At 39.9% G+C, this 60,948-nt stretch overlaps 1 long non-coding RNA gene across 1 annotated transcript; it reads left to right on the top strand.

Annotated features, from left to right (window-relative positions):
- Positions 1-551: 551 nt before the first annotated feature.
- On the top strand, positions 552-29,882 carry LOC138752810 (uncharacterized). The gene is made up of 3 exons (XR_011350961.1): positions 552-607; positions 2,094-2,132; positions 29,828-29,882. It is a non-coding gene; the product is annotated as an uncharacterized lncRNA (long non-coding RNA).
- The last annotated feature ends 31,066 nt before the right edge of the window (positions 29,883-60,948 follow it).

Raw genomic sequence — 60,948 nt, 5'->3', positions numbered from 1 at the left:
CATCACAACAGTGGTCTTGTCAGAAAGTCAAAAATTAACTCCGTGTGCTCTTTTTGTTGAAACCTTTTCCCATTTAGTTTACAGCAGTGGTTCTCAACCTTTTTCTTTCCACTCACATCCCACTTTAAGTAATCCCTATGCCATCGGTGCTCTGTGATTAGTAAGGGATTGTTTAAGGTGGCATGTGAGTGGGAAGGGAACGATGAGAATCACTGCTCTACTCCCAATTGTTACTGAAATATTTTGCTTGAGAAAAATTGTCATTGGCCCATTTCCTTTGGAGTTATGAAACCGTGCACGTAACGAGTTAATTTGGTACAATTAAAACAGTGGTTTTCAAGCGTTTTCTTTCCTCGCACAAAGCACCCTTACTAATCACAGATCACCTATAAAGTGGCATGTGAGTGTAAAGAAAAAGGTTGAGAACCACTGGTATACACTGTACAATGCTTCCCTCAGTGAACGGTTATTACACTCTAGGCCCATCGCTAAAATACTTTCAATAGATTGATGTACATGTATGAGCTGGTCTATTGTCTATTTCTTATTGCAGGGAGAACGAGGCAAAATGGGAACATATGGTCTTAAAGGACAGAAAGGAGAACCAGTAAGTATTTGCATAGAAAATGTGGTTGACAAGTTGGCAAGGTATCTCGTTGGGCCAGGCTTCCTTTTGTCTTTAAGTGAGCACTCTATACCAAATCATTAGTTCAAATGTCAGAGCATATTTGCACTACCCAATGCCCTGTAGAAAGGGCAGCATTTCTTAATCAATACAAATCACCAAATATATTTAATAACAGCTTTGTAGGATTTTGCTGATTGTTATATGCCAAAATAATAACTTGCTGTATTTGTTGGTGATCAACTGGAGTATTTGAGGTGCTTTGCATTTGACAAGAAGAACCTAAAATTAAAAATAAACCTCAGTGCAAACAGACAGTATTTAGCTCATCATGACTATATTGGCTTCTAGTTTGTGTGACAAGATATATCTCTATCACATTTCCACAGCCTCATATCTTCCTTTACTTCCAAAATGAATTTTCCAATGCACCACTGCAATTGTGTCAATCTCTCTGAGCAGTCTTCCTTTCGATCACTATGTAATAAAAGAAAATCCCTTCCCTTTCTATTTAAGTGCTATTTCCAACTGAATCTGTGATACATCTTGGAACAGAGCCATTTACAAGTTTGACATCAACTGCTGGGATCTAACTGATAACATTTCTCATGTCTTTCGACAAGCTCCATGTTACTTAACATTTTGGCCTAAATCTCAGCTGCTCAGATTACTGATGAGGTTTAAAACCCCCACAATTTTACCTTCCATTTGCTCTGCAATATATCAGACCAATTGTCTGCCCCAATTTTATTTAAAATAATGTTCTCTTCATGGGAAAACCACAGTAATTAAACATCAAATTAGGTCAAAATATAATGATGCAATTACTGTGGAACCTTCCATCACTGTACCTTATTGTTCGGAACAGTTATTTTTTTTATTGTTTTTTTCTTGCAATCTATTTTTCCTTTTTCTCCAAGTTTACAAAAATTGCTTCCCTGAATTGCTGAATGAAACAAGTTTAGCATGGGAGATAACATTCCTCTAAATTAAATTGAGAGAGGACTCAGGGTTTATCAGTAAAACATCAGCAGAACCCCCAAAGAAAAGGTCTGCAAACATTATGCCATATGTCACACATTCCAGGTGATCTCTAGAGATATAAACAAAGACTCATGGAGTCTTTCAACCCACTTTAGCAAAGAATGAATGGAGCAGGTCAGGCAGTTTCAATGGGTAGAAATGAATAGATAATGTTGCGGGTCAGGTGCCTTTATCTCTATTGATAATATATTCAAAGGTCCATCTTTCGGTCCACAAAATTATAGTGGTAGAAACCATTCTGGAAGCTTTTAAAATATGCTCTCTCTTCGAAGGACACTTCCAGAAATTGAAAATAATTTTTGCAAATGGATAAGGGGATCCCTGTGCATTTACAGTATGGCAAAGAAAGATGGAATTTAATTTGGTAATTTTTGCATGGGATATTCATTTTAATGTCTTACTTTTATTTTTCTTCATGTTACAGGGCAAAATAACCCATACTTCAGTGGAGCAAAGTCAAAAGGTAAGACAGACTTTTGCGCTCCAAACTAAACAATTTTTCCTTGAATCTCACGTCCTTCATCCTTGGTATTATTTTGGTTAATGTTCTTCATGTCCTCCCTAAGTTTTGACACTTTTCCTAAACTGTGATAGAACACAGTACAAGTGCCCTTCAGCCCATGATATTGGGTTGATCTATATAAACCAACTCCCCCATCCTCACAGTCCATAACCCTCCATTTTTCCTACATACATGTACCCATTAAAGAGATGTTTAAATGTTCCATTCATACCAGGCTCCCTCATAATCCCTGGCAATGCATTCCAGACACCCACCACTCACTGGGTTTTTAAAAAAAAACAATACCTAGCTCTGATATCTTCCTTAAACTCTCTTCCACTTACTTTAAATGGATGCCATCTAGTATTGTCACGTTAGGAAAAAAGATGCTGGAAGTCCACTCTATCGATGCCTCATAATCTTATAAAAGTACTCCCCAACTTACGACCATAATTTGGACCAAAGGATTGGTCGAATCTCAAAAGGTATGCAAGTCAGAATTTTGCCTGCGCGCGTGGAGTACCAAAGTCTTCAAACAAACTTTTTAATCAAATGTTGTATTTCACAAAGGGATGCAGGGCACATAAGAGCGAATGTGCATACTTACTTTGTTAGTCAGCGTCCTGGGGTACATAAGCTTGGCACGGCCATCTTGATTCCTGTGCGCATGCGCGAGTCTTCAGTTAGCACATGCGCAGCGGGTTCACGAATTGGTGCTTGGTTGGCACATATGCGAGAATTAATCGCCCTGACAAAAATAAATTTGTGCCCTTAACTCTTGCAAATGCGCCAACCAAACTCCAATACACGAACCCACCATCCATGCACCAACTGAACACTCGTGCATGCACATAGTAATCAAGATGGCCAAACCCACGTCGTTTACCAAAATAAGTATGCAGATTTTAGCTCTTACATATTCCTGTTATAGTTTGTCAAATACAACATAAACTGCATAAACGTTATAATTTTTCATATATTATATAAATATTTTTTTAATTCAGTGGTATTTGCAGATGGACATAAATCACATAGGTCGCAAGTCAGGGAGTACTTGTATACCTTTATTAAGTCACTGGTCATTCTGTGGTAGGTGAACATTTCAAAGATAGTATCTGTTGTTATGAACCGCGTGTAATGAGCAGCAACAACTACTAAAGAAAATTACTAACTTGCTTTCCTCATAAGACACTCTTCAATCCAGGCAGCAGCCTGATAAATGTCTTCAGCACACTTTCTAAAGCTTCCATATCCTTCCTAAGTAAGGCAACCAGAATATACACAATACTCCAAGTGTGGTCTAACTAGAGTTTTATAGAGCTGTAACTTTACCTCATGGCCCTTGAACTCAATCCCCTGACTAATGAAGGCCACACATAATATGCTATCTCAGTGAGACAAACCTATCCAATTGGTCCCAAAACACCCTTCATATTTCTGTTGTTCATTTCCCCAAGAACAACTGTTTCCAATTAATGTTCCCAGGTTCCCATGCAATACCATCATAATTGTGCTTCTGCACTTAAACACTTTCCCATTTCATTGGAACCTATCCTGCTATGCTGAAGGTCATGGCATTGTGGTATTATGAGCACCTGTTTTAGTAAAATAGGGTTGTTACTGCCAGGGATAGTATAGACTGGAGGGACTGAATAGTCACAGTTAACATTTAACATTTCACTCAAGCACAACACAAGTCATAGCCCAACAATAATTCAATACATTGGAAGAACTGAGGGAAGGTTTGTCACTGTCTGTTCCAGAAAATTCCACACTGTGATTTTTACAAAGGAAGAAACATTCTGACGCTGGAGAGGAAGTAGCTGTTTGAAGCAGCTCTTGTGACCAGCCATTTTTGTGGAATTCAGAGCAAACCCTGCTCTGTGAATGAGTGGGCCTTTTCAGTGGATTGACCTGTGCCAGGAGGGTCTCTTGGGAAAGCAAAGTGCATCATTTTGATTTTGACTAACAGTGGAGGTCATTTGGAGAGACAGCTTCATTTTAAGTGTGACCAGCAGTGAAATTGCTTGGTGAGACCGGTGTCAGGGTCTTGGAATTTGCGTGGAGGCCCCCCAGATCAAATCTTGCCTGCAAAAGAGCAGGAGTATTATGACCACAGCTCGTGTGGATGGACAAAGGCAATGCAAGAAGAACTGTAGCAGCCACAACTCTAGTCTTCCCATCAGTTCAACATTAACTCTGGGTATCAATTTTCAAAGGCCTATGTTTCAACACTGGATTTGAAAGACTGAACTTTGAAGTAACTTTCTAGATTTTGGCCTGGATTGTAATGGTTTGGGTACATCACACGCACCCAGACACCTGTGCATAGCTGGGGATAGGTTTAGTGCTACGGATAATTTAAGAGTTAAGACTATAGCTTCAGAGTAAGAAATAAAATTAGTGGTTTAAAATTAAACACTATGTAGTTCATTATCTATTGTTGCTCTCATAATGCACAGTTCATAACAATGGTTACTATGTTTGAAATGTTCACCTACCAAGAGGTTTTTCACCTGATCAAGATTATTGCCCAGTACTAGATCTACTGTGGCCTCTCCTCTAGTTGTTCTGTCCACAAACTGTGTCAGGAAGTCTCCTTGGACACTTCTAACAAATTCTGCTTCACTTCAACCTTTTCACGAAGGAGGTGCCAGTTGATATATGGGAAGTTGAACTCTCGGATGACAGCAATCCTGTTATTTTTGCATTGTTCCAAAATCCGCCTCCTTTTCTTCTCTTCAGTGACTCGGTGGCTATTTGGGGTCTTTCATATACAGTACAACTCTTATTATCCAAAATTGGATTCTGCAAAATTTTCAATTAAATTTTGGATAAATGAGGATATCCAAAACAAATCAGGAATCCTCATTTTCCGAAATTTATTTCGGAGCTGAAGTAACCGGGGACCTTGGACTCCTGGCACCAAAAGCAGTGGACGTCGAGCTCCTGACAGTGGTGGACATCGGGCTCCCAGCACAAGCGGGGCCTTGGTGGGGAGGTGTGGGTGTGTCGGTTGTGGCCAGCATTTTTTTTTTGGTGAGAATTAAAAATATTTTTATGCTTCAAAAGCCTTCCCTTGTTTGTTGTTGTTTAAATACTGTTACAAGTGATTTGCTATTGCTACTGGGCTTCTTTTATTAAAATGACCAGTTAACAGAAAAAATGTTTATTCGAAATAGGCCCAGTCCTGACCATTTCAGATAATCAGAGAGTACTGTACTTTTTAAAAAGAGTACCCACACTGACTTCCTCCATGACACCTTCGCTTTCTGCCAGCTGTGATACTAAGCCTGATTTCAAAGCAACTCCACATCCTCCTTGCTTCTCATCCTACCCTTTTTGAAACCTCTAAATCCTGGAACATCAAGCAGTCGTTCTTTACCTTACAACTGCCAAAACTCTGTAATTCTATGTATTGATCTGTGCTTTAAGTTCATCACTCTTCTTCCAAATACAGTAAAACCCCTGTCATCTGGCACCTATGGGGATTGTTAGATGCCGGATCAGTGAATTTTTCAGTTGCTTGAGACTGTGTGTTACGTGACAGGTGACAGGTGCCCGTTTTAAACCAGTATTTTTTTAACCTGTTTATTTTCCATGACTTTTTGTCAGTTGCTTGAGGCTGCCCAATTGCTTAAATTCCGCATAACAGGGGTTTTACTGTATTTCTCATATAATTAAACACTTATTAACCCATCCAACTGATTGCATTTATACCCCATTCACTCCATGTCTTTCCTCATAATCTCTCTGCACATTGGATGTGCCTTTCCACCAGTTTTTGTATCTGACCTAAAACTCTGGTTCAAGTTAATTTATCATCCAATTGTATCAGTATAACCCAACTAAACAGCATTCTTTGGTCTGCAGTACAAGTCAGTACAAATGCATATACAGACAAGAACAGTAAATATACATGTATATTTAAAATAAATATTATTAATAAATAGTGGAGTCTTGGAGAGTTGTTTTAGCAGATCATCAGTCATTCTGTAGTCTCCCTGTCAGTGGGAAGAAGTTGTTCCTCAAACTTGTGGTTTTGGCTCTAATACTCTGCGTTTTTCTCCCCGATGGGAGAAACTGGAAGATGCTGTGTGCAGGATGGTAGGAGTTTACGAACCCTCTTTAAACAACGATCCCAATAAATCACATTGATGGCGGGGAGGAAGACCCCAATGATCCTCTCTGTTGCTTTTATGGTCCTGTGGATTGACAGGTCCTTTTGGAAAAATGCTTGAAGCCGTCATTAAAGATGAAATAGTGAAACTTTGAAACGAAAAGGTTCAATCAGGCAGATGCAGCATGGTTTTAGAAAGGGAAGATCTTGTTTGACAAACTTGTTAGGATTCTTTGAGGATATAATGGGTGCGGTGGATAGAGGGGAACAGGTTGATGTTGTATATTTGGATTTCCAGAAGGCATTTGATAAGGTGCCGCACAAGAGACTTATCAGTAAGTTACAGGAAAGTGGAGTCCAGGGAAGTATATTGGCATGGATTGAAAATTGGTTGTCTGACAGGAGGCAGAGAGTCGGGATAAGTGGGAGTTTTTCAGGTTGGCAGAGAGTGCTAAGTGGGGTGCCACAGGGGTGGGGCTGGTGCTAGGACCACAACTGTTCATCGTTTACATTGATGACTTGGAGGAGGAGACAAAATGTGGTGTAGCCAAGTTTGTGGATGACACCAAATTGAGTGGAAGAGCAAATTGTAATGAGGATGTGGAGAGTCTGCAGAGAGATATAGTTAAGCTGGATGAGTGGGCAAAGGTCTGGCAGATGGAGTACAATGTTAGTTAGTGTGAGGATATCCACTTTGGCAAGAAAAATAAAAGAGCTGAGAATATTATTTAAAGGGTGAAAAACTACAGCATGCTGTTGTGCAGAGGGACTTGGGAGTGTTTGTGCATGAATCGCAAAAAGTTAGGTTGCAGGTGCAGCAGGTTATTAAGAAGGCAAATGGAATGTTGGCCTTCATCGCTAGAGGAATTGAATTCAGGAGTAGGGAGGTAATGTTGCAACTGTATAAGGTACTGGTGAGACCACACCTGGAGTACTGTCTCCATATTTGAGGAAGGATATACTGGCTTTGGAGACGGTCCAGAGGAGGTTTACTAGGTTGATCCCTGGGATGAAGGGGTTGACTTATGATGAAAAATTAAATCATCTAGGATTGTATTCACTCGAGTTCAGAAGAATGAGAGGAGATCTTATAGAAACATATAGGATTATGAAGGGTATGGATAGGATAGATGTAGGAAGGTTTTTTTAAGCTGGCCGGAGAAACTAAAACGAGAGGACACAGTCTCAAGATTCGGGGGAGTAGATTTAGGACAGAGATGAGGAAAAATAGTTTTTTCCCAGAGAGTAGTGAATGTTTGGAATCCTCTAACCAGGGAAGTGGTTGAGGCTGCTTCATTAAACATATTTAAAATTTGGTTAGATAGATTTTTACATGATAGAGGAATTATGGGATATGGGGAGAAGGCAGGTAGGTGGAGTTAGGTCATAAATTAGATCAGCCATGATCTTATTGAATGGTGGAGCAGGCTCGATGGGCCATTTTTGGCCTACTCCTGTTCCTACTTCCTATGTTCCTATGTTCCTATGACCTCCGATCCAATGCTCTACCACAAATGTACCACATTGTGTGCCAAGTCGCTGTTGAGAGATCTCCTGTAGAAAGTTGCCAGAATGGTGACCAGTACCTTTGCCCGCCTCAGCCTTCTAAGAAATTGCAGTTGTTGTTGCACCTTCCTGACAAGGAGATGTGTGACCAGAATAGTTCACTTCTTATGTAGACTCTAAGGAACTCTCTACTATACACCATCATGGAGAGTTCTTGTCCCTGGTTTCCTGAATCCACAGTCATCTCCTTTGTCTTGTCCACCTTGAAACTCGGGTTGTTGTTCTCGCATCATTTCATGAGATTTTCCACCTCTTCATGGTAGTGCAACTCATCATTGATGTTGATGGGTTCAACTACCTTTGTGTCATTTACAAGCTTAATGAGTATTAGTGCTGGATCTGATGTGGGTTGATAGCGTGAACAGGAGTGTGCTGAGCACATAGCCTTGAGGTGTGCTGGTGCTCAGTGTGATGTGCTTGATGTTCTGCTTCCAACCTGGACAGACTGGTCTTCCTGTTAGGAAGTCCAAACTCTAGTTACAGAGAGGGTGTTGAGTCCCAGCGAGGACAGCTTCTCCACCCGCCTCTTGGAGTATGATTGTATTAAATCCAGAGCTGAGGTGGATGAACAGCAATAATCCTTGCATATGAACCATTATTCTCTAGGTGAGTCATGTTGGAGTGGAGGGAAAAGACTATAACATTGTCAGTGGAATGGTTCCATCTGCAGGCAAATTGAAATGGGTCAAGTGTCTCTGGCGTGCGTGCTCTGACACATTCTATCATTAGATGCTCAAAGCATTTCCTTATAGTGGAGGTTAGAGGCTCTGGGTGGCAGTCTGTTACTGTCACCTTCTTTCATACTGGGGTAATAGTGTAGGTCTTGAACCTGAGGGAATGTTGGACTGCCGCAAATACATGTTAAAGATATCCACAAGGACCTCAATCAGTTGGTTTGTACAGTCATTCAGTACCCGGCCATGTAGGTCATCTGGTCCCACTGCCTTGCGTGGGTTCACCTTTGAGAGGGTTCTCCTCACCTCAGCCATGGCTATGGAGGAGGCCTGTTTTTTGTGGGGGTGGGGGGAGAGAGGGGGGAGACTGAGATGGTTTCCATTCTCCCAATTTTTTTGTGATTTTTGAAACTGGACACAATTACACTTTCTAATAGATTCACAAAACTGGTGCATCACTTCCCTTCCATCCCCAACCCCCCTCTTTTGCATGATTTTATAACAAAAAGACGAAAAACATGATGCAACAATTTTATAAAATCATGTTTAATTATTTATATCATCTCTTTATTTGGATCCTGCTATTTGTAGATAGGATCTGGTATTGTCGATGTTTTTTTTATGCTGGTATGGAATCTTTCTTGGGGGATCTCATTTGTAGATTTGAATTTTTTTGTTGGTTGGAAATGGGCAATGGAATAAGAGCTGAAATGAACTTTGAACAAGGACTGCTTAAATAGGCTTGTGTTTCAAAAGAGCCCTCTTACCCCTTGGCCAGTTAAACAGCATTGTCATCTTTGAGATCCTCGACTCTATGCTCTCAATTTCTTGGAAATTTTCCAGGAGAATCACAGAGGTCCTTCCAGGGTCCAAGGCACAGGTTGATACCAGACCACAAAACCATGCAATGATTCAACCACAAATTGGTGCCATTGGGGATATAGTTCACACTAATTGATCCAACATTTCCCATCTTCTCATTTAACTGGAGAAGTACTTCTCTTTCACGTCCTTTAGTCCAGTAAAAACAGGTGCGGACAGCAGTAGTGGTTGCAGATTTATATACCTTGACACTTGCCAGGAAGTGGTTCTCAACCCAATGTTCTACTGCCAGTCCAACAATTTAAGACTTTTGTTTAATGAAGGCATTAATCTTGGGTTAAAGCCCTAGTCATAATTATGTGGTTTATGTAGTCTATTATCAAACCTGTTTCTTGGTTCCTAGAAACTTCATTATGCAGCTCTGGAATTGCCACTATATTAAGAACATGTGTGAGAGATCCACACTTCCATAAAGTTTAAATTAGATCTGCTTCAATGGAAGAAATAACTCTGGAGTTTATCTAGAAACTTGGCTTATTATCGGCCATTAAGGTTGACTTTGGTGGTGGGGAAGTTTATGGAGGGTATTCTTCGCGATAGTATATACCTATATCTGGATAGGCAGGGATTGATTAGGGGCACCCAGCATGGGTTTGTAAAAGAAAAGTCATGTTTGACGAATCTTGTTGAGTTTTTTGAGGAAGTGACAAAAAAGGTGGATGAAGGTAGAGCAGTGGATGTGATCTATTTGGATTTTAGTAAGGTTTTTGATATGGTTCCACATGGAAGGTTAATAAGAAAGGTTCAGTCACTAGAGAGATTGTGACATGGGTTCAGAGGTGGCTGGGACATAAACATCAGAGAGTCATGGTGGACAACTGCCTGTCAGGCTGGAAGTCTGTGACAAGCGGGGTGCCTCAGGGATCAGTGCTGCTTCCCTTGTTTATCATTTATATGAATGATTTAGAGGAGGGTGTGGTTAACTGGGTGAGCAAATATGTGGATGATATGAAAATAGGGGGAGTGATGGATAGTGAGGTAGATTTTCTTGGATTACAGAAGGATTTAGTTTGTTTGGAAGAGTGGGCTGAAAGATGGCAGATGAAATTGAATGTAGACAAGTGTGAGGAGTTTCATTTTGGTAAAAATAGCCAGAATAGGACATATACAGTTAAGGGGAGGGCATTGAAGTACGCAGAGGAGCAAAGGGACAGAGTTCACTGAAGGTGGATTCCCATGCAGACAGGGTGGTTAAGAAGGCATATGGTATGTTGGCCTTCATAAATCATAGTATAGAGTATAGGAGCTGGGAGGTGATGCTGCAGCTGTTTAAGGCATTGGTGAGGCCTGGTTTGGAGTACTGTGCTCCATTCTGGTCTCTAAATTATAGAAAGGATATAGGTAAGGTGGAGAGGGTGCAGAGAAGGTTAACAAGGATGTTTCCTGGCTTACAGCATCTGGATTACAGGGAGAGATGAAGGAGACTGGGACTTTATTCATTGGAACGTAGACAACTGCAAGGGGACTTGATAGAGGTATTTAAAATTGAGGTGGGAAACCAGGATTATATGAGCAGATGGGGGTGGAGCCAGCCATCATCACCACACACTACCAGTGAATCCCAGTTCACTGTATTCATCCCTTCCTGCAGAATTTAGGGTCTGTGAATGAAGACGGAGAACATGGATTCAGAAAAATAGTCAATAAAGTAAACAGTTATTTATAAACTTACAGATATAAGCAGTACGGGTGTCTAGAGATCCTGGTGGTGAGCCTTAGCTCTAGGGGGCCTTGGACTCCTTGTGTCTCCTGGTCCCCTTGAGAGGGAGGAGAGGCAGGCTGGGTTTCCAGCTCAACAGAGGAGGGGGCTATACTTTCCTCCTGAACCAGATCCCCTGAGGCTGACTGGGGGTGCTGAGAATGAGCTCCGTTGCTCGCAGGGCACTTGAGGCAACGGAACCTCTGTTCTGGCGGTGCCAGGTACCTCATAGAGACGGTGTTCTCTTTGCCATCTGGGTACTCCACATAGGTGTACGTGGGATTTGGCATGGAGCAGTTTCACCCTTTCCACTAGGGGGTAGGTCTTGCTTCTCCTCACGTGCTTCCTGAGAAGAACTGGACCAGGGGTGGTAAGTGAGGACAGGAGTGTAGTTCCCGATGCCGACCTTCTTTTGAAATTGAATAGGAGCTCATGAGGAGTAGTGTTAGTCGTAGTACATAGTAGTGACCGGATGGAATGCGTGCCGTAGGAAGGACTTCCCGCCAGTGTGAGTCTGGAAGGCCTTTTGACTTCAGGGCCAGTTTGACAGCCTTGCAGAACATGGCGTTCTCCTATTCAACATGCCCATTCCCCCGGGGGTTGTAGCTAGTAGTCCTGCTGGATGTGATTCCCCTTGCCAGCAGGTACTGATGCAGTTCTTCACTCATAAAGGATGAGCCCTGGTCGCTATGAATATAGCTAGATACCCAAACAAGGAAAAAATGGAGTCTAGGGCCTTTATGACTAATGAAGTGGACATGTCTGGACATGGAATAGCGAACGGGAAGTAGGAGTACTCAACAATGACTGAGAGGAAGAAGGTGTTCCCATTCGTGGAGGGGAGAGGTCCCTTAAAATCGATACTGAGCTGTTCGAAGGGCCTGGATACCTTGATCATGTGCGCCTTTAAGGGGCAGTGAAGTGCGGCTTGAACTCCGAGCAGACCTGGCAAGACCTGGTCATTTCCCTGATGACTTCACTGATGGCAGATTGTGCACCTTGACAAAATGAGCCATGTGGGTAACCCCTGGATGGCAGAGCTCATTATGCAGAGACCGCAGTTGGCCGGTGTGTGCAGAGGCACAGCTTCTTCTGGATAAGGCATCTGGAGGGTCATTAAGGGTTCCTGGCTGATAGGCAATGTCATAATTGTGGGTGGAGAGCTCGATCCTTCACCTACCAATTTTGTCATTTTTGATTTTCCCCCTCTTGACATTATTAAACATGAATGCGACAGGGCGCTGCTCGGTGAGGAGCATAAATTTCTTACCAGCCAGGTAGCATCTCCAGTGCCTCACAACTTCTACAATGGCTTGAGACTCCTTTTCCACAAATGGGTTCTGGAGCTCAAGGTCTTGTAATGTCCAAGGGGGAAAAAATGCAACTGGCCTGCCCGCCTGGTTGAGGGTAGTTGCCAGGGCTATATCCAAAGCATCCATTTCTACTTGGAAAGGTACATTCTCATCCACCGCATGCGTGGCGGATTTTGCTATGTGATTCTGGAGGTAGTTAAAAGTCATTTGGGCTTCAGCTGAGAGGGCGAAATTAGTGGCTTTTAAGAGAAGGCGAACCTTATCAACATAATGAGGGATCAACTGAGAAAAACCCCAGGCATCTCCTCAAAGCCTTTGTAATCCTAGGAACGGGGAACTCTAACAGGGAACACATCCTATCAGGATCAGGACCAATGATGTCATTCTCCACCACGTAGCCAAGGATAGCCAGATGTTTAGTCCTGAACATGCACTTGTCAGAGTTATAAGTGAGGTTCAGGGGTTTTGCCATGTGGAAAAAAACTCTGGAGGTTGGTGTCGTGGTCTTCCAAGTTATGGTCACAGATGGTGACATTATCGAGATAGGGGAAGGTAGCCTTCAACCCATACTCATCCACCATTCTGTCTATCTGCCTCTGGAAGATAGAAACCCCATTAGTGATACTGAAAGGGACACTCTGGAATTGATAGAGACGACCGTTAGCCTTAAATGTCATATACTGACGGTCCTCAAAATGGATTGGCAACGAGTGATAAAGCTGCTTTAAGGTCGATGGTCAATATCATTCATCATATCCAAAGTTCAAGTGAGGGGGTATGCGTCCAGGGGTGTATACTGATTAATAGTTTGGCTATAGTCAATTAATAGCCTCGAATTGTTTGCGCTTTTCTCACTAGCACTCTCCACAGGTTGGAGCTAGGTTCGATGATATCTTCATCAAGCAAATGTTGTCTCAGGCTTTATGAAATCTCGGTCTTCTGTGCTGTACATCCTGTCCTGATCTAGAAGCATCGAGGTTAGGATGCTGGAGACTCCATAGTCCTCAGTCAAGTGGCTCCCACCATCCTGGGTTGTCCTGCATGGGTAAGATGGCGTCGACCTTGTACAGCAGCAAGATGGCGTCGACCTTGTACAGCAGCAAGATGGCGTCCCTCCTTCCTCCTCTGGCGATACTGACGCCAAGTTTGAATTTGGGTCATGGCAACATGGCTGCCAAGCCTCTTTGTGCTGTTTCCTCGCCGACACCCTCCATTGGCATGTTGCACAGCAAGTGGGTTCAGGTGAATTTGGGGCAGACAGCTTGGGAGTGTAAATGGATCCGGGAACTGTGGACTTTCCCGGGCTTCCCCTCACATGACAAACCCTCGCCCAGTGCCCTTGCCTCAGCTGGAACATACTGAGTCTTTAGCCAGACAATGAGATCAGGGATAATAGTTCTTGCCGCAGAAAAAGCACTCCCTTGTACGGGAAGCAGCAGCCATTAGGGCTGGGGTAGCGGGAGCAGCCAGTCCTTGGAAGGGGTCACCTGGTTGAGTGAGCTCGCTAGCTTTGAGGTCGTTGTTCTCGAGCTTGGCCCGTTCCAACAATTTGGCCAGTTCCACATGGCTAGCCAGGTCCTTCTTACCCGACTCAAGTAGTTGCCTCTTCATGTACCTTGTCCAGAGTGGCCCGTAGCTGCTTCATACCTGCACTTTTACAGATCTAGCAAGTAGTCATCGATGGTCTCTCCTGGCTGTTGGTGACGTAGAGTGAGATGGTCCCTCACTAGGGCCTTGTTTTGTGACTTCAGGTACTGAGCCTTCAACGCCTCGATAGCAGCATCATATGTAGTGCAATCCCTGATGTCTGCATACCCTTTCGTTCCTACCTTTGAAATGAGTGCTGACCTCTGAGTTCAACAGTGTGGAAGATGTCTCTAGTCTCATTCAGGTAGGCCTGGAAGCAGTCTAGCCAGTAGGTGAACTCCTCAGCTGGTCGGGGGAGAGAGGGTCCATCAGCAGCATGCCTGGCTTGAGCAGCGCTTCTATCGTTAAGGGAATAAGCTAATAAAATTGTAGTGAGAATAAAAGCTTTCATGACTGGAGGGTGAACAAACGCTTTTATTAGCTTATAACTATGGGTAGGGTCTCACAGTAGTCTTCGGAAGGGTTCTGGGTTTAGGCTACAAACCAGGATTATATGTGAGCAGATGGGACCGGAGCCCACCATCAGCACCAAACACTACCGGTGAAACCCAGTTCACTGCACATGTGTTTTACGAAGAATTGCTTACTGCTATATCATTGAAAAATCTAAAAACCTGAGGATTGCCCCTTATTCCTGCCAATATGTGTGAATATTGTGACAGAGTATTTAGAGGTGGTTTCGGAGGAATTGTTAGAGCAGCTTTCACATACACACATTTCAAAACGCAGAATATTTGCAGGACTTTTGCAGAGTGCTTTTTGCAGGAGGCAACAAAGTATCGACAGCAGCTTGACTGGGAGAGTATGTGATCTTTGCAGAGAGGAGAGAACAGTTTTGCTCTCAGAGAGGGAGGGTGAGAAACAGAGAGAGAGGAGACAGAAATCAGATCCAGAAGGATAAGCTGGCAAACTTTGGAAGGCTGCCTGGTCGTAGGAGAAGATTGGTGGTGTGAAAGGTGACCAGAAAGAAAGAGGATAATCTAGAGGACCCTAAAAGGGTTCAGCAAGACTGATTGAGAAGCAATCAGTTGTGGATGTCCTGGAAAAGGAATCTCTCTCTGAAAATCAGCAAGAACCCTCCTGAGTGATAATCATTTGCCTGTTAGGCACCAAGGATTGGTGAACTTTGTTAATGTTAACTTCTGTGCAGAGAACAAGAATTGTCTGCAACCAGTGAGATTGGACTGTGATCCAAAGAACTTTTCTAATCTTAAATTTACATTACACACACACCTGCGCTTAGTGTTAGAGGGGGGAATCGAGTAGCTAGGTAGCTTAGTTAAGTAATGTTAAAGTTTAAGTCTGTTTTCTTGTTCAAATATAATTAAAAACTACTTTTGTTTAAGTAACCCTGTGTTGTGGTGCATATCTATTGCAGCTGGTTTTTGGGGTCCTCTGGACTCCGTAACATTTTATGGGGGCTCGTCATTTTGGATTTGAATATTGCAATTTGATGATTTATTAGTTTATTGGGATTTTTTTGCAAGCTTTATTTTTGCAAGCTAACTTAAAGCTGGTGCCTGGAAAAGCAGCAGAAATGGAAGTCGATGTATTTTTGTTACAGCCATCACCTGCAGAGCTGCAGAGCATGAGAAAAGAGAAACTGATGGCTATTTCTAAGGCACTGAAAATGACTGAAGTTAAGGATTGGATGAGAAAAGTACAAATACAGAGGATTATAGGGAAATATTATATAAGTGAAGGAAAATTTGTTTGATGAAGACTTAGAAAATTTTCCAGAGAATAGATCTTTTGAATTGCAGTTGGAATTGGAGAAATTGAGGATGCAATAAGAAAGGGAGAAATGTAATTTTGAGTTGCAGAGACAACAATATGAGGCGGACAACGCTGAAAAGGAAAGCGAAGAGGCAGAAAAACAAAGGAAATATGAGTTACAGGTAACTGAAAGAGACAGTTTCAATTAGAGAAGTAAAGAATGGAGATAGAAATAAGTATGCGAACTGAGGCTGTAACTCTTGGGGAGGGTTTTTTGGCTGGTAGAGAAGTAAATCTAGTGTCTCCTTTTGATGGGGGAGAACCCCAGGTTCCAGTTAAAATTCTTAGAGATACTGGTGCTGCTCAATCATTCTTGTTAGAAAATGTTTTAACTGTGGATCAAAGGACTGACACAGGGGAGACAACCTTGATTAAAGGTGTTGGAGGTGAGGTAGAGTCAATATCGCTTCACAAGGTTGTGCTGAATTCAGAATTAGTCAAAGGACCTGTTGTAGAAGGAGTAATTTCAAAGTTACCCATGCAGGGTTTCTTGTTTTTGTTGGGGAATGATTTGGCAGAGAATAAAGTTGGGTCAGTTTTAAGCTTAACAACTTGGCCTAGTAAGGATGTGGTTAGAGAGGATGGTGAGATATATCCTGCATGTGCAGTAACTAGATCTGTGACTAAGGAAATGATGACAGTTGAAGAAGATCCAGTAAATAGAGATTTGCCCAGTACTTCTGAAGTACTCTTGAAAGTGTAAGGTCAATGTGAGAGTGAGGATTTCTCTTTGTCAAGGAAAGAGTTAATTGAGCAACAGAAAATAGATGCAGATCTTGTTTGCTTAAGGGAGAAAACAGTAACTGAACAGGAGACTAAAGAAATGGCTCGTGGATATGACTTGGAGGGTGAATTGTTGTTGAAACCTTATTATGAGAATAAGGGTCGTGGAGAACAATCTGTATTAGAGGTGTTGGCTGTTGACAGAGTGGAGGAAGTGGTGGATCATCAGATTATGGAAACAGAATCTTGTGGGGGTAACCTTAAAGAAACCATGGTTCCTGTGCACCTGTCTAACCCAGCAATTTTGGAAAATTTGGAAGAAAAGTTAGGCCGTCTTAAGTTACAAGAGTGGATGCAGTTGAAAGAATTATTTTGAAATACACAAATGTGTTCCCTGATGCTCCAAAAAGGACATCAGTAATTTACCATGATGTAGATGTAGGAGAGGCAAATCCCATAAAACAGCACCCATACAGAATAAACATTCAGAATAGTAAACTCATGGATCAGGAGGTGGAATATATGTTGAGGAATGACATTATTAAACCTTCAAACTCAGATTGGAGTTCTTGTATTCTGGTACCAAAACCAGATGGAACTGTTAGGTTTTGTACAGATTACAGGAAGGTTAATTCAGTAACTAAAACAGATCCTTATCCTATTCTGAGAATAGATGACTGTATTGTTAAAATTGGCAAAGCTAAATTCCTTACTAAGTTGGATTTGTTGAAGGGATACTGATGTGCGCCTTTAACTGAGAGAGGAAAGAATATTTCAGCTTTTGTAACTCAATGTGAGTTTATACGAGTACAATGTGTTACCTTGTGGCAAAAAAAAAAATGTTCCTGTAACATTCCAGAGGATGATTAATTCGGTTATCCAACAGTGAACACATACAGATGCTTATATTGATGACTTAGTCACAAAAAGTGACTATGGGAAGAACATCTAAGGCAATTGGACAAATTGTTTGCCAGATTATCCAAAGCAAACTTAACTGTTAATTTAGCAAAGAGTCAATTTGCAAATGCCATGGTAACATACTTGGGTTATGTAGTTGGTCATGGCAAAGTTGGACCTAAGGTGAATGCAATTTATAAGTTTCCTGTTCCCAATGGCAAGAAAGCAATGAAAAGGTTTTTTAGGAATGGCAGGAAATTTTGCAGAAATTTTGCTGAGGTTGCTCTTCCTTTAACCAATCTTTTGAAGAAAGGGTAGAAATTTGTGTGGACTAAAGACGGTCAGGCAGCTTTAGAAAATGTAAAGGAGAAGCTATGCCATTTCCCTGTGTTAAAATCTCCTGATTTTGACAGACCATTTTCTGTAGCAGTGGATGCAAGTGAAGGAGCAGCAGGTGCAGTTTTATTGCAAAAACTTAATGAAATTGACCATCCAGTTACCTACTTTTCAAAAGAATTCAATGTTCATCAAAAGAACTATTCCACTATTGAAAAAGAACTGTTAGCTATCATATTTGCTCTGCAGAATTTTGATGTGTATCTTGGTACCTCTCATGAACCAATTTTTATATTCACTGACCACAATCATCTGGTGGTTTTGAATTAAATGAAGAATAAAAACAGAAGATTGTTAATCTGGAGTTTGATATTACAAGAATATGATCTGCAAATTAGCAATTTCTTCTGAGTACGTTCGGTCAACTACCCAGCACTGGAAAAGGAAACCATCAGGAAACCATCAGTAATAATCAGGATCGTCACTTCAGATATGCAAAATATAGGATTAAAATGGCGAATTTATTAGCATTATGGATCGTAAGGTCTTTTGCAACAAGCTGGATAGAAATGAACTGGTTAGAAACCAGAAGAGTAGGAATTCTAGTAGAAGATGGCAATGGACAATTATATTTAATTCTCTCGTTTTTTTTTAAAGACCTGAATAATGATTGCCAGACTATTGGAAATTGCATTTTCACAGAAGTCATTGAAAAGTAATTGACTTTGGGATTTTTCCTTCTTTTCCCCTCTCGGCCTTCCGCAGGGATCACTGCCTCTGCGATTCCCTCATGCACTCATCCCTCCCCATCTATCGCACCCCCAGAACCTTCCCCTGTACCCACAGGAGGTGCAACTCTTGTCCCCACAGCTCCTCCCCTCATCGCAGTCCAGGACCCCAAACAGGCCTTTCACCTGAAGCAACGCTTCACTTGTGCATCCAGAGGACTTATCTACTGCAGCCGGTGCACCCTTTGTTGCATTCTTTACATCGGAGAGTCTGGTCGCAGACTGAAAGATTGCTTTGCTCACCTTCTTCGCTCTATTCACAACCACAATGACCTCTTAGTGGCTAACCATTTCAATTTGGGGTCACACTCATGCATTCATATCCATGGCCTGATGTACTGTCCCACCATGACCACCTGCAGATTGAAGGAACAATACCTTATTTTCCATCTGGGCACCCTCCAGCCACATGGTATGAACATTGACTTTACTGCCTTCCATTAAACCTACTTGTCTTTTCTTCCTCTTCCCCCTTTCCTGTCCTTCCAGTTCTTTCACCCACATGGTCCTACCAGCCCCCCTTCCCCTCATTGCAGATGTTTCCCTCCCTCCTTTCTCCACCGATCATGTCCTGCCTTGCCACCTCCCCCTTCCCCCCTCATACCATTTTGTTCGGTCGCTTGATGAAGGGCTCAAGCCTCAAACTTTGGTTATGTATCTCTGCCTTTGCTACGTAAAGGACACTGTTTGACCTGTTGAGTCTCTCCAGCATTTTGTGTTTTTATTTCAAACACAGTGTCTACAGAATTTTGCGATTTACTTGGGATCTATTCTGGCATCACTGAGTCAATCTGTCTGGCATTACTGCAAGCTGTTTTTAACGTTGGAATGATTCTGAGCTGAGATCTGATGCTCAGTTTAGTTACAATCCATTTGAGATGCTGGCTTCATAAAATGTATAAATAAATCTTTAATAACCACTTTTCAATCTAGTCTTATTCTATAGGATTTGGCTGGCTAAATCTAACTGTTCATTTGACTTGGAGGGTAAAGACAATTCTAATTTCAAAAACTGATGCTCCAATGCAGCTCAGAGGGAATGATACACCGTCACTTGGATTTAAAATTCCAACGATATTAGATGTCTAATTCATGATCTGTTCTTGCGATTATAATACATGCAAACAAAGAAAATGATATGAATTATATTTCTGCTACAGCTAAAAGAGACTGGTAATTTGATCATTTGGTTTGTTGTCTGTGGAACACATTTGCAGACATCTTGGCTTTTATCCTACAATAGAGAGGGGCACAGTTGGTGCTGACATCATCTCGTTCCAGGATAATGCAGGCCTGGAGCTCAAAGGCACCAGGATTTGATGCTGATTTGGGGAGTTTCCACCAAGTTCTCTGTTACCTCCTACATCCCTTAACTGATTAAATGGCTGCTGTAAAAATTGTGCTATGGTGCACGACAAAAGAACCAAAAGGGAGTTGATGATATGTGAAAGAAAATAGGCTGCAGCGCTACAGAGCAGAAGGGGAGTGGACCCGATAGATGATCCATTGGGCTTCTTCTGTTCAAGAAAAACAATAACTATCATTCAAAAGTGTTTCACGGGGGTGATTCTAGCCTGCAGGCCATAAATGCATGCAGAGCTAGTACATAATTGTTCACCTTCTTTCCCATTCCCAGCCTGTACTAAGTTATATATGCTGCTGCCAGTAGCTCCCTCATGAAGTGAAGTGGAACAGAAAAGTCATTGTACAATACAATACTTGTCGTCTATTTTATTGAGCATACATTCTTCTAAAACGGTGGTTTTCATACTTTTTCTTTCCACTCACATATCCACTCACATGGCACTTTAAGTGCCATGATTAGTAAGGGATTGTTTAAGGAGGGATGTGGTTGGAAAGAAAAAGACTGTTTTAATCGTACCTAATTGACTCGTTGTGCACGGTTTCATAACTCTAAAGGAAATGGGCCAATGACAGTAATAGTTGGGTCTAGAGCAATGATTCTCAACCTTCCCTCTCCACCCACATTCCACCTTAAGCAATCCCTTACTATTCAGAGAGTACCGATGAAATAGGGATTGCATAAGGTGGTATGTGGTTGGAAAGAAAAAGGTTGAGACCCACTGGTGTAACATGCTGTGCCAGAGGTACACTTGATCACTGCTATACCAAGATAAGGAAGGCCAATGACAATTTTTCTCAAGCAAAATATGTCAGTAACAATTAGATCTAAAGCAGTGATTTTCAACCTTTCCTCTCCACCCACATACCACCTTAAGCAATCACTTACTAATCACAGAGCACCAATGGCATAGGGATTATGTAAAGTGGTATATGAGTGGAAAGAAAAAGTTTGAAAACCATTGTTCTAAAATTTAGGCGCATACTTGTCTAAAATTGTTGCACGTATTTTAGAACTCAGTACATGATGAATACAGAGAATACAGATCAGTTTCTTTAGAAATTAATTCACTTTTATTCTTTATCAGTTTCTAATATTACACACAACAAAAGGCCATTCATTTTATCCTTAAACTTAAAGCAAATTGATCACGAACATGCAGTACAAGTGGATGAATGGATATTGTTAGATTTATCATCAATTGTGGGTGAAAGTGACTTCAATTGAGTCTTAAGAATAAAATAATCTGTAAGGACATTTGGCCATGGATGGATTTGCAACAAGTAACTGGTATGCTGCCAGACTGACAGAAAGGAAGTCTCCCACACAACATGTAATGCTAAATCACCCTGGTTGAATGAAAAATAAACTAGTTATAGAGGATTACAAATATGCATCAGAAAAAGTCTATGTCTGAATGCTTCTGTCCTACTTTAAAACAAATACATTGTAATATTCAATCTAAATTGCATTTTTAGACACAGTACATGGAGCTATGATTTTGTTTTTGGCAATTATCTGGCCAACCAGAGCTGGGTGTTTCCATCGTACTTTTTTATTTTAAAGGCTACATATTTTCACATGGAGAAGATACAAAAATATGCAATTGGCATCCAGAGACACACCAACACGGCAAAGTGGGCAGATAGCCAGCTGAACTGCAGAACCTCTTGATATTAATTTGTTGGTTTAAAGATTTTTCAGCTCATAGTTTACAAGCTGTTCCTTAGGGCATATTTGCTTTCATGCTGCAGTTAATATAAACATTGAGTCAATTCCATACAAATTCATTGCCTTCGGGTGGCATGGTTCGCATAGAGATTAGCACAACTCTGGTACAGTGCCAGCAATCGGGATAGGGGTTCAAATCACACAGTCTCTAGTAAGGAGTTTGAATATTCTCTCTATCTGAGTTTTCCTGGGGTGGGGTGGCAGTGCACATCGCGACGCAGGCAAATTGGCTCCGTATGTGACGGCCGTGGTAGCAAATCAGCCGTGTTCAGATGGCGCTGTCGGTTCGGGGATTCCTCAACCATTCTGCATGCTCTTTAGGCTGTGTTATGATGTCACAGCCGATGCGGTGTCATGGTGCGAGCTCGCCCTTAAAGAGCAGAACGCAAGCTTTCAAATAAACAGTTGAAACTGAAACTCACAGCTTGTGGTTCTTTCCAATTTTGCTCTTTGTAGCTACCGCTACAATTGGTGACCCCGACGAGCCCAGATGATTCTGGCCTCTATGTCATGGATGCCGCAGCAGTAAACGCAGTTGCCGTGAAACTACCACCCTTCTGGATGGTTCACCCATGCACATGGTTTGGGCAAGTGGAAGCACAGTTTCACCTCCGGCAGATCAACTTTGACTCGACAACGTTCTACCACGTAGTCAGCACCCTCGACCAGGAGACCACCGCCACGTCAGGACCCTGGTTCAACACTTTGACCCCCTAACAAAACATTTTGAGCACGTTCATGTCGACATCATGGGCCCGCTGCAGGTCTCCAGAGAAACCCGCTACCTCCTCACGGTAGTTGACCGCACAACATGGTGGCCGGAAGCCATTCCCCTCAAGGACACCTCAACTGACTCCTGCGCCAAATAACCAATTGGATCGCGAGGTTTGGAGTGCCAGTACACATGACCAGCGACAGAGGTGCACACACATCTGCGCTGGGCATCAAGCTGCATCACATGACTACCTACCATCCTCAGGCCAACAGGCTCATGGAATGCTTCCACCACCACTTAAAATCAGCCCTAATGACTCAGCTAAATGGCCCCAACTGGGTGGATGAGCTCCCCTGTGTCCTGCTGGGCCTCAGGACACCACTCAAGGAGGATTTACAGGCATCTTCTGTGGAACTGGTCTACGGAGCACCCCTGTCCCTACTTGGTGAGTTCTACTCCCTGACTTCAGATTCAGGCACCGGAAAGAGAGCACTGTTTGAGGACTTGTGGGACAGATTGACCAAGTTTGCACCCCCCACCACGGCAACTAGCCGCTGTGCATCACCAAAGACTTAGCCACTGCCGACTTTGTGTTCGTTTGGTGCGGCCCACCCCCAGCCCCCTCCAATGACCTTACGAAGGCGTACAAGGTCCTTAGCCATTCTGGCAAGACTTTCACTCTAGACATTGCGGAAAAAGAGGAGTTGTTCACCATTGACAGACTAAAAGTGGCCCACTTGGACTTCAGTCAACTGGTCATTACCGCACAGCCAAAGAAACGGGGGTGGCCGCCCAAAGTATCAGGACACTAAAGCCAGTTCTGGGGGTGGGGGGGGGGAGGTTGTGTGGTGGAACACATCACAATGCAAGCAAACTGGCTCAATATGTGATGGCCGTGGTAGCAGAGTAGCTGTGTTAAGATGGTACCATCATGTTCTGGGATTCCTCGTGGCCTCGGCCATCAGGTGCGCCCTTTTGGCTGCGACGTTATGACCTGATGCGGTGAAATGGTGTGAGCTCGCCTTTAAAGAGCAGCGCACGAGCTTTCAAATAAACAGTTGAAACTGAAACTCACCTCAGCTTGTGGTTCTTTCTGATTTTGCTCTTTTTAGCTACTGGTACAGGGAATCTATTTCCTCCCATTGTTCAAATAAATACTGGGGGTGTAGGTCAGTCAAGTGTAATTAGGTGGCAAGGGCTTGTGACTTTGCTATATGTCTAAATTTAAAAGTTAGTTGGTTTCCCTAAAGGGTATTTTTTTCAAGTTTCAAAGGCCATTTTAAAAAGAAACACAAGAAGGTGAAAGTGAAGGGGGGTGGGGCTTGGTGTAATGACATAGGTGGGAGATATGGAAATATGCCTCTCCTGGGAGAATTCATTAAACAACTAAAAAGAGTTCTTTTGAAATATTACTGAACATAAAAGCAATACACTATGACTTCAAAGAAAGGAAAACATCAAACGAGTAAGAGGACAGTTACTAAAGAGATGAGTATAGCAGAAGAAGTTGGGCCTACCTCGACGATGGAGCCTCGAGCTCAAGTTCCTCTGCCCCTGAGATCGACTCGCACTATGACGGCATGGATTCATATGATCCAGGAAGCCAGAGAAGATGGCGCTGGAGTTTAGGAGAAGATAATCGAACTTCAGCTTCCACAGGAACCACTTCGTATGTGCGAGATTTCACACATTCGCACAGCAGAGCAAGCTGTTTCCCTGTGGGGAACAGCTGAACTGATCAAAGCTGTTGTCTGCAGTGTCGATATTCAAACACAGCCGCTGATTCAATTGGATGTTGAGTGTGGATCATCTGGAAGTGATTCAAATGGACAAAGGATGAAGATCAAGACAGAGAAGGAGGAAAAATTAGGGGAGCAGAAGCAGAATATTAAAAGGATGAAGCCCAACTGAAACGAGGTATTGTAGCTATGCAGTTTAGGTATCCTGAAGCTAGAACTCAAGGTATAGAAACAGAAGAGCAAACTTCTATACTAATTAATCAAATCAATTAATGTGTAAACATATTGACCTACAATTTGTATCTGTTAGAAATGATGTAAAAAAAAACAATTTGAATATGTCAAAGGAAAAATGAAAACTACTAAAAGGAAGAAATGACAAAATATAAGAAAGTGGCTGGTAAAGTTTAAGTTCAAGTTCAGAAAATTGAAGATGATATCCCAACTATCATTATGAATTGAAACAATTCAAGGATACAGTTAATAAAATGGAAGATTCTGTTATTGCAAAGGAAATAACTTTTGCAAAAGATTGATGTTTGGGAAAACCATAGTCTCAGGAATGAGGTGAAGATTTTCGGGTTGGTTGAAGGTTTTGAAGGCTCTAGTCCTGTACGATTCTTTCAAAAATGGATTCCAGAGGTTCTGAGAACTTTCTGAACAGACTTGAATTGGATAGACCACATACGACCAATAGAAAGAAGCCATTTCTGGGACAAGCCCCACACTCTGTTTTGATTGGATGTCTACGTTATGAAGAAAAAGAAACAATATTGAGAGCAACTGTTCAAAATGCCCGAAAACACCAAGGCCCACTAATAGTGGCAAATAATAGTGTATTTTTCTATGCAGATTTAAGTTTGTCAATGGTAAAAAGGAGAAGAGAATTTAACCCTGGTAAACAGTTTTGTGGGAAAAAAGAATATAAATTTTCCTTTCAACATCCAGCCATGCTTAAAGTGTTTTCAGGGGGAAATCAAGCACGGTTCTTTGCAAATGAAGAAGCAGCTTTGGAATTTGCACATTCTCTTCCAAATATTAAACAGGATAAAAAAAATGGATCTGGTACCCCACAAGTTTTAGCATATCGATCTGGGACGATGCAGGTCGCAGGACAGGTGTCGATGCAGCAGGAATTGGTTGAGATTGATGATGGCCAAGTGAACAAAGACCTTGAAGAAGTTGTCTATATGTGAACTGTTTAATAAAAGTGATGGGTATTCTGACCTGGAGGGGCAGAGTTTTTTTTAAATCTTCTCCATCCGCAACCATGTGCCACCTTGTGGTGAGGGCCACTTCCCGCAAAATAGAGGGAGTTAGTACTGGCCCTTTTTTTTTTAATCAGCACTTTTTCTTTTAGGGTTTTTTTCAGCCTTTTTCTCTGTTTTCCCCATTTATTTTTCTTTTCTTCTATTTTTGGTTGGAGGTGTCAAGTGCAATTGATGGTTTTATGGAATTGGGGGTCAAATGGAAGGAACACAGGGAGTTCTTTAATTTTTGGATTTAAGAAATGGTGGCCAGTAAAGTATTACATTTTATGCTTTAATATAAATTGGAAAATATGGCACCCATATTTGCAATATGTGGGTTTAAAAATGTAATGGATTCTCTGAAGACCCTGCCTATTGGTAATATCTGGCTTCATTATTAATATTAGGATTTCATTATGTATATTCAGTTTCCTTGACATTCACCAGTCTATTTCTTTCTAATTTTTTCTCTTTTATTTTCTAATTGTTTTGGGTAAGTCCTGAGAAGGTTGTTGGAGGGAGGGGGTTATATATGTAACCCAAATGTATCATTTTCAAAGTTTTATTGAAAATGTATTTATTAATGTGGTTCTAAAATTCTTAAATAAAATATTTCTAAAAAGTTGAGAAAGTAACAAATTTATTGGTGCATAGCTGTAAACAAATAAAGAAATGTGGAAAACCAGAGGAAAAGAAATAAAGTCCAAAAGTAAGAGTCTTTAAATGAGTCTCTGAGTTTGCTGTTGAGGAGTCTGATGGTGGAGGTTCCTGAACCTCCACCATCTTGTGGCACCTATACCTCTTTCCTGATGGTAGCTGCGAGAACAGAGCGTGCGCTGGATGGTGTTGATTCTTGATCAATACTGATACTCTCTCATAGCAGTATTCTTTGATGTTCTCAATAGTGGGGAGGGTTTTGCCTGTGATGTCCTGGGCTGCGTCCACTACCAGGGCTTTCTGCTCGGGACTATTGGTGTCACCATGCCAGACTGTGATGCAGCCAGTCACACTTTCCTCTGCAAACACCTGAGGAAGTAGAGGGATTGATGTGCTTTCTTCATGGTGCCATTAGTGTGCTGGGCCCAGGAAAGATCTTCTGAGATATATTTGTTACCTTCTCCACCTCTAATCCTCCAACGATCACTAGATTGTACACCTCTGGTTTTCGCTTCCTGAGGTCAAGACATGGGACTGTTGGAACTTTCCGCTGAAAGAGAGGTGAGTTCACCTCCTCCTTGAATAGAGCACAGCAGACGGCATGGCAGTCAGATTTGCTAAGATAGTAGGCTTTCCCATGTTTAAGAAAGTAGTAAACAGTACATATGTTGCAGCAAGTTCTCCCCATGAAACTCAAGACAAAAGATCTTTCTCTCTCTCTGAATGTATAAATTTGTTCTAACCACAGTGGAAATATATAGATGGCAAATATAACACATTTAGGAAGAATACATTTTTCACTTCTTGGACTGGCTACTGTTCCACCATTTTTTATCCAATGATTCCTGGAGGTTAAATAATGTCCACTCTGTCCATTGCTCACTACATTATTAAGGCTTTGACCAAGTCCTGATAATGTGGGTGTCAGATAATACCACTGAATATTGGTAGCGACAACCAATGAAGACTGAATCAGCCAGGCAATATTCTGGTGTTCAAACCAGGAGCCTCTCTCTGTCATCGCACAATGTTTATGGGAAAATGAGGCAGTGGGGATTAAAGAACAGTAGGTTAAAAATCTCAGTGGTGAACAAAAGACACTGCAGTCTGGACACGTGATTGACTTTCATTTCATTTGAGGGCCTCATTCTACATATCATAAGTCAGACAGAATGGCAAGTCATGTCTGCATGCAGCAAGGCCTCAACAGCATTCTGCAATGAATTGATAACCAATGTTTATGTGCATGCCTATTGACACAAGTGCTAGGAAATGACTGATTGGAGGAACACCTGCCAATTTCTTCTACTATTCAACTGTATAACTATTATCAAATTACTATCTTAATCTTCTGAAGATAACTATTGACTTGAAACTGACCTAGACCTGACAGATTTCTTTAAAAGCAAATGCATATACTGCACGTCATTGCGCATATTTTCTCTTAAGGTATGTCCACTTTGTGTTTCTCAATCTTCTCTGCTGCTAATTCAATTTGATAGTCTCTTAGTATTGTGATTCTTTTAATCTCAATGTAACTAAGCAATCCATCCATCTGTTTAATTCTGTTGTGACAGAATATGTTGCGATTGCATTGTATCTGGAAATTATTTTGGGATTATAGTGTGGCAGATTTTTTTTTTAAGTACAGGTCACACTCCAAAACAGATCTCATTTAAAATACTGGAGCTCTGCTCAAGCTTGACAGGCTGGCTCCGAGGGCCTTTGCAAAAACTTTCAGGAGGCCATATAGAGACTTCACTAACGGATTATTGTTTTGAAAAGCTACAGATGAAAAAATCTCGGAGCGTTAGGTTCGGAGTCGCAGGCTGTCTGAGTGCTGCTTTGCTGTTCTAAGGGGGTCATGTGGTTTTGCAAGTAGAGAGAGTCAAACAGGCTTTTCTCTGAGTGAGAGAGAGAGAATTCAGTTCAGCAGCTGCAGATAGGACTGGAACAGGGCAAACTTGTAGAAAAACAGCATTTTGAAGACAGGCTGTGAATGCTTAGTTCAGCCTGGTTAAAGCCCTTGTGGTCCATACAAGAGGAGAGGACTGGCTGCCTAATGTTTCACTTGAAATAAGAGAAATAAAAAGGAACTCTGTAGTGACCTGAAAGAAAGAGGTTATCATCTGGAGAACCCTGAAGGGGGCAAGTTTCTTCGGCAAGACACTGACGTAGCTGATTAAAAGGGATTGGTTTGTGTCCAGGAACAACAAATCCCTCTCTGAAAACCAACAAGAACCTTCCTGAGCAGTAAACATTTAGCTTTCAAGCACCAAAGCCAGGTGAATTTCATAAATGTTAAATTCTGTGCACAGTATAAGAATTGCCTGCAACCAGAGAACTTGGAGAAGTGAGATTGGACTGTGAATTAAAAGAATTTTTCTAAACTTACACACACATTACAAACTCGTGTGCTTAGAATTAGAAGGGGGTTAAGTAAGTTAATAGTGATAAGTTAAAGTGTGATTCTGTTTTCATGTTTAAAGACTATTAAAAGCAACTTTTGTTTTAGTAACCATTTGTCTTGGTGAATATCTATTGCTGCTGGGTTTTGGGGTTCTATGGGCTCATAACACTGTTACCATCATTCATGTTTTCAGATTGGGAGTTTGACACTCTCTCTATTTAGCCATAAAATAATAAGTTTATTGTCATATATATTGTACAATATACATATGCACTAAAATTCTTAATTCCTGCCCCTGAACAGATGCTTTGTAAATAAAACAGCTAAATGACTAAAGCAACAGCTTCATTCCAAATACTCAATTGAATTAAACAGACAATAATTACACAAAACAAGATGTATTATGGTGGTATAAAAGATACATGCAGTAAAATCCTTAGTATCCAGGACCTATGGGGATTGGTAGATGCCAAATAAGTGAATTTTCCGGTAGCTTGAGACTGTGTGTTGCATAATCGTTGAACTAACTGCTTGACATGCCAATTTTAAACCTTCCTTTTTTTTGTCGATTTATTTTCCACAATTTATTTTTTGCTAGTTGCTTGAATTCCAGATAAGGGAGATTTTGATGTCATTTTATAATTGGCGGCATGGTTAGTGTAGCAGTTAGAACAATCTTATTGCAGTGCACATTATCCGGATGCTGTCTGTAAGGAGTTTGGATGTTCACCCCATGTCTCTGTGGGTTTCCTCTGGGTGCTCCAGCTTCCTCTCAGCATTAAAAAACACATATGGGGATTGTAGGTTAATTAGTTTATTGGGAAACATGGCCCTGTAGGTTGGAAGGGCCGGTTATCATGCTGAATGTCTAAATTAAAAAATTAAAAATTGAAAATAAATATCCTAACACAAAACAATGACTTAATAATTGTGCAGTCTTTTTGAGATGTCAGTGTTTACCTAATCACATAATCTCTTCAAACTGACCTCCTTTCAGGCTCCAGTGCAAGATGTTTAATGATCTGAAGCTCTTTCAGTGTCCTGCAAAACTGATAACTTACATCAAACTACTCCTGTTACCAGATAATCATCTTGCCTGGAAGATTATTATCATGGAATGAGTACTGCAGAACAATGTTTGCTGCATTGGGAAAAAAAAATAGATATTTTGCTTTGATACATTTTAATTTGGTAATTCAAGCTACTTCTTTTAAGTGGTTTGTGCCTGAAGGAGATTGTTCAGATAAACACAAAAAAGATCTTGTAAGCATAATTATTCTTAAACTAAATGGAAATAAAAGAATTGATTCTTTGATTGTTCGACTGTGAGAATCATCGCTTTAACTTGAACTTCTTTCCGGTCCTAGGGTGACCCTGGTATTAAAGGAGAGGCAGGTCCACCAGGCCAGAAAGGGGAAAAGGTAAGACCAAACATTCTTCTCTTTGGCTTGGCTTCGCGGACGAAGATTTATGGAGGGGTAAATGTCCACGTCAGCTGCAGGCTCGTTTGTGGCTGACAAGTCCGATCCGGGACAGGCAGACACGGTTACAGTGGTTGCAAGGGAAAATTGGTTGGTTGGGGTTGGGTGTTGGGTTTTTCCTCCTTTGTCTTTTGACAGTGAGGTGGGCTCTGCGGTCTTCTTCAAAGGAGGTTGCTGCCTGCTGAACTGTGAGGCGCCAAGATGCACGGTTTGAGGCGATATCAGCCCACTGGCGGTGGTCAATGTAGCAGGCACCAAGAGCTTTCTTTAGGCAGTCCTTGTACCTCTTCTTTGGTGCACCTCTGTCTCGGTGGCCAGTGGAGAGCTCACCATATAACACGATCTTGGGAAGGCGATGGTCCTCCATTCTGGAGACGTGACCTACCCAGCGCAGTTTGATCATCATCGCCCTGTACAAAAACAAAGGCGAGAAATCAGACTGCTCAAACTAGAGGGGAATCATGCTGCTCTCCATTGCAGGCAAAATCTTCGCTAGGATTCTCCTAAATAGAATAATACCTAGTGTCACCAAGAATGTTCTCCCAGAATCACAGTGCAGCTTTTGCGCAAACAGAGGAACTACTGACATGGTCTTTGCCCTCCAAGAAAAGTGCAGAGAACAAAACAAAGGACTCTACATCACCTTTGTTGACCTCACCAAAGTCCAAACATTACAGCTTCCTAAATTGCACTTTAACTATCTGATAACGCTGATAATTATTCCTGAAATAGGAATAGTTTTTTTTTAACTGTTGGGTGGAGGATAATAATAGTGGGTAGAAAGCACAAAAACAGTAATTTGGTTCAGCAGTTCGAATAGGTTCAATAATCACTAGGTTGAGGTACTTCTCTAACTCATTACCAGACATATCTGGTGCTCCATAATGTGCAGACTACATGTTTTAAATGGTACTTATTTGCAGCAAATATGATGTTAAGTAAGGTGAGAATTTAAAGGTTATCACAAATTAAAAAATTGACAGATTATCCTACCTTGATTATAATACAACTGCTTATTCCCCATTCTACTTTCCTTTCTTCTATTCCCTACCTCAACTCTGCTTGTAACATTACAGTATTTTCCATTATTTTTCTTCTGGTTTTGGGTTACTTATGTATGAGGTCACTTTTTTAACCATCTTCCAACTGAGGCAGATAGTCTAAAGTCATCAGGCAATAAAATTGAAAATTAGCTCTGGTTATTCAATTACCCCTGTTTACCCAACTATTCAATATCTATTCCAGAGCTGGCACTGTTAACGTAGCGGTTAGCTCAACAGTATAACAGCCTCAGCGACCGGGATTCAAATCCAGTAAGGAGTTGGTGCATTCTCCTCATGTCTGCGCAGGTTTCCTCTGGGTGCTCCGGTTTCCTCCCACCCTCCAAAACGTACAGGGTTTTTGGTTAATTAGGGCGCAGTTGGATGGCGCAGATTTAAATGGCCAGAATCAGCTTCCACTGTTGTAAATGAAATATCTCTTTCAACTCCTTTTTTCCAATTGCTTATGAAACCTTTATAATGAAACTATTCTTTAAACAAATATTGACTTTGTATCCCCTATGTCTTTTACTTTACCCTATCTATAATTTTCTTTTGAGAGCAGATTACCACAGGGTACAGGCCCTTTGCCCCATGATGTAAATTTAAATTTTGATATATAGCATGTTAATAGGCCCTTTAAGCTTACAAGCGTGTTCTGTCCAATTAAACCCAATTGACCTACAACCTCACTATATTTTTGAACAGTGGGAGGAAAACTGAGCACTCGGAGGAAACCCTGTCTTCTGTAATTCCTTTGTCCTGTGTCCCTGCTGCATCTGATCCCAACATGAGGCCTTCCATTCCAGCACACCTGAGATGACCTCCTTCTTCAGAAAATGTGACTTCCCCTCTAATGCCAAGAACTTAGCCATATTTCCTGCATACTTGTCTTGGCCCCTTGCCATATCCGACATCTCAAATGTCAAGGTTGCCCTCATCGTTTACGACCCCTCAACCAGCCTTCATATCCAACATATTGTTCTCTGCAATTTCCACCACATACAGCGGGATCCCATCCCAGAAACATCTTCCCCTTCCCTCCACTTTTCGGAGGAATTGCTTCCTTTGCACTCTCACACATCCTACCAATAGCTCCCTTGGCGCAGATCCCTGTGATTTCACTTGCACTTGCTCCTCTTCTCTCATCAATCTTTGGGGCCCCAGACAGTCTGTCCAAGTGCAGCAACACCCGATTTGTTCACCTTCAGGGATAATTTACTAAATCTTGTGTCCCCGATGTGGCCCCCTCTACAGCGAGAAGAATAGACACAGACTGGGAGATCACTGCACTGAGCACCTTCAATCTATCCGCTCTAACAGCAAGGATCCTCTAGTGGCCACACTGACAGGTCTGTCCATGGCCCCATGTACTGCCAAATTGAGCCCACCTGTAGATTAGAGCAACGGCACCTTATCCTCAGTCTCCAACCAGACAGCATCCATATTAATCTCTCCAACTTCTGTTAAACCCCCTTCCCTAGTTTCTCCTTCATCTCTCTGACACACTGCCTCTAACTCCCCACCTCTTCCCTTCCTTCCCCCAACTGTTAGGTCGAGTATAGGCTGAATGAAGGGAAATGGGACTCGATTTGTTGACATGGATAAGTTAGGGATATGTTTGGCACAATTTTGTTTTGTGCTCTAAGTTTTTTTATGAAAAAATAAGTTGGACCTAAAGGCTTATTACACAGTGCTATAAAATCCATGGCCTTACAGTATCACTCCACCACTCCATCTACCTTTCTCTGGTATCTACTGTCTCATCAATGGCAACTACATACAGCAATTTAGCTGCCAGGACTAGCACTTGTCTCTGTGCAGAATGCACAACTGGATGGCTGACAATGTTTGAAATCCTGTCAGGAATTGCACTCATCACTGGGCCTAAAACCACCACAATTAAAAGGTGGATTTTGGCCAATTTTGTGATTTTATTTTCCCCAGAAGCCTGATTATATGTTAGCACCAAACATAGGCAAGTTTATTTTTAGCAGAACTAGTTGCAGTCCAATTTCTAGTCAAGGAGATTGTTGTATTTACAAGAGCCCTTTATTTTCTTCCCTACCATTTCTGAGTTTGCTCTCTTCTGTGAGGATAACTCTGCTCACTGCCCAGAAGTGCCTAAGCAGGCACCAGGTGATTTTGTGTCCAAGGTTTCTTCTACTTGGACTGAATTCCTTGGATGAGCTCCTTTCTTGTTGAGCATGCATGTCTGGAACCCTTTTCCCAGATGCACTTAGATCCATTAAGGTTACCCTCAGTACTCTCATGCACCCAAAAATCATAGTCTTTGTGCAATTTATCTTCCATTGATATTCATTAATCTGATCTCACCGAAATCATTCTCTTTGAACACAATTCTTAATTCTCCTAATGATGTAATCAGCTATCTTCAAATCTGTGAAGCTCAACATATTTCACACAAATCCAGGAAAAATATTATTATCCTGTTGAAAATCTGATTTATTTGCGATGAATTTTGGAGGTCTTAAAGCCCATTGAGAAATTTGTTATAAGAAAAGTAGAGGATTATGGCCTGTGGGGTTGACAAGGGTTAGATTGATGGTGAAATAGGTTTTTGTAGGTCAGCTCAGCATCATGGGCCAAAGGGCCCATACAGTGCTAATCTGTCCTATGTTCATCATTCAACAAGATTTATATTCTCCCTTTTTGCTGTAAACCTCCACCAAATGACATTAACAACCATTCAGCACACACAGTCCATGGGTACTGTATTTTTAAATCTGACTCGTTTGATAAACAGCATTTTTTTTAAACTCACAGAACAACTAAGCTTTAGTACAGTGGTTCTCAACCATTTTCTTTCCACTCGCATATCACTTTTAAGTAAACTCTAGGACATCAGTGCTCTGTGGTTAACAAGGGATTGTTTAAGGTGGGATGTGAGTGGGAAGGGAAGGTTGAGAATCACTGCTCTAGACCCAATTGTTACTGAAATATTTAACTTGAGAAAAATTGCCCCATTTCCTTTGGAGTTATGAAACTGTGCACATAATGAGTCAATTAGGTATGATTAGAGGAAATGTGTAGCCATTACTTGGAAATCAGATATAGGTTTAGGGATGCAAAGATGGCATACTGAAATGAGATCTTGTATTCCTCTTGAAAAAAATAACATAAACCACCTGGTAAATATTCAATTTTGAAAATATGGAGCCCATATTTACAAGTAGGTTTAATAACTTGTTCTGAATGGTACTCAGCTCCATGGCAGTGAATAAAAATTTACACATTCATTGATAATCTGTTTCTTTCTTGTGAGTTGTGAGTGGTGGATATACCACATGTATTCTTCTTTCTCTCTCTCTCTCTCTCTCTCTCTCTCTCTCTCTCTCTCTCTCTTTCTCTCTCTCTCTCTCTCTACATATATATGATATATATGACTTTTTATTAAGTGGGATTTTGTTTGTAAAATTTTAAATAAAACATTCAAAAAAATTTAGGTATGATTTAAAACAGTGGTCTTCAAACTTTGTCTTTTCACCCACATACCACCTTAAGCATCTCTTACTAATGACAGAGCACCTATGGCAAAGGGAATACTTAAAGTGGTATGTGAGTGGAAAGAAAAAGGTTGAGAACCACTGCTAAAATAATTCCCTCCTGAAGCCATGCCATTTAGAGGCCCAACAAATCAAACCATCTTCATTTTCCTTACTGACTCTATGACTTTAGGTACAGCCACATGTCTGTCCCTGGATTCTGTTGCCTCTGGAGAGTAGTGTCACAGCCAGACTCAGCTGCCAGTCTTGACCATCCCAAGCTGCTGGTCTCTGCTGCGTCTCACATTGTTGTTCACTACTTCTCTCGGGGAGAGAAGACCATGAATTTTTATTTCCTATGTCTGCATTAGAGGCTTGAATAATGTGCTTGAATAATTTATAGATTGTACTTGTATCCTCACAGAGACTTCCCTGGCAACTCACTGCCAGGAACGCCATGCAGTAGTCTTGGAAAGTTTCAATGGTTGTCATGTTTGCTGTAAGCTATAGTCTTCACCTTCTTTTCCAGGTCCAGCTGACCCATTAGGAACATTATCCATTTTAGATCCATTCTCACTTGCCTTGACTTGAAAATGTATTGCATATATTGTGAACTGCAAAAGAATTGCACCTGCCGGATGACATGCTAACATCTGCAAGATACTGGACCCCAAACACTACTTACAAGAAACACTTCACTTGTGAATCTTCAGGGTCATCAACTGTATGGTCTCCTCTACATCAGAGAGACTGGATGCAGACTGGGAGTTCACTTCATTGAGCACTTCAGCTCTGTCTGCTCCAATAGAGTGAATCTCCCAGTGGCCACGCATTTCAATTCCTCGCTCCGTTCCCTTGCCGATATGCTTGTCCGTGGTCTCATGCACTGCCAAACTGAGACCATGTGCAAATTGGAGGAACAATATCTCATATTCGGGCTGGGTACACTCCAACCAGATGGCATTTACATTGACTTCTCCAGTTTCTGTTAGTCCCCTCCCCTCCATCTTTCCCTGTGTCTCCTTTCCTCTTGCTATGTCTCTCTCTCTCTCTCTCTCTTTTCCCTCTTCCCTCTGTCTCCTTTAGCAGAGACAAAAACAAATCCCCCTCCCCTAATGAATTCTCATGTTTCCTCTCTCCTGTCCTCTCATCATGTCCAATTAACACCTTTTGTCTGTTGGTCTGTACTCCTCCCCATCCATTCTTCCCTTTTACCAGTCCTTTAATATAGCAGTTGCCTGCTTTTAACTCCTACCTTGAGGAAGGGTTCAGGCCTGAAATGTCAGTAATATATCTTTACCTCCTATGGACACTATAGGCTGAGTACCTCGAGCATTTCTACGTTTTTACTTCACTGTCATCATTAGTTTCAACTTGGTGTTACACAAAGAACATTGAATGTGCTCCATCAATCTCCACACTAAATCTCTTGCACTTTATATGACATAGCCAAAAATTATTACACCACCTCACAGTATTGTTTTCACACCCAAAAACAGTGTGTGTAATCATTTCTGAGCCATTTTCTTTTGCATTAAGTCCAAATGTACAGGCATTTAACACATAGCTGTAGATTTTAAAACTGTGAGGTATGTGGAGATGAATAATATCTGGAAAGGCTTACATCATGAATGATGTTATGTGGATAAATGTGAGGTTATCCACTTTGGTAATACAAACTGGAGGGCAGATTACTATTTGAATGGCAATAGATTGGGAGATCTAGGGGTTCTTGTGCACCAGTCACTGAAGGCGAGCATGCAGGTACAGCAGGCGGTTAAAAAGGCAAATGGTATGTTGGCCTTCATATCAAGAGGGTTTGAGTATAGGACTAAGGATACCTTACTGCAGCTGTACATGGCCTTGGTGAGACCCCACCTGGAGTATTGTGTGCAGTTTTGGTCGCCATCTCTGAGGAAGGATGTTCTTGCAATGGAGGGAGTGCAGAGGCAATTCACCAGGCTGATACCTGGAATGGCAGGAATAACTTATGAGGAAAGATTGCGCAAATTGGGATTGTACTCGCTGGAGTTTAGAAGATTGAGAGGGGATCTCATAGAGACATATAAAATTCTGGCAGGACTGGACAGAGTGGATGCAGATGGGATGTTTCCAATGATGGAAAAATCCAGAACCCGGGGCCATGGTTTGAGGATAATAGGCAAACCATTTAGGACCGAGATGAACTTTAAGATCAGCCATGATCTCATTGAATGGCAGAGCAGGCTCGAAGGGCCGAATGACCTACTCCTGCTCCTATCTTCAATGTTTCTATGGAACTAAATGACACTAAACTGGATGGCGTGTGGGGTGTGAGGAGGATGTCAGGAAAATGCAGAGGGACTTGGACAGGTTGGGGGAGTGGGCTGATGAATGGAAGATGACGTTCAATGTGAGCAAATGTGAGGTTATCCATTTTGGGGGCAATAATAGGAAAGCTGAGTATTATTTATATGGAGACAAGCAAGGGAGTGGGGAGGTGCAAATGGATCTGGGTGTACTTGTTCACCAGTCACTGAAGGCTAACATGCAGGTTCAGAAAGCTGTGAAGAAGGCAAATGGCATGTTGGCTATCATAAAGAGGGGACTGGAGTATAGGAACAGAGACACCCTTCTGCAGTTGTACAGGGCCCTGGTGAGACCCCACCTGGAGTATTGTGTCCAGTTTTGGTCTCCAATTTTGAGGAAGGACATACTAGCTATAGAGGGTGTGCAGCGCAGATTTACAAGGTTAGTTCCAGGGATGGTGGGATTGACATATACTGAAAGGGTAGAAAAACTGGACTTGTATCTGATGGAGTTTAGAAGGATGAGGGGGGAGATGATTGAGGTATACAAAATCATCAGGGGGATAGACAGGGTGAAGTCGGATTACTTGTTCCCAATGATGGGGGAGACGAGGACTAGAGGGCATAGTTTAAGAATACGGGGTAGGCCTTTTAGGACGGAGATGAGAAAACATTTTTTTACCCAGAGAAGTGTGAATCTGTGGAATGCTCTGCCACAGAGGGTGGTAGAGGCAGATTCGCTGATTATGTTCAAAAGAGAGTTAGATAAGACTCTAGTGGACAAAGGAGTTAAGGGTTATGGGGATAAGGCTGGAAAGGGGTACTGATGGTAGTGATCAGCCATGATCTGTAAAATGGCGGTGCTGGCTCGACGGGCCGAAGGGCCTACTCCAGCTCCTGTTGTCTATTGTCTATTGTCTAAAATCCTGACAGATCACACAAAACATGGAGACACTAGAATCAAACTATCAAATCTCTGCTTGTTCAATGCTATTGAATTTTGCATTTCCTCCCTCGGTACTTATGTTTATACTGGTTTAAGTTTAAATTATGCTGATTATGACCATTTTAAGAATGGATGATATTTGAGGAAGAAGTGGGTGAATGTTGAGCATGCAGAGATTGAAATATTATGGGAAGAAAACATCATTTTTCAGCAGAGAACAAAGGGCCGATTCACGAACAGGCAGCATTGTGAAAGTAGGGAATAAAGGAATTTAGTGTTTAACAACAGATCAGCACTAAATTATGCCAGTTGTATTAAATGATTGCATGAGAAAAGCGGTTGAAATGTTTCAACTAAACACATTTTTAAGTTTAATTAATTTGTAATTGCAAATGGAACTGCAAGCATTGTTTTGTCAGGACTAATGCACCCACCTTCTGTCTTCACAACTGTTCCAATTGGAAGCCAAGGCAAATGCCCTTTTTTTGGGGAGGGGAAACACTTTTCACAATATCAGATTGCCTTAAGTGTTTTATAACCAGTGACATACTTTTGAAGTCCTGTAACGTCTGGGTACAGGGTCATCGGGCTGTTAGGACTATTGTACAGTGGGAGAACTGGCTCGCTCACTTAAAAAAGTTATCTTTCAAATCAACATGAGGGAGAAAGTAGGATATTGGATTTAATAAGTCAAACATGTGATAGCAGCTCCAGCTGTGCAGTGTGTTTATCACTGAAGTTTTGTGGCAAGCTAGTAAATGCATCTTTGAAATGAAGCTTAAAGCCACTCTCCTCTGATGTCAGGGCTGAAGTACTAGCACTACACTGAAGGTTGTACTATTAGCACAGTAGGAGAAATAATCGAGGGGAAAGACCTTTTTTTTAAAAAAGATATTATTTAAAGGTAGGAGTAATGCCCTACAATAGGATCGCAGTGTTGAATGGGAAAGTTGGAACTCTTTTGCACCGAGGAACTTGGCGATGGAGTGCATATTGAATGTACTCATTGAATGCTGGGACCAAGGGGAATGGATGAAGCCCACCCTCGATCTGTTTTGGTGAGATTGTTGAACTTTTGTGTCTTTCCAACAAAACCTTAGAATTTTTTTAAAAATAATATTGTCAATTTAAGATCACTTTGAATTCCATTCAAGATACAAACACATGGAAACACTCATCTGATTTATCCAGGTGAATGAATGTTGTTCTTTGCATAACACCAGCAAGATAACAGGGACTAAATGAGTATTAAGTTGAGGGTTTTCAATTGAATTTAGGAGAAAGGCTTGCAGAAGGCTATGAGGTTTTACATGATGGTGTCTCTTCAAAAGTTAAATTTTCAACCTTTTGAACCAAAGTTAAAATGCTGGAAATTTATTTAAAAATCAGCTGAGAGAAAGTGGAAGCAAGAAAATTTTATGTTATCAGTTCTGGCCAAACACCCAGTTCCAAAATCAAAAGTGGACAACAAAGGAGTTTAAGAAGTAAAACACAAATGTATTCAGACGCTGGGATTGAAGTAAAAATACAATGCTGGAGAAACCTAGCAGGTCGAGCAGTGTACTTTATATAGAAAAAAAATATAATAAGCTGTAACCTTCATCAAGGTATTCTCATATTTTGCTATATAAATGACATTTTTTGACCTGCCGAGCTTCTCCAACGTTATGTTTTTACCACTAGATTGAATAGGCAGAATATGAACATTTAGCAAATGATAAATTGATGGCTGATGGAATGAGGAAATCAGAGAACACAACACGTCCAGCAGTTAGAACTATAATTGCTGGCAAAGTGGAACGTTATCAAGAGCACAGAGTAGCTGGACTATTAGCCTGTTGGCACTTTTTAACTTCTGTGTCTCGATGGAGCTCAGTAAACACACATGATTGGCTCCACTCGAACTTTCTAAAGATTACTTTAATGCAAGTACAGGTGTCAGGTCAAGATTGTTTACATTAAGGGTGACTGAGCAGACGGGCTTCTCTGAGCTCTCCGAGATAATTCTCGAAAAGACGACCAAAAAGTGGTTTTGATTGATTTATTTGACTGGAAAAGTGTGGATATTTCTTCTGAAGAAAACTACTGAAGGATGACTGGAAGATCACACAGAAAAAAAACAAAATCTACAATGGAAAAGGCTTGGGCTTCGCCGGTCACTTTGACGGGCAATGCGGGTGAAGATGCCTCCTCCTCCCAATGAATGGTGTACCTTCAAACACTGTTCCAAGAATTTGGAGGTCTGGGTCAATGATTTACAAATGTGGAGATTGCCATTTCCACTTCCCACTTCAGAGAGAAAGGTGGGTGAAGCCATTAATGACTTAACTGAAAGAATAGATGGTGCTTGCATTAAAGTAAACATGATAAGCAAATTGAGGAATTAAAAAAACAAGCTGAACAATGGGTCACAGATAAGCAGCTTCTTCTGGATAAACTGAATCACATGGAGAATTTGGCCTGAGAGCAGGTGCAGAAGGCAGAGATGCTGTGAAATTCTTTGAGACTTGGATCCCTCAACTCTTTTGCACCGAGGAACTTGGCGATGCAGTGCATATTGAATGTACTCATCGAATGCTGGGACCAAGGGGAATGGGTGAAGCCCACCCTCGATCTGTTTTGGTGAGATTGTTGAGCTTCAAGTATTTAAGCAATGCGGTAATTCCGAAATTCCAATGCGGTAATTTCGACATGATCAAGAGGCAACTCTGTGAAAAGAACTTTAAATGCACGATGTTGCATTTAAATGCAAAGTTGTGAGTGGAAGAGTCTGAAGTTAACAGAAGATACTTTAAATCTCAGGAGGAGTTGGAAGAGTTTATTCAACAGTTATGTAGAACAAGAAAGTCGACTGTGAAAAGACTAGTGTAAATAAGATACTGAAGAATTTTTTTGATTTTTTTGTTTGAAGTTCATCTTAATTTTATTATGAAATGTCAAAGTTTTATCCTATCTGAGAGTGGAAAGAAGGTACTGAAGGTACAGCACGGTACAACTTTGGCTTAAGGGGGCGGAGTAATGTTGCCAATGGGGGAGTATAGTTTTCAGCTAGGGTTCTCCTTCTTTATCCCTGGAGGCTTTTGTGGGTTTTTTTTGTGGGCCTTAGGGACTTCTTGTCTATGTTACCGCCAGAGTGGAGGTTGCAAGATACTTAGGGTGGGGGTATAGATCACAAAACTGTTTACATATTTATTTATTTGCACAAAAATATTAATATGCTGCTATAGATAAGTCATTGAAGTTTATAAGTTTTAATGTTAATAGTTTGAACAGAATGATCAAAAGGAAAAGAATACTTACATATTTAAAAAGATAAAAGCTGATGTGGTATTTCTACAAGAAACTCATTTTACTAAAGTGGAACATGATAAATTGAGGCAATTATTGGGGGGCAGGTCTTTTCTACATCATTTAATTAAAAACCAGTGGGAGTGGCAATCTTGATTAATAAAAATGTCCCAATTGCCTTGGAAAGTATTTCAATGAATCAAATGGGTAGATATGAAATGATAAATGGCAAACATTACTCAGAATTTTGGACACTAATGAATATTTATGCCCTGAATTATGACAACAAAGTCTTTATGAAGTAAGTATTTTTAAAAGCAGCAGAGGGAAGGCAAAAGATATTGATTGGAGGAGACTTTAATTTTTGTCTGGATCCAATCCTTGATAAATCTGCAAAAACAGTAACAAGAGTTAAAGCAGCCAAGTTAACTCTTTCATATATGAAAGATTTAAATTTGATGGACATGTGGAGACAGTCCAATCCTAAGGAGAGAGATTACACATTTTATTTAAAAAAAATGACTCGCATACTAGAATAGATTTATTTTTATTATTGTCAAGTTTGAAAGACCGAGTAGTAAAAACAGAATATTTACCTAGGCTGCACTCGGATCACTCACCACTAACCTTGGTAAAACAAATATCAGAGAAACAGGAAAATAAATATAGATGGTGATTAAATACAATGTTACTGAAAAGGGAGGATTTTAGACAATTTATAAGACAGCAGATCAAATTTTTATGTGAAACTAGCTTGAGTTTGACTAATAATTTTTTTTTAAAATAAGGGACATATTAAAGGCATACTTGAGAGAACAAATTATTTCATACACAAAAAAGATTAAAAGAAAATTTAATGCAGAAATAAATAAACTGGAGACAGAAATAGGGGAATTAGAAAAATAATATCAGAAAACTGGAGACCAGGATGGAAAACAAGAAGATCCAATATAATTCTTTACAAAAATACTATAATGGCAAGTGAAGGCTGAAGAATCAGCAAGAGCCATAAATGCAAAACAGAATGAAAATGATACAATTACATATAAACAAAGTGAGATAAATGAAACATTTCAACAATATTATAAAAAATTATATAAATCTGACTCGCCAGAGAATGAGGTTGAAATAAAGAAATTTCTGGATGAAGTGGAACTCCCGAAGTTGGATGATGAGGACAGACAGGAATTAGATTTATATTATACTAGGGAAGAAATTTTTAAAAAAACACTGGAAACTCTTCAGGCTAATAAAGCCCCAGGCGAGGATGGATTTCCGGTTAATTTTATAAAGAATTTAAAGATCTGTTCATGCCTTTGTTTGTGGATGTAATACAGCGAGCAGTGAAAACTCAGACATTATTGGACACCTTCCCAATGGCAATAATCACTGTGTTGCTAAAAAAAGAATAGAAATCCTCTGACAACTTCATCTTATCAGCTGATATCTCTTATAAATGTAGATTATAAAATAATAGTGAAAACACTGGAAAATAGCCTGACACAGTATTTACCCAAACTAATACATAAAGATCAAGTAAGATTTGTTAAGGGGCAACAAGCATCAAATAACCTGACGTGATTATTTAACATAATATATTTAGCTCAATCGTGGAAGGACCCCAATATAGTAGTATCTTTGGATGCAGAAAAGGCATTTGACACTCAAATGGCCTTTCATGTTTAAACACTAGAAAAATTGGGGTAGGACAAGGACTTATAAACTGGATTAGGGCATTATACCAAAATCTACAGGCAAAAATAATAACTAATAATTGGATATCTGGAATGTTTCTGTTGAGTTGATCAATTAGGCAGGGCTGTCCCTCCCCTCTCCAGTATTATTTGTTATGGCAATAGACCCTCTAACAGAAATGATTAGGGGCAATCCTGAAATCAAAGGCTTCAAGGTCGGGCAAATTCAGCACAAGATTAGTCTGTTTGTTGATTATATACTGTGGTATATGTCTGAACCCAAAAGGTCGATGGAAAAATTACAGGAAATTTTAATAAAATGCAGGAGAGTATCAAGATACAAAATAAACATGGAAAAAAGTGAAATTTTACCAACAACAAATCAGGACAATGAGCGCTTTAAAGTAAATGGTATGCTCAAATGGAAAAAGTGAAGGGATTAAATACTTGGGAATCATGCTTGATAATAATTTGAATAATTTGTACAAATTTAATTATTCTGCTGGAAAAAATAGAAAAATTAATAGGAAGGTTCAATTGTGTTAAAATGAAAATTATGCCAAAGATTCAATATTTGTTCCAGTCAATACCAATGTATTTACCAAATAAGTTTTTCAAAATAATAAATGGCTTGGTTAGGCAATTTTTAGGGAATAACAAAGTACCGAGAATAGCACTGGATAAATTGACGAGGAACTACTAATCAGGAGGTCTGAGGCTTCCAGATTTTATGAAATATTATCTGGCTTCACAGTTGAGCTTCTTAGCATTTTTCTTTGAAACCGACTTACCAAAATGGGTTCATATGGTATTATAAGTATTACCCAAAGATTCTATCGATAGACAGAACCTGAAAATACTCAAGAAAAAGACTTCAACTCTATACTGATTTGTTTGATAAAAATTTGGCAAGATATTAATTATAGTATAGGAAGGAAAATTGGAATTTCCTTAAGGTCTCCATTATGCAATAATCCGATGTAGCCCATGATAATGGAGAATAGAATTTTAAATATATGGTCTCCAAAAGGAATTGGGCACATTGCGGATGGAGTGTTAATGTCATTTGAACAAATGAAACAAATTTATGATGGCACCTTCCTTTGTTCTCTGCAATTAAAGGTCTTTCAAAGAGAATGCTGGGGGGATAATATCACTCCACCAGGGAGGAGTCAACTGAAACACACATTATGGATGGGTAATACACCTAAATATATGACCCAATATATTATGCCCTGCAAATGGATGGGAAAAGGTTTGTAATTCATAAGTCCAGGGAAAGATTGGAAGCGGATCTAGCAGTGAATATCTCAGAATAATCTTGGGCTGAATGGTGTAATGATGGGATAACTTCAATTATTAATGTGAGATACAGTTTGGTGCAATACAATTTTCTCTATCAATTATATTTGACTCTGCAAAGATTGCCGAAATCAAGGCCAGAGATATCAGGAAGAAGTTTCTGATGTGGAAGGAACATTTTTCCAGTCCGTATGGGAGTATGTGAAAGTTAATGTTTTCTGGTAAGAGGTATCAGAAGTGTTAACAAAGACTACTGGATTCAACTTTCCCAGTAATCCAGAACTAAATCTATTGGAGAACTTCATAGATATCAGGAACAACTTACCTGAGTTTCAAATATCATTTACTAAGATTGCAATGACGATAGCCAAGAAATGTGTAACAGTCACATGGAAGTCAGACACACCAGTTTCTTTGAAAAGGTGGATATCATGGCAAGATGACGTAGAAGGAAGACATGTGTTTTACCTCTGGATTACTAAATAGTCTAAAAGTGATTAAAAATAAGATTTACAGTTATTTAAATAACAGTGCTTTATGATAGCATCCAATGTGAAAAAATTTAAACCTCAGCTTCAGAAAAAAACTACCTTATAAAAGTGCGGAAGAATTGAGGCCTACCTGCATAGCTGAATCTACGGAGTCGTCGTTGGGAGTCTCCAAGCCTCAGAGGACTCCAGCCTGTTTGATTTTGACTCTGGCGCTGATCCTGCATCCGCAAGATGGCGCTGGCACATCGGTGAGTTCGGCCGTTGTCGACCCACATCCATATGAAGTCATGTGTGCAGGCGGCATGGCCGATAAGTGAACCAGTAATCTCGCTGGGTGGCCCGGTGGTGCGCAGGGTAGCGTCAGAAGACACCACTGCATATCCAATGGCTTTGCCTGGCCTGCATGTGGCATCGGGGGTCCAGGAGCTATTGGACAAAATCAGCGCTGTGGGGGAGCCTGAGCATCGGCGTCCCAAAGAGGTCGAGGTGCTGGCATCAGGTCTCCAGACCTACAGCCATTCAGTTAAGGGAACTGTGCTGACTGAGGAAGAAGAGAAACTGACCTTATTGGAATACGTCCAGGAGGAGGAGCTTGCTGTTGGTGAATCTCAAAAAGTGGAACTGGAATCTGGACTGAATTCAGTGTTTACTGTTTTGGAAGGGATTGCTGGTCAAATACAGCAAATGCATAATATATCATAACAAATATCAACTCAAATGACTCAAGGATTTATGCAGATGAAAATAAAAATGAATACTTTCTGATGAAATGTCAACTGTGAAGCGAAATGACTGTAGTTAAAAGTGCTATTAATAAATATACAATCAGTAGATACTGTGCAAGATAATTTTTAAAAAATTGAAACGGCTTTCTCTGAGTGTCAAGTTCAGGTAGAACGAAATAGAGAAAAAAATGGAAAAAGTGGAAGGCTCTTTTATAGATTGGGGGATACAGAAAAGAGATTTAATGAAAAAGATTGATTTGTTGGAAAATCAAAGTCGGAGGAATAATGTGAAAATAGTTGGTCTTCCAAAGGAAATGGAAGGTGCTGACCCTATAAAAATTTTTTAAGCACTGGATCCCAGAGCTGCTGGGTAAAGAGTCTTTCCCTGAAGGTTTGGAATTGGATAGGGCTCATAGAGCTTTGAGAAAAACACCACTTCCAGGACAAGCACCGAGAGCAGTTTAGATTCGTTGTTTAAAATATCAAGATTGTGAAATGATTCTATGTATGGCAGTGCAGAACGCAAGAGAGAATCAATCTCCATTAATGGTTCAACATAATAGGGTGATCTTTTATGCTGATTTTGAGTCAGGAGGTTATTAGAAGACGAGAATTTAATACAGCTAAAGATGTTTCGTGGCAAAAAGGTTACAAGTTTGCTTTTCATTATCCTTCAATTTTGAAGGTTTTCTATGCTAATTTTCAATCTTAATTTCTTGAGAATGATCATGATGCCTTGGTTTTTGCTAATTCTTTGCCGCAATTGTGAAGAAATTGATCTCCTCCTCTTATCTCCTAAGTGAGTGGAAATGGAAATGGACATGGGAATGGAAAGAATGGAAGGAAAGAAGAATTGACACAGAGTTGAAGATCTGGAGCAGTCATTGGGCTTGGAATCATTGGGTTGAATGTGTGGACTATATTTGATTGTGTTTGATTAAATAATGAATATGTATCTGGCTTGGGGGGGGGGGGTGGATGACACTGAAAACTTTGACAGTCATCTGCCACTAGTGGGTTTACCACATCCAGTTTTTTAGGGTATTACTACCTTTGGGTGTTTTTTTGGTTTTTTTTTGTTTTGTTATTTTATTTGAGGGAGTTTTTCTATTTTGGAAGAATTGCAGAGGGGAGCATTATTTTATAGTGTATAATTACATTAGTAGTTAAAAAAAAATGTCTTAGTTGAACTTTGCATCTTTTAACGTGCAGGAGTTAAATAATCCATTCAAGAGAAAGAGAATATTGGCCTATATAAAAAAAAATGAAAATTGACCTTGCTTTTTTACAAGAAATGCATTTGACTGAGAGAGAACATTTGAAATTGAAAAGGGATTGGGTTGGTCATGTTTTCGCTTCTTCTTTTAATTCTAAGGCAAGGGGAGTAGCGATTCTGATCCATAAAAATTTACCTTTTGAATTGGAATCTTCAGAAGGGTATGGTGGTAGGGTGTTAAGAGTGAACTGTAAAATTTTTGCTGAATCATGGACTTTGTTGAATCTTTATGCCCCTAATATAGATGATGAGTGGTTTACCTCAGAAGCTTTTTTATTGTTAATTCAAGCTACTGAAAATGTTTTAGTTGGTGGTGATTTTAATTGTGTTCTCGACCCTTTATTGGATAGAAACCAAAAAGGTATAAGGAAATCAAAGATGGCAACACAAATTAATGTGTTGATGAAAAATATAAATTTGGTGGATATTTGGGAAAAAGTTAACCCTACAGAGAAGGATTTTTCTTTTTATTCTTCAAGACATGATTAGTTTTCTAGAATTGATTTATTTTTGGTATTAGCACATTTACATAGTTGAGTATTATGAGCTGAATATAAAAGTAGAGTTATATCAGATCATTCATTATTACTTTTTTCTTGTGAAAGTTTGGAGGTAGTGCATCCATCGTTTTGATGAAGGCTAAATGTAATGTTATTGAAAAAAACAGAGTTTGTTACTTTTGTTAAAGAGCAGATTTCTTTATTTTTGTCTGAAAATGTTAATTCTCTGGATAGTCATTTTGTAATATGGGATGCTTTAAAAGCTTATTTGAGGGGACAGATCATTAGTTATTCTACGAAAGTTAAGAAAGAATATATGGCAGAAAGTTTAGAGTTAGAAAATAAGATTGCTGAGTTCGAGAAGGATTTTCAGAAAGAGGTAACAGAAGATTAAAAATTGCTTTGGAGAGGTTGAAGTTGCATTATAATACTTTACAAACTTATCAGTCTGAGTGCTTAATTAATCAATCTAAACAATGTTATGAGTTGGGGGAAAGAGCTCATAAAGTACTTGCTTGGCAATTGAAAGCTGAACAGATGTCTCGGATTATTAATGTTGTAAAGAAGAATTCAATAATAACATAAGACTCAGGAAATTAATGACCAATTTTATTCATTTTATCAAGAAATATATACTTCTGAGGGGGGATCAGAATAATGGTTTTATTGATTCTTACTTATCTAAATTATAGTTACCGGTATTAAATGGAATTGATGTTCAGGAATTGGAATCTCTTATGGATTTTGAAATTAAGGAAGCTATTCTGGAAATGCCAAATGGGAAGTCCCCAGGGGATGATGGATTCCATGTGGAATTTTATAAATTTTTAATGATGATTTATCTAATGAATTTGGAGAGGTGTTGAATCAAGTTACTGAAGATCAGAAGTTACCGGAATCATGTTTGAGTGCTTTAATAACTGTTATTCCGAAAAAATAGAGATCCATTGAAAGTGTCTTTGTATAGACCTATTTTTTTATTAAATGTCGATTATAAAATTATAGCAAAAGTATTAGCTAATAAACTTGCTAAATATTTGCCTAAATTGGTACATATTGATCAAACAGGTTTTATTAAAAATAGAAATGCATCAGACAATATACTTTGATTAATTACTTTGGTCAATGCATACCAAAAGCAACCTAACCATCTTATGGTGGTTGCATTAGATGCAGAAAAAGCTTTTGATAGGGTTGAGTGGAATTTTTTATTTAAGGTGTTAGAGAAATTTAAATGTGGCCATTTTTAAATTGTTTGGGTTAAGGCTTTATATACGAACCCGATGACTAGAGTGGTGACGAATGGACAGATTTCTTTACCATTTAAATTGACCCATTCAACTCGACAGGGCTGCTCATTGTCACCAGCCTTATTTGCATTGGTTATTGAACCATTAGCTCAAGCTATTAGACAAAATGATGAAATTAGATGGATGTGGATTAAGAATGAAGAATATAAAATTAATTTATTTGCAGATGATGTGTTGGTATATTTAATGGAACCAGAACATTTGTTGAAACAATTGCAAGAGTGCTTGTTGAAATTTGGAGAATTATTGGGATATAAAGTTAATTGGGACAAATTTACAATTTTACCTGTTGGAGTGGGAGATTATTCTGAATTTAAAACAATTATAAAATTAAGGTGGACAAGTAAAATTAAATATTTTGGTGTGGTTATGGGTATGAATTATCAATTATGATATCAATTAAATTATGTACATATATTAAGATGGATTAAAGCAGATTTGATTAAGTGGAAAGATCTTCCATTAACTTTGATTGGTCGGGTTAATTGTATTAAAGTGAATATTTTTCCACAAATTAAATATTTATTTCCATCACTACCTTGTTTACTTTCTAAGGGTATTTTTTTCAAGATTTGAATAAAGCAGTGAGAGAGTTTTTATGGAAAGGTAAATTAGCTCAAATGGCACTGCATAGACTTACATGGAAATATACACTGGGTGAATTACAATTACCACATTTTCAAAATTATTATGAAGTGGCCCAGTTGAAGTTCATAAGTAGATTGATGGATTTAGATCAGCCTCCTAGCTGGGCTAAAGTGGAGAAGGTGTGTATTCATATGGTTGAAGTACATGAATTTATATTGGAACTTGAATTTGTTATAGCAATATGATATGCAGATATTGAAGCACTTATTAAAGATTTGGCGAAAAAAAGGGTGTTAGGGTTAAAAGATAAATGATCTATTTTAACTCCATTGTATAATCAGCTTATTCCTTTTTCAATGTTTAACAATCATTTAAAGACATGGGATTCTAAAGGTATAAAGACAATACAAGATTGTTATGTAGAGGGGCAATTCCTTTATTTTAATCAATTGAAAGAAAGATTTGATTATACCTGTTAATTCTTTGTTTGCGTATTATCAACTTAGAGCTTTGATAATAGATAATTATGGTATCGAGTTGATTTTACCTACTTTGTCGAGATTTGAATCTTTGATTTCTTCTATATCAAAAAAGGGTTATATTTCAGTTATGTATAATTTGTTACAAGACAGTATGGATAAGCCAGATTGGGAGAAATCTAAACTTAAATGGGAGAGTGATTTTGTGTTAATTTTTCCTGAAGAAGATTGGGCAAGTATGTGTCAAGACAATGTAATTAAATTGACCAATGTATGCTATGGAATGGTTAAATTATAATTTTTTACATCAATTGTATTTGACTCCGGAAAATCTAAAAAAAAATGGATTTAGTAATTCGTATTCTTGTTTTAGATGTGGTTCATGTATTGGGACTTATTTTTACATGCTGTATTGAATTGAGTTAAAGTTTAATCATTTTGGCAAGGTATTAAAGTAGTTTTGGAGAAATTATATAATTTTATACTACCGTTAGATTCAAAGATTTTCTTGTTGGGAAATTTATATTCATTAAGAGGAATGGGATTGGATACAATTCAAATTGCTTTTGTATGTTTAGTACTATTAGTAGCACGTAAATGTGTTGCAAGTTGCAAGTTCCAGGAAAAACAAGGACTGGTTTGACGAAAACAGCCAGGAAATCCAGGAGCTGCTGGCAAAGAAGCGAGCTGCCCACCAGGCTCACCTTACAAAGCCGTCCTGTCCAGAGAAGAAACAAGCCTTCCGTCGCGCATGCAGCCATCTTCAGCGCAAACTCCGGGAGATCCAAAATGAGTGGTGGACTAGCCTCGCCAAACGAACCCAGCTCAGCGCGGACATTGGCGACTTCAGGGGTTTCTACGAGGCTCTAAAGGCTGTGTACGGCCCCTCACCCCAAGTCCAAAGCCCGCTGCGCAGCTCAGATGGCAAAGTCCTCCTCAGCGACAAGATCTCCATCCTCAACCGATGGTCAGAACACTTCCAATCTCTTTTCAGTGCCAACCGCTCAGTCCAAGATTCCGCCCTGCTCCAGCTCCCTCAACAGCCCCTAAGGCTAGAGCTGGATGAGGTTCCCACCCTGGATGAGACATATAAGGCAATCGAACAACTGAAAAGTGGCAAAGCAGCAGGTATGGATGGAATCCCCCCAGAAGTCTGGAAGGCTGGCGGCAAAACTCTGCATGCCAAACTGCATGAGTTTTTCAAGCTTTGTTGGGACCAAGGTAAACTGCCTCAGGATCTTCGTGATGCCACCATCATCACCCTGTACAAAAACAAAGGCAAGAAATCAGACTGCTCAAACTACAGGGGAATCACGTTGCTCTCCATTGCAGGCAAAATCTTCGCTAGGATTCTACTAAATAGAATAATACCTAGTGTCGCCGAGAATATTCTCCTAGAATCACAGTGCGGCTTTCGCGCAAACAGAGGAACTACTGACATGGTCTTTGCCCTCAGACAGCTCCAAGAAAAATGCAGAGAACAAAACAAAGGACTCTACATCACCTTTGTTGACCTCACCAAAGCCTTCGACGCCGTGAGCAGGAAAGGGCTTTGGCAAATACTAGAGCGCATCGGATGTCCCCCAAAGTTCCTCAACATGATTATCCAACTGCACGAAAACCAACAAGGTCGGGTCAGATACAGCAATGAGCTCTCTGAACCCTTCTCCATTAACAATGGCGTGAAGCAAGGCTGTGTTCTGGCACCAACCCTCTTTTCAATCTTCTTCAGCATGATGCTGAACCAAGCCATGAGAGACCCCAACAATGAAGACGCTGTTTACATCCGGTACCGCACGGATGGCAGTCTCTTCAATCTGAGGCGCCTGCAAGCTCACACCAAGACACAAGAGAAACTTGTCCGTGAACTACTCTTTGCAGACGATGCCGCTTTAGTTGCCCATTCAGAGCCAGCTCTTCAGCGCTTGACGTCCTGCTTTGCGGAAACTGCCAAAATGTTTGGCCTGGAAGTCAGCCTGAAGAAAACTGAGGTCCTCCATCAGCCAGCTCCCCACCATGATTACCAGCCCCCCCACATCTCCATCGGGCACACAAAACTCAAAACGGTCAACCAGTTTACCTATCTCGGCTGCACCATTTCATCAGATGCAAGGATCGACAATGAGATAGACAACAGACTCGCCAAGGCAAATAGCGCCTTTGGAAGACTACACAAAAGAGTCTGGAAAAACAACCAACTGAAAAACCTCACAAAGATAAGCGTATACAGAGCCGTTGTCATACCCACACTCCTGTTCGACTCCGAATCATGGGTCCTCTACCGGCACCACCTACGGCTCCTAGAACGCTTCCACCAGCGTTGTCTCCGCTCCATCCTCAACATCCATTGGAGCGCTTACATCCCTAACGTCGAAGTACTCGAGATGGCAGAGGTCGACAGCATCGAGTCCACGCTGCTGAAGATCCAGCTGCGCTGGATGGGTCACGTCTCCAGAATGGAGGACCATCGCCTTCCCAAGATCGTGTTATATGGCGAGCTCTCCACTGGCCACCGTGACAGAGGTGCACCAAAGAAAAGGTACAAGGACTGCCTAAAGAAATCTCTTGGTGCCTGCCACATTGACCACCGCCAGTGGGCTGATATCGCCTCAAACCGTGCATCTTGGCGCCTCACAGTTTGGCGGGCAGCAACCTCCTTTGAAGAAGACCGCAGAGCCTACCTCACTGACAAAAGGCAAAGGAGGAAAAACCCAACACCCATCCCCAACCAACCAATTTTCCCCTGCAACCGCTGCAATCGTGTCTGCCTGTCCCGCATCGGACTTGTCAGCCACAAACGAGTCTGCAGCTGACGTGGACTTTTTACTCCCTCCATAAATCTTCGTCCGCGAAGCCAAGCCAAAGAAGTGCGTAAATGTGTTGCAAGTACTTGGAAAGATGATACTGAGATTAATATAGCTCGTTGGCATAATGAATTGAAAGTATGTGTTGTTATGGATAAAAATACTTAGACTTTACATGATAATTATTCTTCTTTTGTTAGTAAGTGGTCACCGTATTTGAAATATTTGCATTTAGATATAATTCGAAATGTTGTTAACATTTAAAAATCTTTTTTTATATATATATAATTAATATTTTCTTTTTTTTTGCTCCCCTTAAGGGAGCTGGCTGTAAGGGTGGGGGGGGGGGATGGGTATTAAATAAAAAAAATCTTTGACTATTTATACTGTATGTTATGTTCCCGTTTTCTTTTAAATAAAATTTTAAAAAAATAAAAGATGGATAGCTGTATTCCCATGGAAAAGATTGCTTAGAATTTAAGAAATAAACATGACACATTCCTGAAGACCTGGCAATCGTTTTTGAATTATATCAGTGCACAAGTACAATTTTGCTGCTGTAAATTTGTGAACCATCCTTGATTTTATATTATTAATTTTATTAGTAAAATAGACTGAGCTCCGGAGGTGGACGGAAAGACTCTGTTTTAAGTTAAGGGGAAGGGGGAAATGGTGGGGCTGGACATTTTTAGCTTTGGGATTTTATCATCAATATGTGTGGATGTATTATTTTTATATAAAAAACTATTTATATTGTGTATGTAAATGGTATAAAGGATATTTTTTTATATTTATGTAAAGACTGATATAAGCTTGAAAACCAAAAATAATTTCTTTTATTAAAAAAAAGATTGTTTACATTATGTTGGGTGTCTGTTTCAGTGGTACCCAATTATGGGCAACTTCCATATGGCATTGACCTGGAATCTATCCATTACTTGTCACTTCATAAGGCATAATTGTGGTCTCCTCATTTTACCTCCAAAGAAAGACTAAACTTCTCATCTAATTTCTAAGGATATTTGTCAAATATTTGAGAAAAAAAATCTGTTCTTTGGCTGCTTGTATTAAATCTGTTTCTGGCTCCTGTTTACTCACCTCCTAATATTTCAGCTTCAGAAACTTCCATGGAACTTATCATGCATTATAATGAGCATTGGTTCCTGATACTTTTGTATGTCAATGATGTTGGCAATAAGGGACACATCTCCCAATAAATTCTTTAAATTTCACTTCCTTTGTTTTTAATGTGAGAAATAAAACCTGAGGATCTGATTTTCTGAATCTAATTTCAGTGATTAAACTACTTATTATTTCCTTCAGGGAGACCAGGGCTTTCCAGGAGAACAGGGTTTTAAAGGAGCATCTGGAACCCCTGTAAGTGGACATCTTGAATTTGTTGTTTGCTGCTGTCCCTCATTGCACGTGCAAACTCATTCTCATGTTGTTTTCTTGTCATCTCTCTGCTAATGTTCAAGTTCTGAGAAGTATTGCGGCATGGTACCTCCAGTGATGGTTCCATATCCTGAATCTTGTGCAAAAAATTGTCATTAATAGCAATCTCTGTACTTGAGATGGACAAGAGGAGTGTGCTCCATTGACTCCTAAAAACAGGGTTGACTCAGCCTTGCACCCTTGTCAGCCCTCCCATGGTGGCAGATGTTGGGGCAGGTTGCACATAAAGTGATGTAAGAAGCCCTCACTGATGACACAAATGGTAGTGAAGGTGCAAGAAGGTTGCAATGGGAAAACCCTCCATCAACATGGCCCACCATGTGCCATGCCTAAAAACATTAGGCTGCATGAATCATTCTCCATTGGCTTGATTGCTCACTGAAGTCTGTCAACATATGAGACTTCTGCATAGTGATATGACCACCACTGCTTTGAGTCAAGGATTTGAGACTGACATCTTCTGTATCCAGACAAGAGTCACTACCCCACATCCTTTGTTCATCATAGCCATCCATCTCCACCCAATGTAAATGTTTGGACATAACTGGATAAAAAACCTTTTTTTCCCCCGAGTCACTTCACAGCAAAAAATATCACTGAAGTAATCCATAAACTTCAATGTGCAAAGGACTACTTTGAGATGGCTCACACTTCACAGGATTACCAGCAGTACAAGATGCTTTTAACAGTCCAAAGGTATTCTCAAGTTCACCCTCAAGCTTTGAAGTTTTTTATTTGAAAATTTTATTTATTGATCATGACAAAATATACAATGAAAAAATTCAGGTTAGAAAAAAACAAAATACATACATGATATTTTTAAAATGTAATAATAACCCCTGCAAACACCCACCCCTTCCCACCCCTCTCTAAACTACCCCCAAAGAAAAATAAAAAAAGAAAGAAAGAGGCAACCGCATATCATAAAACTCATCAATTAGTTACATGGCTTGGAACAGTACCACTAATGTATGGAAAGGGGATTAATAATTTAACCCCATATAATCTAAATATGTGCTCCAAGTTTTAAGAATAAAGGAATAATTATTACGTAAATTATGTTATCTTTTCCAATGGAATACAAAATCTCTTTTCCACATGCCATCTCTGAATACTCAAATTAGTCTCATTTTACCAAGTAATTGCCAAACATTTTCTAGCCACAGCTCGAGCCAATCTCAAAAAAGTAATGTGAAATTTATTTAATTTTAAATCTAAACTCAATCTTTTAATATAGCCCAACAAAAATACTAAAGGATCATGTGGAACCTTCAAATTAAAAATGACTTTTAAAAGTTCCATAAATCTACACCAAAAAAGGTTTCACCATCTCACATAGCCAAGTAGAATGTAAGAAAGAACCAACTTCCTTAAGACATCAACTTATCCGGAGACATAAACTTATATTTCCATAATTTCTCCAGTTAAATATAATTGATGAATAAAATTATAATGAACTAATCAATTCCTTACATTTACAATTTTAATCATACTATCCTTGTATAAATTCATCCAATCATCCTGAGAAATAGATACAGATAAATCTTTCTCGCATTTTAATCTGGATTCATGAACATCCGACTTAAGCATTTTATTCTCTAATAATGTATACATCTCAGATATGAATCCTTTCTTGCCACCTTCAGTAAGTAAAATTTCAAACTTTGATCATTTAGGTAACCGTAAAGTATGTCCAAAGTTATCCAACAATAAGGTTTTAATTTGAAAATAAGAAAAAAGAGTATTCGAAGATATATCATATTTCTCTTCCATTCTTTGAAAAGAAATAAAATATCCTGCTACATAAAAATCTTGCACCAATTTAATACCCTTTTGATCCCACAACTTCAAAAGTTGATTATTAAGAGTAAAAGGAAAAAGATTATTTTGAAACAGAAAAGTTTTACCCGAAATTTTACCTTGAGTATCTATAGCTTCTTTTTTTTATTCCATAAATTTATTAAGCGTTTCAACACTGGTAAATTATAATTCCTCAATAATTGAGGATTCCAAGGAGTCACATGATGGAGTAGTGGCCTGTAGGGTAAAACCAACCCTCTCCAGAAAAAACGTCAAAAAGTCAAGAAACGACAAAGTTCAACAAATATAAAATATAAGAAATAAAGGATAAAGTTGCAGAGAAGAGAAAAAAGATGGCACCTCCGAAGGAAAAAGTAAAAACAATGGGGAAAAAAAAGACAGTAGAAAAGAAAAGAGAAGGCCTTATCTGCATGAAGGAACAGGGAGTCAAGGTGGAGAAGAACACCTGATCTCCGAGATTGGTGTCAGCCCTGCGGAATTGCGACCCCCCGACTGGTGGACTTCAAAAATGGATCTCAGTGGCAAACAAAAGTGAGCAACTGCACATGTGCGAGGAGTCGTGCATGAGCAGTGCGCAATCTAAGGTAAAGGAAAACACTCATGGGAGGGTTCCCAGCTGAGGAGTGAGCAACCACAGCGCGACCAGCTGAGGGATGCCTGACATCAGGGCTCTCAGCTGGAAGATGAGGAAGGCAGCAGAAGAAGGAGTGAAGCACCAGGTGAGAAAGAAAGTTGATGGAGTGAACGGCAAGAGGAGCAGTAGGAGGAGGCCCGACAGATGGGCAGCTCAGAAGGAAAGGACCAACAGCGAGAGGCCCAGCAAGAAGAGGCCCAGCAAATTGAGACATGCAACTTATCAGGAAAATCAGAAGAGACACAGATACAAAGAAGAGAAGAAGACACAAACACAGGTTCAGACACAGAAGAGGAAGAAAAAGACCAAGATCTTCACAGAGAAATAGAAGGTAAAACAGATGGACAGAATATAAATAAAGCATTTTTGAAGAACAAATGAGAGCATTAAAACAATGTTTGTCATTAGAATTTAGTGCAATTAAAAGGAAAATGAAAAGAACAGAAGATAAAATGCAAAGATTAGAGCTAGTCATGACAGAAATAGGGAAAAGAGTAGAAAATGTGGAAGAACAAGAAATGGCTATAGAAATGGAAGTAAATGACTTCAGAGGAAAATTGGAAGAAAGTGACAAAAATTAAAGAGACACAAGAGTTAGCTCATAAAATTGGTATGTTGGAAAATTATAGTAGGCGAAACAACATAAAAATAGTGGGCCTGAAGGAAGATGAAGAAGGCACAGATATGAAGGAATTTATAAAAGAATGAATCCTGAAGGTCCTTGGAATGACAGAAATGCAGGAAGAAATTGAAATAGAAAGGCCACACAGAACACTAGCTCTGAAACCACAGATATATCAAAAATCAAGATCTATCTTAGTAAATTTTTTGAGATATTCGACAAGAGAAAATATACTAGAGCGGGCAAGGAATAAAATTAGAGAAGAGAATAAACCATTGGAATACAAGGATCAAAAAAATATTTTTTTACCCAGACATAAGAGTATTCGAAGATATATTATATTTCTCTTCCATTCTTTGAAAATAAATAAAATATCCTGCTTCATAAAAATCTTGCTCCAATTTAATACCCTTTTGATCCCACAACTTCAAAAGATGATTATTAAGAGTAAAAGGAAAAAGATTATTTTGATACAGAGAAGTTTTACCCAAAATTTTACCTTGAGTACCTATAGCTTCATTTTTTTTAATACCATAAATTCAGTAAATGTTTCAACACTGGTAAATTATAATTCCTCAATAATTGGGGATTCCATCTATAAATAAACTGACCCATCTCCCTATCACCTATCTGAGATAACTCGATATCAGCCCATATCAAAGGTTTATGCACTTCAAACATTCTTTTAATAAATTTCAACTGTGCTGATTCATAACAATTTAGAAAATTAGGGAGTTGCAAACCTCCTAATTCATATTTCCAAGTTAGTTTCTTTAATGATATCCTTACCATTTTATCTTTACATAAAAATTTCCTAACTTTTCAAAAATTTTGCGGAATCTTACAAGGGATAGACAGAAAAAGGTATTGAATTCGAGGAAAAATATTAATTTTAATACAATTAACTCATCCTATTAATGTAATAGGTAAATATTTCACCAATTCAAATCATATTTAATTTTAGTCAATAAGGGCAATTAATTCAATTCATATAAATGACTATAATTACTATCTATCTTAAGACCTAAGTACTTAATCTAATCTGACCCTTTAAATTTCACAATATGCCTACACAAAGAATAATCCATTTCAGCTAAAGGCATATCTCACTCTTTTTCCAATTAATTTTATAACCTGATATTTCACCAGACTGCTCCAGTCTATCATGGAAATTCCTCAAAGAATTCAAAAGTTGTGTTAAGTATAGCAAAACATCATATGCAAACAAGTTTATTTTAAATTAATCAGATTTCACCTTAATATCTTCAATATTATTATCTTGTCAAGCATGGAGATATTGCCATCGATGACTGGGAGAAGCAAGCTGATAGCTGTTCAGTGCAGTGCCTACTGGTCCATTAAGTTTGATACCATTTCAAGATTTCATTGCCGAGGTGAAAGGGTGAAAGGGATTCTTCCATGAGTGATCAAGCAGGATCATTGCCTGAAGAGGGTGCACAAAATCATTGAGAGGCCCCTTCCACTCCTCATACAGCATCTTTCAGCTGCTCTTGTCGGGAAAGTGATACAGGAGTATCAGGGCCAGCACCACCGGGCTGAGGAATAGCTTCTTCCCACAGAGAGTGAGATTGCTGAATGACCAAAGTAACTGCTCATACAAACCATCCGAGACTCTCATATGTGTGAAACAATTTTACTCTGTGTGTGTGTGTGTGTGTGTGTGTGTGTGTGTGTGTGTGTGTGTGTGTGTGTGTGTGTGTGTGTGTGTGTGTGTGTGTGTGTGTGTGCGTGCGTGCGTGCGTGCGTAATATATATGGATAGATACAATCTATCTCTCTTATCTAGTTATGTGTATAGATAGATAAATGTATATACAGTATATATAGATCTCTATATGTATAAGGCATATGTATATGTGTGTGTATATAGGCATATATATAATATATATGTACATATATATGTGTGTGTGTATATATCTTTTATATATATTTGTATGTATGTGAATAAAAATATGTATATATGTGTGATAGTACAGATTCTATCACCAATGTGTATATGTATAGATTGTACTGTAGGATGACTGTGATTGGTTGAGAGCATAGCCACGCCTACTGGCCGGTCTTAAAACATTGCTTATAGCCAGACCAGGTCATTCTGTACTGGTTGACCTAGATGTGACACGCTCCAGTCTTCTAGTTAATAAAAGCCTTGGTTTGAATCAACAAGCCTTTGATTCTTTTTGACGCGCTCTACAATATGTGGGTGTGTTTGTGAATACCTGTCATATGTATTGTTTGTCTGTGCATTGTCTTCTTATATGTCTATGTGTTTTGCACCGAGGACCAAAGAAAGGTGTTTCGTCAGGTTATATTGTGATGAATTGACTTGACTTGAAAGTGACGCACCCAATGTGAAAAGTTCCTCTCCACTGATCAACAAAATCCCATTGCTGAAATAATATAGAGTATAGTATCCTCAATCATCTGAAAATCCATGAAGCCAAATGGAAATCATCTTTGAAGCTGAGGTGCAGGTGTGGCTGGCTGCAGGGCATATTGTACTTACAGAGATATTGGGACTGACCTTACTCATCTGTCTGAATGCATCCTGGGTGCTCAATGTCCAAAGAAATAATAGCCATCAACCTACATTTCCAGTTTCAAATCTCAAGAGTGCCTTTGACATATCCCCAGCGCAGGGGAAAGAAAAATAATTCAAAAAAAGAGTATGACTCAGTCTCACATTAAAGCTATGGAATTTCATGGTACAGCCAAAATCTCCAGAGCTCTGCTGATTATGAAACGACAATACATGTATTGGCCCCCTTTGAGATAGTTCCTGATAGCTCCTTCATAGATGTACCTTGGGACAGGATGCAATCTTCATACCCCACTCAACATTTTTGGGAAAGTAAGTCTCCACAATGAAGACACAATAGAATGTCTATACTAGACAAACCATGAATCTGCTTTTTGATTCTAGTTAGTTATTTTGTTTGTCCATTCAAAATAGTCAATTAAACTAGAGAATTGGTTTCACTTCAACTCCATATCCTGCTTCACAAAATAATTTAACAAGACCAAATAGAGGATGGATCAGGCTCCATTTATATGTTAATCAGACCAGCTACATTTCTTCATCTGCTCCATCAATCTCTCATATTTACATTTAAATCTAGACATACAGCACGGTAACAGGCCCATTCGGACCTCGAGCCTGTGACACCCAATTCACCCATAACCCCCGTACGATTTGAACAGTGGGATGAAACTGGAGCCCCGTGGGAAAATCCATGCAGACACGAGGAGAGCGGACAAACTCCTTGCAGATTCCTCATCTACCACTAATCTGTCAAACTGCTTACCAACATATACTGTGAATTATAACATCCCAAAACTAGAATTATGTCGACCTCCTGCTCTACTACCTTAGAGCAAATCTCGATTAAATTCAGATCCTTCTATCTACCCCAGAGTTCTCATCAGTGATTCTCACTGGAGTTTACATCCCTCCCAATGCCGATTTCGAGCAGGCACTTGCAGAGATGCATGATGTGTTTAGTAAACAAGAGACAGCCCAGCCTGATGTACTACATATCTTAGTCAGTGACTTTAACCAGGCCTGTATCAAGGAAACCCTGCCTAACTACCACCACCATGTAACCCAGTGGTTCTCAATCTTTTTTTCTTTCCACTCACATACCACTTTAAGTATTCCCATACCTGCTCTGTGATTAGTAAGGGATTGCTTAGGGTGGTATGTGGTTGGAAAGAAAAAGGTTGAGAACCACTGGTGTAACATGTTGTACACTTGATCACTGATATACCAAGATAAGAAAGCCCCACTGTTCTTACCCGAGACCTCACTTTGGCAAGTCTGATCATCTGGCTATGCTCCTTTTGCCTTCATACAGACAAAGCCTAAAACAAGAGGCTCCGGAGATCAGGACAGGTCACAGGAGGCTGACGAACGGTTATAGGATTTCCTCAAGTCAACGGTTTGGTCAGTGCTCTAGGACTCTGCTGAGCATCTGAGCAAGTACACTGAGGCTATTATGTACTTTATCAACACAGTTGTGGATGAGTGTATCCCCACCAAATCATTCAGGGTTTTCCCCAATGAGAAGTTCTGGCTGAATAATGAAATCGGAACCTGCTGAGAACCAGATCACAGGGATTTAAGTCCGGAGATCCAGATGATAACAGCAGGAGCGGGTATGACCTGCAGAAAGATATCTCTTAGGTGACGAAGAGATTCTAGAAGAATCAATGTAAGGA

The sequence above is a fragment of the Narcine bancroftii genome, chromosome 2 (assembly GCF_036971445.1).
Source record: "Narcine bancroftii isolate sNarBan1 chromosome 2, sNarBan1.hap1, whole genome shotgun sequence".
Taxonomy (NCBI): Eukaryota; Metazoa; Chordata; class Chondrichthyes; order Torpediniformes; family Narcinidae; genus Narcine; species Narcine bancroftii.
The sequence above is the reverse complement of the archived record's forward strand: the minus strand, read 5'-3'. Positions and strand labels throughout refer to the sequence as shown.